Genomic DNA, 71,018 nt, shown 5'->3' on the forward strand with positions numbered 1-71,018 from the left:
GGAGAGGCGGCCCGCGGGGGCTCCGTGCGGGCGGGGGTGGGACCCGGCGGGGCGGCGCAGGGGGCGCTCCCGGGGCGCTCCCGGCTCCCCCCCGCTCCCTCCCCGGCAGGGCCGGCGGCGGGGCCGCCCCCATTGGCCGCGGCGCGGCAGCAGCTCCGCCCGCCGGAGCGGCGCGGCGCGGGGAGGGAGAGAGGGAGGAGGAGGAGGAGGAGGGAGGGCGCCGGGCTGCGCTGCGCTGCTAGTCCGGAGCGGAGCCTGGCAGCGGCAGGATCGGCGGCGCGGGGTGCGCAGCAGCCGGAGCCTGCTGGACGGAGGCAGCCCCGTCCCCCCGCCCTCCCTCCCCTCGCCTCTTTCTTTGTGCGCAGGGCAGGGGCGGCCCCGATCCATGGTCATGGGCGACAAGAAGAGCCCGACCAGGTGAGCGGGGGCGCGGGGGCGGGCGGGGAGAGGCGGTAAGATGGAGGGAGCGCGGCGCGGCCGCCTCTGCCCCGGCCCCGGCCGAGGGGATGGCGGCGGGTAGGCCCTGGCTGGCAGCCGCCGGCGTGTGCTCGGCCCCGGCGGGGGGAGGCGGCGAGGGGCGCCTAAGATGGAGGGAGCGAACGGGGAGGGGGCGGCGAGCCCGCGCCGCCCCGCCAGGTACGCGGGGGGCCGGGGCGGGGGGGGGCCGCGGGCGGGGAGAGAGTGAGGGAGGCTCCTAAGATGGAGGGAGCGTGGAAGGGCAGCAGGAGGAGGAGTGCCGGTGTCTCCCAGCCTGCCGCCGGTGCCAGGGCTGGTGCGGTGCGAGCGCAGCCATGGCGGCTCCGCTCGCTCGCACTCCCCGCTCCGCGCACTCGCCGCTCCCAGACAAAGGGAGGTTTAACAAGGTGGAGGAGGGAACGCGCCTCCCAGCCCGCAAACTCGCCCACCCACCCTCCCACCCTCCCGCCGCGGGCGGGGGGACGCGGGCGGCCCGGCCCGGCGGGTTCGGCCCGGCGGGGCCGGGGCGGAGCTCGGCGCCCCCCGCACCTCTCCGGGCCCGGCCCCGCTCGGGGTTTGTCGGCTGCTCCCGGCCCCGCGGGAGAGCGGCGGTGCGAGCAGGCGCTGGGTTTCGGGGCTCTGTAACATGGTTTCTCATGTGTGTGTTTTCTTTCTCTCCTCCTCCTCCTTCTCTCTCTCTCTCCTCCTCCTGCCGCCTCTCTCCTCCTCCCCAAACACACACGTACACACACACGCTTCCCCTCTCCCTCCCCCTCTTCAAGGCCGAAAAGGCAAGCCAAACCTGCAGCCGACGAAGGCTTTTGGGATTGTAGCGTGTGCACCTTCAGGAACAGCGCCGAAGCCTTCAAATGCAGCATCTGCGATGTCAGGAAAGGCACCTCCACAAGGTACGTCCGCACCTTTGAACGCGGCTCGTGCTCCGCGCTGGGCTGCGCCGACTTGTTGATTTTTTTCGCTGTTGCCTGGATATCGGCTGGTTGCATCCCCTCTCTCCCCCGATGTGGTCCCTTCTGTCCCTGTTCAAAAGCTTGTGGATTTTAAAAATTCTCTTTCAAGCGTTTAATTGGAACTGGAAGACATGTTTCGTGGGTGTCGCAGCAACCTGAATCTTTTTGTTCTGTGCTTTTTTTTTTGTTGCTGGTGTACAGAGAACCTTTTGGAGATGCACAGCCAGCCAGAAACGCTCTGGCTGTGGTTTGGGTCAGATGGTTTTTTGTGGTTTGGGTGGAGGTTTACCTGCGTTCTCTACAGGAGTAGAAATGATTTAGGATTAGGGAGCGGGAAAGGAAACGGCTGAAACTAAAGATGCCAAAGATGCCGTGAGAACAACTCTCTCCCTGAGATGTTGATCTCTCGGTGACTCTTGTCATCAGAAAGGAATCGGCTTTGTGCTCAGTGTGGGAATGGTGCGGGTTTTTGAAAGCTTTAGCTGTCAGGTCTGTCTGATTGCCTTACTCTGAGAAACTGGAGGTCTTTGTGAGGTGCTGAGTCTGACATGCAGTAGTTAATTTAATCTCAAAAAAGCCCCCAAACTTGCTGTTTCTCAGTTAGAGGGTTTGGAAAGTTTGTCCTGGTGGTATCAGTTGATGCTATAGGAGGCATGTGGTGCTGTGCCTTTCCTTTATTTTTGTGATTTGTTCTACCATGTTGATTTCTGATTTTGTTCATATCGTACCTTCCAAATTTGAGTTCCCATTGTAGTGCTCTGCCAAAGAAATAGTCTGTGAGGTTTCCATTGTGAGAGGCGTCGTTTTCCTTGAGTGCAGCTGTGTATTGAGGTGCTCTCATCAGCAGGCTGTTTGCATGACTTGGCTGTCTTGGCTTGATTGACAAAGGAGGTGAAAGCGTGTTGGACTGTTATTGTTCGCACGGTGCTTTAGACAATGTGAAGTGCCTACATTTTTAATGGGGAGCATGTTTGCGGGCCATTGAAACTCTCTGAGTTACAGTAACAGCACTGAAGTGCTTCACTCTGCGTTTTGTGATGCACGTCAGCTACAAGTATCTGTGCTTTTTACAAAATGTGCAGAGGTGTTGAACTTAAACCAGTAAATGGCATGGTTAGAGCATTGAGTAAGGTGGAGCTTTGGGACAGCAGTGTTCTGTGAGCTGATTCTTGACTCGTTCGGTCTTATTTAGTCGTGCAGCTGAACCTTCCCAGCACGTTTGGTTCCTGTGGGTAGGCTCCGCTGGAACGTGTTGCTCCTGCAGTCGCCTGGTCCTGAGCCGCTCCTCCGGAGCGTGGCCATGCAGTCCCCACAGGCTCCCAGTGTCACACCAGTGCCTGGGTGTCACCGGGAGCAGAGCCCTAATGAAATGTAGGCGCCCAGATGGGATCTATCCTGTATCAGACACTATTATTTTCATTGGCCACCATGCTGCTGTTCATTTGGAGAGCAGCAGCCTGCTCTCACAAGCCTTTGCATTTTTTTTTTTTTAAGATAATTTTCAAACCGTTTGTTGCAGTAGTAGGATGGTTTGTCTTTTAAAGGGCCATTAAGAGCGATAGCAGTCGATGATTTCGGGTTAAGAGCTGTAGCCTTACTTGCAGATGTGATCCTCGGGTCTAGAACATTGTAATTCTGTTTAGCTTTTAATGGACCCTTATGAATGGCTTCTAATTTTAATTCATTTAATTCATCAGCTTTCTATTCATTTTTGCTGCTTTTAAAATGGCTTTTGTTTGTAGAATTTGAGAAAGTATTTAAAATATTCAATGGCCCATCATGTCTTCTTGCATATTTGTATAATTTATGAATAAATATAACAGAAAGCAGGAGTGATTGAGTGTTGTGAGAGAGCATTGTATATTGGGAAGTTCTGGGAGGTCAGAGCGATTTGTGGTGTTACTTTGAATTTTATAGTATGTGACATACAAGTCAATGCTGGGAAATTATTCAGAACTTTTTAAATAAATGACTGATGTAAAGATACTTAATGAGTTATGATTGATAATTTATTATTTGAAATATAAGGTGTCTGATGAGCTTGACTTTTAAGTTGCAATTTGACAAGTTGATGACGCTTTTCCACAGTTAAAACTGCCTTGCTTCATTGTGACTTACTTCAGTAACACTTACGGAAATTTATCAAACTCACTTTAAAAAAAAAAACTCAACCAAGTAGTGAAAGACATGGTGAGGCAACTGTTTTTCATCAAATTATTGTGTGCAATCACAGCATGCCCAGGGATTTTTTAAAGAACTGGTATGACCTACTTCCCCCCTCCCTCCACTGTGAAGCCGGTTATTTGTTGTGGAATTTACTTTGGCTGATAAATATTCTCTTATTTAAGAACTGGTGAGGCCCTGAGCTAATTCTCACCGTGTGTATATTTTTTCAGACTCAATATAATCTGTTGGCGTGTGGGAGGGGTGGCTGGCAGCAGTTAGAAGTTTTATCTTCTCAGATCCAACTATCTCCTTTCCCTAGGATCTTGTAAAAGGAGCTTCAAACAGCAGTGAGTTTTAGAGCTGACCTGCCAAGTCAAGATCATTGTAGAGGCTAAACAGTTAAATTGCACTCAACTGTTTTTTCAAGGAGCTGTTTATAAATATTTCAGGTGCACTTTTAAATAAAAATTAGGTCAAATCCATCTCTGAAGAATTGTGGTGCAAAGATTATATTAAACCTGTAGCACTTGAATACTGGATTTGTTACAGTATGTCACTAACTTCCTTTTCTCACCTGGATTCTTGCTATTTTATAGTTAAAATTTTATTACTTTCTATTTAGGCAACTATGCTGAGTTTTTTACTGTTTTCCTTCTGTGAGGATGATGGTAAAGACACTAGCTAGCTCTGTTCAACACAGAGCTCAGCTGGATGAGATGATGATTTAGCTGGCTGCAGAGTGAGCAGTGGGGAGCTGTTTGCTGGGGCTTACAGTGCCTTATTCCTTTCCTGGAGGTTTTTATTGGTGTTAGAGCACAGGGAACTGGTGCTGGTCATCACTTTCACTTGTGTCCTGTGGCTCATCTGGTGGTTTGCTCTGGTGTAGCAACACCAGCTCCTGCACTCAGGAGAAGACTGGAATTGAAACTTCTGTCAGGAAGTTTGCTCCACAGACACATGTTCCTTTCCAATATCCATTACTTCTTCAAACACGGAAGGAAAGTTTACTTTGGATTTCCTAAGAATGTGAGGGCAGGATTTGGCCTTGTATTTCCTGTCAGTTCCTATTTGAGGGTAGGTGATGGCTCTTTGTTTCTATTTGTTTTTCTTTAATGGCATTCTTGCTCCTCTTGTCCTTTGGTTCTCTGGTAGTTTACATATATTGTGTTCCTGTACACCTCTTGTAACTTCCTCTCTCCTTCCAGGCAGGGCTGTAAGTGTTTCTACATGGGATTGTTTTCAGACTTCATTGTGAAGGTGAATATTTGCTCCCCTCCTTATGACTTCAGGGAAACTGGTTTTTGAAACTTTTTGGATGAATAGGCAAGTGGTGCAATGTGGTGGAGCTTCTCTGATGTTAATTTTTCTCTAAATTTGGGGTGAATGCTTTTCTTTTCCAAACTCCATATCCTCTTATCATGAATGTGCCTTGAGTACAGAGAAATGCACTTAAAGTCAGTGGAAAATGTGAAAGCAACAAATGGATGTCTGATATGCAAATTAACCATGGGAGCTTTTACTACAAAATTGAATTGAAACATGTGTGTCCTCTGCAAGTATTAATTGAGCAAGAATTTCTGTTTTATTTGTTGCTAATACCTGTATGCTTGAAGTGCAAGGTTTGGAGTTTGCATCATGTGATGCAATTGTACACTTCATTGTGGAGTGCCCAAGGACTGATGACAGTAGTGCTTCACCTTTTTGCCATCCTTATTTTTGAGGGGAGGCTGAGCTAAAACTGTTTATAAACTGAATTCTTTTGTATGGAACAGATGTCTCAGATACTGGCCTTTGTTTCCCTTTAGTTCTGCAGAAAATTTTCATGTTTGCAGGATCTGAACTACCACGTTGAAGGATGCAAACTACTGTCTATGCTACCATGGAAAAGTATTCTCTTCTTCATCCATGCTGGGCTGACCAGAGTAGGCACCAGACAGTCCTGCTATTACTGGAATGAGGAATCAGGCTTATGATCCTGACCTTCATACAAATAATATGTGCTCTGCTTATTTGCCATGTGTTTGCAGGACTGTTCTGAAAACTCTTGAAGTGATGTGTGGCTGTGGTGTAGGTTGGAAGCCAAGTGGTTTAATTGGGTTCTCTCAAGTTAGTTAGCTTTCACTTGCATAAAGGTGGGCCTTTAAATGCCTTGATTTCTATAAAAATGGAATATGTAACTTGTCTAAAAAAAGTTGTTGTGGAAGCAGTGTTGGTGCTTTTACTCTGGAATATTTGTTTTACTATTTGGCTGTTTGAATCTATTGTTAAATCATCCCTGTTTTTCCTGTGAATTTAAATGGCTGTTGGATTAGGAGGAGTGAGGCAAGGGCTGTACCAGCCTGGAGCTGTGGCAGTGTTCCACTGCAGCATCCACCTCCTGAGGATGTGTCCCCTCAGGGACTGCTGTTCGGGTCAGGGAGGGTGCAGTTTAACTCTGCCTTGGTACTGCTGAGTGCTGGAATGCACAATACCTATTTGCAAAATGTTTGCCCACGTGCCAGGAGTTCTCGAGACCCTTTTTGTCTCATCCCTTATTCACCAGCACTGCCTAAAAGTAAGTGGCTGTTACTTTGTAGATTTGGGGAGTGCTACTGCTAGGTCTGGCAGATCCACCAGGGCAGAGGAGCCAAGGGCAGGAGCAAACACCATCTGCCAAGCAGACAATGCTGATGGTTCACAGCAAACCCTGAATTCTGGGACTGTGGTTTGACAACACACCAAGTTTGAATCTGTGACTTGTATTGCAGAACCACATGTGTCTCAGCCACATGGCTTGGAGTATTGATCCATTATGAACTGACTTCTGGTACAGATTCATGCTACACTTATTTTTTTAAACTAGCTTGGAGTTAGTCTGTGAGTTTTCAACTGAGCAGATGAAGCTGTTCAGCTTCAGATCAGCTATTATCTGTCAGCCTGGTGCAAGCATAACCCTGGCATAAGATCTGTGTCTTGTACTTTGGCTGTTTGAAAGAAGCGAGAGTTGTGTCCTGATTTGCTCTTTGCGGTGTTTGGCTCTGATTAATGATCTCATTACCATCACCCTAGGATTTCTCTTAGATCTCAGCACCTCTGGGAAATCATTCTCAGCAGGGAGAATCCTCAGTGTTGATGTGCAGCACCAAGGCAATACCCCTTTGCTATGGTTGTCAGATTTGGGTACCTGAGAAGCTGAGGGTGGCAAATTCAGTAAGGGACTATGGTGGTTCTCGTGACTCACTTCGCTTCTACCACTTTTTTTCTGAATGTCCTACTAAGTAACAATAGCTATACCTGGTTGTTTTCCTTTTTTTTTTATTAGAATAAAAAGATATTTTGGTTAAAATAAAATCTTCAACATGGAAAAGGGGTGTTGCTAATATTTATGTAGAGTACGTTTAGATTAATTGTGGGTGGTAGGGTTTAATCTGTGATTTCTTGTGGAGACTCTATGAAGATCTAACGGATAAACTGCAACACTGAGTGTGTTAACACATCACTGATAATATGCAGCGTGGATATTATTCATTTTTCCCTTCCTCCATAGGCTGCTTTTCTGGGAGATGGCAATCTAAATCAAAGTGTGTATGTGCGTGTAGGAGGAGAGGGCATGCAGCTCTCTTTTATTGCTGTGAACAGACGTGGTGTCCACTGGGATGCTGACCCCTGGCTCCCCACAGGTCCTTGTGGGGAACTGGTAGGCAGAGGAATGCAGAGCAACTTTCTCTGCATGCCTTTCTTAATTGCCCTGATTGTTTCATGTTCCCATCAGCTGCTGCTGCCTTTGCAGGCCTGGTGGGTGTGTTTGCACCCTGATGTGGGGTTTGTCTGGTAAGAGGAATTGGTTGAACTGGAAATAAGACAGTGTGCAGTGTTGCCCAGAGTGATAGTTGAGAGGAGGGAGGTGGTGGATGCAAAGTCTGGTTCCCTGTGGCATCTTGGCTGAGTGTCCTGTGCTCAGTGTTGGCGTTCCCCAGCAGCATGCAGCACTCTGGGACTCTGTTGTGGCTGAATTTTAGGTCCCTGAAGAAAATGCATGAGACCCATGACCCTCATGAGGGGTGAAAGGAGTCAGGAAATGTGCTGTGGGCTGGATGGATTGTTTTGGCTGGCTACACCTGGCTTTTGTGCTGTAACTTGGACACCCCTGCCATAACTCCCGGCGAGTTCACTGCTCATCTTGAATCGGGTGTCACTCATACTCCAGCTGCTTTGTGTTGTTGGTAGGCTTACTGTTCCTTGCCGTGGCACTGCTCCTTTTCTTCCTGCCTCTTTGTTCTTGAACAGACAGGTCCTTTGAGGGTCCTTTGGTGAGGAACACAGAAGTTCACAGCACTTTTGGGAGTCCTGCTGTCTGCAGGAATATGGCAGCAGAGTGAGACACACGGCTCCTGCGTCAGGCAAAGCGTGTGCTCTGCTTGTCCTTTATTTCATGTGCATCTGTCCTTGTCTGGGGAATTCTTCTTTGGAGGAAACCCTCTGACCTATTTTGTGGGATTTCAGGTGGTTCTGTAGGTTAGTGGGTTCCAGTCCTGCAATGTAGGTCACTTGCAAGGTGTGCTGGAGTTTTGTAATGCGTAGCTCTGACCTGAAATAGGATTCATACAAACTCTCTCTGTGGCTGTGTCTTTGTCAAAGCTGTACTTTGTCTCTTTGCACTGGGCTATTTCTTCACAAGGTAAAAGGAGAAATTTGGCCATTTCCAGAGTTAAGGGGTCTTACAGGAGGGTTTATGAATGTTTATTTAAAGTTGTTTCACACAGGTAAGGGCAAATTTCCCTTATTGCCACTTTATGTTAAGGGCACAGCAAAAAAAGCAGACCAGGAACACCGAGTAGCCCATCCATGCTACCCTAAGCAGATGTCCAGGATTACAGGATACAACAGAAATAATGTGGAAATGCCTCCATTACTTTTATGTAAGTTCCTTTTACAGCTGACATATGCTAAATACATTGATTGTCTCTTTGTGCAGACAGATTTCCTTTACATCAAGCAGAGCTCCTTTTGCACTTTTTGGTGCATCTGGAGGTACAACCAGATCCTTAACATTGCTCTTCCCATAAACCAGCTATTAATTAGGAGCATGTTCTTTGTAGCAGAGTGCTAATTGGTACACCAGCAAAATCACTGCCTGTTAAACATGGGAAAGGTAGTAATTCTGACTGGCTCAAATATAAGTGAGAGAGAAAAGCATCACTTGTTTTTGCTGACCCACTGGGTTTTGTTTGACTGTTCAGTAACTCATTGCATCCCAAATCATGTGAATCTCAAGTTCTCCCAAAATTAATTGCTTAAAACTGGGTGTGGCTTTGATAATATTTTATTCCTGAAGTTCTCTCTGTGTTTCTGAAATTTCAAAGTACACCCACAGCCAATCTTCTGTTAAATAGTACTGGAAATTCACAAGGAAAAGGGCTTGTAGGGATCTAAAATATGGATCATGAAACCAGGAGACCTGATTTGAGCTGTATGTGGTCTTTCCTGAGACACTGGCTGGGGATTGTGGAACACACCCTTATGCCACAAGGATAAAGGTACTAAAAACTTGGAGAGGGAATTTTTGCAAGGGTGTGAAGGGACAGGACAAGGGGAATGGCTTCAAACTGGACAGAGGGCAGGGTTAGGTTAGGTATTAGGAAGAAACTCTTCATAGTGAGGGTGGTGAGGCCCTGCACAGGTTGCCCAGAGAAGCTGTGGCTGCTCCATCCCTGGAACTGTTCCAGACCAGTTGGACGGGGCTTGAGGCACGCTGGGATAGTGGAAGGTGTCCCTGCCCGTGGCAGAGTGGTTGGAACAAGGTGATCTTTAGAATCCCATTCAAACCCATGCCATTCTATAATTCTCTGTTCAGAAGTTCCAAAAACTTTAGTTTTAGGATCTTACCAGATTGGTTGTCTTTAAATAAAATAGAAGCAAAACAAGTCAGTTTTGGATTTTGTTTAGGGCTAAACAAGGAATAAATGTTTAGACATGTTTTCTCGAGCAGATTGTTTATGGGGATTTCAGAGTTATAATGAATTGTTTGTAACATGCAGAGGTGCTAAGTGAGATGAAATATCTTGCCTGAGATAAAGCTGTCTTCTTCAGATTTATATTTTTGAGTAGACAGAAGTGAGACTGATCATAATCTAAAATATTTTATCTGAACTAAATTATTTTTGTGCATGTGGAACTGTGTCTGGGTAATTCATGTGCAGCTTCACATGGTTGTTTTGGGAAGGTGGACAGAGGATGCAGAACTCCTGGGATCTGGTGGCTTCAGTGGTGTAAAGTTGATCAGAAAACTGCCCCCTGTGAGTAGAGAGTGTGGGTTACTCCCTGTACCCCAGTCTCATATGTGCAGTGTTTTATAAATTATAGGGGTATTTATTAATGGGATAGAATTGCTGTCTTTTTTTTTGATTGTTGTTATCTATGTAGTAAATAAATTAATGGAAGGATTTATATTTTCTTTCACTTCTGTTTGCAGGTGACAGTGGGGCTTGTATGATGCTAATGTGATTTCAGCCTGTGTAAGAGATGCTGGAATTTACCCTTCAGCAAGTCAGCTAGCTAAATATCCTCAGGATGCCATTTTTAATCTGTACGATTATATTCACTTTCTGTATTATAATTTGATCAAGAAATTTATGTCTACGGTACGTGTTTCATTCCTTTGTTTAATTAAAAAGAAAAAGATCTAGTTCAGCAAAAGGATGTAAATCTTACTTGTCCTAGGTGGACAAAGCATGCTGATCTGTTCAGCTTGCTGGAAATGTGTGTCCCTGCTGAAATATTTGGCTCTCATTACATATCTTGGAGCTCTTATTCTGAAAGTGCTTTCACTGTTTTTTTCGGAAGTGGCACAGAGCACTTTCTCTTCCTGAGATGAGATTTCAATAAGAGAGGCAATACATTGATGGATGATGGCCCTGTGATGGAGTCAATCAGCCAGTGCAGTCATTTGTCTCCTGGGGATACAGGGTAGAGCACATCATTAGCAGCAGAAGGGGAGGCTTTCCTCTGTAATGCTAATAGGGCCAGGGAGCTGGTTGGTGCCTGTTTGCTGCCATTGCTCCCTTATTACAGATGCCTTGAAGAGAAATAAAACCATTTTCATTTGTTATCTATGGGTGTGGATCAATTTAACAGAAATATTTAATAAGCTTTAGGAAATATTTGTGATTCAGCATAATCTTAGCAATTTGTAAACCTGCATCATGTAAAAATGCTGCCCATAAAAATGGTGAATTATTCTGGTTTTACACACAGGTAGCTTGACTAGTGGAGAAGAGACAGGCAGCTGGCTGATTTGAAGGGCAGTGGGTCTTAATTGGAGGAGAAGTGTTGAAAGGGAAGCCTTGGGTTGCAGAAGTTACTGCAGCAGTCTGGTGGCACTGGGCTTCTGTCAGAGCAAAAGGCAAAGCACGAGGCAGTGAGGGAGGGTGGCTTGTCCAGGGACAGCTGGGGCTGTGCTGGTGTGTGGCAGCAGCGCTGAGCTGGATTCAAGGTAGCTTGTTGTGCTGGGCATCATCCAGCTTTGCCCAGGGAGGGTGAGTTAACCTGCAAACTGCTGTTCTGCCATGGCTACTTTGCTCCTTTCTGGGCTCTTGGGAGCCACAGCAGTGATCCCATCAGGAGCAAGCATGGACTTCCCTCAAGGTGGGCAGGAGTGCTCCTGTTGTGGGATACAAGGCTGCAAACCTCGTGTAAGCAGAATCTGTGTCCAGAGATGGTCAGTTCCAACAGGGCACACGCAGAAGCTGGAAACGTTGGGAGGACAGGGTTGTTCTGAGGGGCTGGTGGGTGTTTCTGTACCCTCCAGTATTGTAAAATGTACTACCACACTCCAGCACTGTGAGCAGGGGCCTGGCAGCTTGGACATGGCTTTTTTTTTGGGGAAAAAAAAGCTTTAACTTGCTGTGAATCTGGACATATAGGTAACTCATCTCCATACGTTTACCTATCTGTAAAGTAAATGCACTGTGAAGTCCACATACAGACTGTAGGAGGTAAAGTTCATTTTTGGGAAGCACTTTAGGTTCTGAAATATCTTCTCAAAAACTGCATGTGAAGTCAGACTTTGAATAAGCAGTGTTTATCTTCCTTTCCCTGAACTGTATAGATAATGGTTAAGAAAAAAGAGCAGCGGCAGCCAGAAGGCAAGTGGTGTTGAGCTGCTGGAATGGTGTGGTGGGTACTTTTTGTACACTTCTTTTCTCTCTGTGTTTGCTCCTGAAGAGGAATGGCTCAGCTGTGGTACTAAAGGCATGGGGTTGTCAGAGTTGTGCAATTTTACATAGGGGTTAGCAGAGCATGCTTTGTCATGGGTGTGGGAATACAGGGCTCTGGCAGCAATTAAGAGTCATTAATTAGGAGTACTTATTGCCGGATGTGAGTCAAGTTAGTTGTAAGTTGCTTAACTTCTGAGGTCAGGAAGATCTGATGCATCTGAGACATGCTTTGTTAGCATCCATGGGACTGTGGGGCTGTCCACAGGGACGGGCTGGAATAGCAGAGCTCAAACTGAAGTTTTGAGCTTCATTAGATGACTTATTGACAGTTTGGCAGCACCTCTGCCAGCTGGGACCACGCATTTGCATTCAGAGCTGCAGACCTCTGAAGGATTCCTTGAGGTTCCTGGCTTCCATCAGCTGGGAATGTACAAGAAATTTACACTGCCAGGCTGAGACACCTGAATCAGCATTCAAAAAAGCAACAGTGAAACTTTCTGGTGAGGAAAAGCTGTTCTGTCTCTATGAAGGGGATGAATTTTTTTCCAATTACAAGTTAACAAATTGATAGAAAAATCAATGACAAACAGAGCATGGGTAGAATATAATGCCCATGTGCTGCATACCTGCTCTGTGAGTGCATGGGAGTGCACACCTTCATGTTCAGCCTGTGCACTTAAAAAGATGTAAAACATGAGGACAGTCTCACTTCTTGTGCCTGAAAGAGGCATTCGTGCTGCCAGTGGCCCAGCATGTCAAGCAAGTAATGGAAAAAGATCCGTAATAATGTACCCGTTATAGTTCTCAGGATTTTCCCTAATGTGCAGGGACAGTGAAGGATAGCACTGAGCAGTAGTTTGGTTTTATTTCCATCTCTCTAGTTTTTCCTGTCTTGCCATTTTTTTGGGGGGTTTTAAGCCAGACTAGCTTTCCCACTGGCACTCTGAATTCAAAACTCTGAAGTTGTACAGCTGTGTACTGCACTTACTTGTTTATAAAAGCTGTCACAAGCATGAGTGGTTTATTTTTTTCTCCCCACAAAGGTGTAGTGTGAGGAGCAGGTTTATTTAGTCACAGGTGTGGGAATACAGACATTGTGCTTAGAAATAAATTTAATAACAGTTGGTTGCTTTATTTCCGAGTGTGCTGGCATCTGCAAGTCTGTCTTGGTTCAACAGGTAGTTGATGCTTGGGGAGAATGTGACCTTTTGCTCCTTGCATTGATTTTTTGAGTCATGTCCAGAGGCTGCAGAAGTCAGCGCAGCACTTTGCTGTCAGCTGCAAGGGCTGGATCAGGCCTCTGGGATTGATGCACTGAGAAGAAAGGGAATAAGTTGAGATGAAACTTAACATGGTTGTCTTTTGTGATCTTGCTTTTTTCCCCAAGACTGTTTGTTCAAGTAGATGTTTTTAATAGATAAAAACGATTTGAGAAATGTGTTGAATAAAGCCCTAAACAAAGACTTCAGGAAATAGCATTTTCTGTGTCCATGTAAGCAGAGCTACTCCTCAGACTACTCTTTGCTCTTGGTCTTCATGGAGCCTCTTAAGTCTGAACAGGGCCTGAGACTGCTACAATTCTGGATCTGGTTATTTTCTGTTTGTTTTGGGGTTTATATTTTTTTAAAGAGACCACCTCTGTGACCGAACATTTTCTTGTTTTCAAGCAGAATATAACAAAATATCCAGAAAAACCCAAGAGATTCACCAAATTTTGCAGAGCTACAGTTTTCAACGAGCCTCATCTATGTGTTCACTTGTATCAAAAAGATTACATTTCTTCTCCCTGGAGTTGTATCCATGTCTTTGCTTGTATAGCCAGCAGATTATTAGTAGGTAAGACAGGTCGATTATCATGACTTGCTGCTTTCCCTGCTTGTGCCAGTTCAGGGTATTATTGTTAACAGCTTTTAAAGTGAAGTTCCTGCTGGAAGAATTGCTGGCTCCAGGCAGAAAAAGTTTTCCAACCAGTTCTGAACTACTGTGACTTTTGAATTTTTTGAAATGCTGATAACTGCTGCGAGTGCACCTTGAATCATGCATAGCCTGAAGAGCATCCTGGGGGTAAGGAGACATAAATAATTGTTTAATTGCTCTGCTGTGTAGCTTACATCATGTTGAGTATATAGAAAAAACTGATTCTAAACAGTGGTTTACGGTAACAGTTCTCTGAGTCTGAAGATGAGCATTTATCCCAGTAAAGTGTAATGTGGTGGTAAGCAAGACATGCAAATGTGTCTTGACTTGAGTTTAAGTTTGTTAATAAAAATGTTGCCAGTCTCTCAGCTTTCAGATGTTTCGTAATTATGCTAACTGAAATCTTGAAGAGTTTTAAAAGGAAAACATCATTTTATTAGAAGGAAAAACTTTGTCATTAACATGTACAAATTGTTAATAACTATTTTCAAATTTCATTAGATTAATGAATAAACATGTCTTCTGTGGTTGTTAGCAGATACATCAGAAATCAAGTAATATACTAACATTGTTTTAATTAATTGATAATTCTAAAAATACACTTTTGACATCCAGCTCTTAGGCTTGAAATTAATCAAACTTGGGCTTTTTTATACTCCAGGAAAATATGCTCATTTCTCAAAACATGCAGCAAAAGCAAGCTCACAAAAATAAGTATAACAGTACAGCCATTGCAAAATATCATTACAATAGTTAAGTAATTATCCCACTGCATGACTTAGCAGGAGGGATAAATAATGCATGTAGAATTGTGTTGGAGCTTGCAGGGAAGGTCCCAGCTGCCAGAATGGCTGGGAAGGGCAGAGCCTGTGTCCAAGGAGGGTGTCTGCTGGGTCCAGGAGCTGATGGCTGAAACCTTTCAATGCCTCTGAGGAAATGCAAACCAGACCAAATTTTCTCTTTTCCCTATAAATTTGAAGGTGGCCACTGGGAAGAAATCCTCCTCTGCTGTGTTAGCACAGCTTGGCTCCGGCTGCTGCCCAGAGCTGCCCTGTGGACAGTGTGTCCCAGCCCCTGAAGGAGCTGTGGGTCTGGTCAGCAGAAATATTGGCTCTTTCTGCAGCAAACAGATGAGGGGTTTGATTTGTCTTCCTTTCAGCTAGAACTGAATATTCTGAATCTGTCAGTTGCTGTCAAGAGGATTGTACTTCGGATTAGTGAGCTCCTGGAAGCAGTTTGAATCATTGCAGTTAAAAGCACGCCGAACAGCGGTGTAATTAATAGTTATATAATGTACCCAACAAGCTTAGGAAGCCAGGATGTAACTTGGAAAAAAACACAGCCCCACGCAATCCCTGCATTGCCTGAGGACCACTGTACATTTAAAGGGTGATGCTTTTTGTCCCAGGACCATTATGGTCAGGGCAGGTTTGTTGCTGATGTGTCAGTTCCCTCACGAGACTTGTGGAGGAATTTTTCTGCACCTTTCCCCTTCCCTTCCTTTTCTCTGATGTCCTTCTCATGAGGCCCTGGTCAACCCAAGAACATTGCTCATGTTAGACTTGTTGGAACTATTCTTTGCTTCTGTGTTTGCAGAAGTCTTTGACTGCTGTGTAATTATGGATGCCACATGAAAAAACTCCCCAGCTCCTGAGAATAATGCTCATTTCTGTTGTGGAGGTTTTGAATAGACATTTCAGGGCAATTATGCAATACCCTTCTCCTATGCAGTACCTGTCAGCCCTTAACCACTTGTGTTTTTAGGGGAGCTGAAATGGCTATTGAGCCTTCCAGAGTAATTTCTGCTTTGTGACAAGCTCAAACCTGTCAGGCAAAACTGTGTATTTCAGCAAGGCAGCAGGTGAGTCTGTGCACCTCAGACCTCCTGTCTTGTAGGGATTGGATTGGAGGTGTAATGCTTTCAAGTTTTTTATATTAATGTCTGTGAATATCCTATGCACACAGAGATGGTGATCAAAATTCTGAGGTGTTGCTCTAATTCTGGGTGAATTTGATAAAAAATTAATGTAATTTTCTTCCTTTAGCTGACTGCTGAACACTTCAGTTGTCTTAAACCTTTGCACTCCAACATCTAAAAATGTTTTTTTCCTCTTGGCTGATGTGTAGGTGTGATATTTGGAGACATGGTTTAGTGGTGGACCTGACACTGCAGGGTTGGGCTCTATCTTAAAGATCTATTCCAACCTATGTGATTGTGTGGAAAAGGCAGAATTTTTCTGGTACAGAACTTAGTATTTCTGTTTCTAAAAAGGTACCTTATCAAATGTGATTGGTTGGTTGGTGATTGATTGCTGATTAATTAGAAAGTAATTGTCATCTCTAAAAAGAGCTACTTTATTTTCAAATGGGATACTATTGCTAATCAAATGTAAGGTTGCCTGCTCTCCTGGTTTCTATCTGTATTGCTTCTCCAAGTCAGTTTGCTCAATATTCACTGCCACTGACCTTGGATAATTAAGAAAAAAGTTTGCTGTTCTGAGATGATAAGTGCAGCTTCTGTTTGGAATGAGACTGATTAGCTCAGCTGTGTCATTTAATGTCTGTAGTTTCTGGAGGGATGGATGCTGTCTCTGCCAGGGTTGATGTCCCTCTTCTGTTCCCTGATACCCAGCTGAAGCTGTTGCTGAAAATCCCCCAGGCCTCCAAGATCTGAAACTTGGAGCGGACCTCTTCAATTTTCAATGAAAATGAATTTAAGGCTTCTTTTCCTTTCTGGATCACTGACACTTCCAGCATATTCCCAGTGCAGCTCCAAGGCTGTAGCTGTGCCCTGGGTGGGGTTTGAGATTCCTGCTTGGAGCAGCAGCTGGAGCAGGACTTGGTCGTTCCTGTTCCACAGCAGGGTCGATGTCACTGCCAACCCTGTGCACTGGGGGCTGAGTGAAGAACAGAGAAACACCAGTGGAGAGAAAAGGCCAAGTCACAAAAACAACAAAAAAAGTTAAGGAGAAGAAAATTTTTTTCAGACCCGTGAAAATATTTGTCAGAATTTCTGCTGGACAAGTCCCTTGCCTCTCTTATTTTTCTCTGTGCTGCTGCTTGGGCTTCATTCTTTACTTGTCTTTTTTTGCTCTCTGAGTTACTTGGATTGTTTGTGACTTAAAATACCTGCTTGTTTACAGTGTGAAGGCTGTTTGTTTTTTAAACATCTTCATGTTGATCATTCAGTTGCATGGTATTTTAGCGGGCTTTTTTCTTAGTCTAGGCTTTCCACATGAGACACTCACTACTGTATTTGTTCTGGCAAAGTACTCCAGGCTGAGGATGGTTCATAAAGTTAAAGTTGCGTTTCAGTGATCTTTTTTGGTTTTGTTTTTCTTTAGCTGGTGTCAGCCTCTTCTTTAGAGATTATTCACTGGTGGTAAATTGTGTATTTTGTTATTACACAGTGGATGACTGTTCCTGATGGGATCTTTGGGTGCTGATGTGGTGGCAATAATTATCAGTAAGATTTTGAATGGCATGTGGACTCTTGGCTTTTGAAGCCAAATCTGCAGCCTTGAAAATCTTCAAGTCATCATAATCTTCCCCCCTTACAAAGGTAGAAATTTATTTGGGAAATTGCATAAGACTTGTTATGCAAGCAGTCTCTTTTTAGCCTCTGTGTAAAGTGTATTATAGAAAAAGGTGGTTTTTTGTTGTTTTTTTTTGTTTTTTTTTTTTTTTATGTGGTTTTTTTTTTTTTTTTTTTTTTGCAAATTCAGGCAGCAAGTGGCACAAAAATCTCACAACTGAGATGTTTTAATGAAGAGAGGTTTTAATGAAGGTTGTGTTGTGTTTGGAACAGAGGTAATGCAGAACTGCACACAGCTCCAGCAGATGCTCACACCTGTTCTCACAAAGAGATTCAATTCCCACCATGCATCCAGTTCCAAGGAACACTGATTGAGTGGACAGACTGTAGATAAAATCACCATAGGTCTGTTAATTGAAATACATTTTTCCTAGAATGTTGCTAGTAAACAACTACTTAAATGAAATCTATCCATACCTTATTTCACATCTCATTTAAGGATTTGCTGCTTACCCTAAGTTCTAGGTCATTTTTCACATGTCTGTGCATGTCCTGAAGCAACTCATTTTGTAGACATCTCTCCCTTTCCTCTGCAGGCTGATGCATGGCTTTGTTTCTGAGTTTCCCTGAGAACCTGGTTTTAAATAGAATGAGTGGATACAGTGAAGTATTGCTGGGGTTGTAGGAGGACACCGGACCCCTGGTCCACTTCACACCTTTAACTCCACAGCATTAAAACAGTGTGGCTGCTTCCCAGCATCAAGGGCCTTATGGGTTGTACATTCAGGTTGTGGCTGTGTGCCTTGAATAAGTCTGTTTAGTTGAGGAAGGGCTGTTTCATGTAATATGTCTGAGTGGAAGAGTTGCTTGAACAAAGGAGACTTAAAATGAAGCTGTTAATTGTCACAGCCGGTGACTTTTTTCTATGCATTGCTGCCAGCTGAGAGCACTTTAAACTCCCATCTGAGGTATGAGAAGGCCCATGCCTCTTATCTGCACCTCCCTGAGTAAGGAAAGCAGTTGTTCAATTATTCTCTATAATTAGTGTGCTTCAGTGGGTAGGCAGGTATTAGTTATTCACAGCCTCTTTCACTCCTGCTTTTCCAGGAGTGTTTGCCTACCAGTCTTCTCCCTTCTCTGTCCTGAGGCTCTGGATGAACCTTACCTGCAAAGACCTGGATAGTGGGTGGGCTGTTCCTAACAGTTGTGAAAAGGAGGAAGTTCAGATCAGTACAAAAATCAGTCCAGCTGATAGAAGAATGTCTTACCTAGGCTGAAAGAATTTGAGAGATGCTGTGATTGCAATAATGAATGAAATATTTAGAATAGCTTTTCCAGTTTTCGGTGGTCCCTTGAAAGGAGGCATGCAAGTCTGAGGGCCTATTTTTCAGCTTCATGGGGTAGATTTAGACTAAGCTTGTATGTTCCTGTAGATATTATTGAACTTAAACCAGCAGATCATCACAACTTTAGCACTACCGTTGCTGCTGCTTTCTATGAAATGCTTGTTACAAAGTATTGCAGGATCCAAAGGGTTTCTCATCACTTGTAACTCAGGCAGGTTTGTTGTGCACCTGTGTGTGCTGTGGAGGGTATGTGCATACAGGATTAGCATAGTTTATCTGCATGGAGAACTTTGTGGTCTGTAAAATTCTGACAGAAAACTTAGACCCTGTTTTATGGGAATGATGCTCTCCTGTGAGTGGACCAAAGGGGAATATATGACCTGATGTTCTCGCTGATATGAGAAGATTTTCTTGCTGAAACCTGTGTTATGAAAGAAGCTGAGTGTGAAGCTGTTGTGGTGGCTTTTTGTTTTTTAAGCAGTGAAGAAATAGCTTGTCAAAGGCTTTGTGTCCTGGTTTTGCAGTGGGCATTGTAGATGCTGCCCATTAACAGGTCAGCTTCTTTAGACTTTATCATTCAAGGTTCTTTTGTAAGCATATCAGGTATTTCATGTCAGTCATTGAGATGGTATCTTTTGAGACAACATCTGTTTAGATTAAAAATCCACTTTCCTGAGAAAAACCTTTTCTTGGAGATTTCTTTGACCGAGTACTTTGATGGGAGGCTGTCTGCTTTGGTGAAACTTGTGTTTCAGCTCGTACTGTAAAGAAAAGGATTACTGTTGGGGCAGAACAGTGATGGAAAAGCACATTGCATTTTTGCTGGCTGAGTGTACCTGAGATTAGGCGAATGAGGGTCCCAGATTTATACCTTAATGCAAGCACACCATTCCAAAAGGAAGTAGAGCAAAAAAGAGCACTGCTGTGGATGTCAAAATGAGCAAAAGATGTTTAGTATCCAGGTTTTCTGCTAAAAAAATGTATTTAAAAGGTTCATGTTACTCTTCCTTCAGCCCTGATCCCTCAATCAGTCCACTGCCTGTGTAAGGCAAAGAAGTTTGCTTGAACCTGGTGGAATTGGTGTCACTGAGGTTAAACTTCATTGTAGGATGCGTTATCTGAAACACCACCGAAGTGCATTTGTCTGTGAGCAGAGAAGTCAGATGCTTCCCAAGCATTTGGTATCTGTACCATCATCTCTGGGAAATGTCTGCAGCCTCCAGGGAAGAAGCAAAGGATTCTCTTCCAGCTCACACTGGTAGTCTTTTAACCACCGTGTGAGTGGCATTTCAGCTACATCAAGCTTTGACTGTGTAACTTGTTGACTTTTCCCTCTTCACCTCCACCGCCTTCTTTGAGCTTAACGTGACACTTGGGGTCAAACATAGGAATTCTTCAAGGAAGCTCTGAGGTGTTTTGCTGCCTTTTCCTTAAGAGGAGACTTGAAGCTTTTTCCAGGTTCACAAGGACACTGGCTATCTGTATTTCAAAGAGCAGCATGGAGTGGCTGTCAGGATCAAGGGCTGCTTGTTGGTTTTGGATGGAGCTTCCTGCCCGTGCTGCCCTGGATGCCACCGGGAGAGGGAAGAAGCTGAATAAACAGGGAAACTGAAATAAACAGAAACAAAACCAAACCAAGCCCCTGCCTCGGGGCGTGGGCTCAAGTCAGTCAAGCGGACTTTCTTTTGTTAAAAGGAGGCACATAAAAGCTTTTCTGCTTTTGTTTTTGTGCCATAATGATAATTTCCATGTGTTTTTCTGTGTTATTTGATTGCTTTCAATTTCTTCTGAGGAAACTTAGTGGAAAAGCAAAAATTTGTGTTACTGCAGATGAAGGGGTTGCTTCAACCTTTTCTGCCACACATACCCCAGTTTTTAGCTGAAGTGATCAATTTCAAGTAGTCCGCTTAAGCCTGCATGTTTTTCCAAGTTGCTACTCAGCTTTTAAAGATGTTATTAGACATTTTAGATTCCAGGTCAGGCTGTAAATACTCATTCTGGGGCTTCAGTACTCAGAACCTTCCCCGGTGTTTACCATGAATGACAAACCTGCCACTGCAGTGGTGCCAACCCCTGTGGCTTTGTGGGTTCACCAAAGGAGAATAGGTGGGTTTGGGAAGCAGGAATGGCAGGAACAGGCAGGGCTGTCTCATGTAGACAGTGCAGACAGATGGGGGAGGTTTGTTTGGTTTGAATCCTGGCACTTGCTGCTGCTCTAAGTGACTCCAGGCATTTCGAAAAGAGATGGTGATGAAAAATATTTTCTTGTTTTTCCTCTAGATGGTTCATATGTGTGTAATTGCTCACAATGTTATGCTAACCCCAAAGCTTGTGCTCTTTTACTCCCCAGTTTTGGTGCAGAGTGCGGGTAGGAGCTCCTTAGGAAGTGGTTGCTCAACTGTTTTCCGCAATGCGTTCGAGTAAAAACAAGGTTCTGTTTTTAGCTTGCTTTAACTTGGAAATTCTAGTGATAAGCATTTAGCTGCACAAATCCAGTAAGAAATTAGAGGAAGAAGCAGCATAACATAGTAGAATCCCACTGAGTCATTTTTGTAAATCTCCAGAAGCGAGTAATTTCTCTAATCTGGTAGATGTGTATCACCAGTGGGGTGTAGTCCCAGAGCTCAAAAAACCTTCCCCTGTAGTTAAATGGAAATAAACCCTAACCAAGGGGTATCTTAATAAGAGATTAAGATATCTGAGATTGAGGTGCCTGGGTATTGTGATGCTGGGAGCTGGATGATTCATTTGAACCAGAACCCAACCCAGTGTAGTTTAGTAGTATCAATTTAGATTAGCAAACACGTAAAAAAACAACTTGTTCTGTTAACAAAACAACTTTGTTACCGTGTTTGCTAGTCTAAAAGAACTTGTATGTGTTTATTAGCACCAAAAAAAAAATTGTAATATGTTGTCTAAAAATCCCTGTATTTAGTTACATAGTTGGTAGTTTTATCCTTCTCTGCTCATATAATTCACAAAATCTCTGTAACATGACATCAGATATAAAGTAGAAAATGTTGGTGTGTCAGGGCAGTGTGTGTTGTCTGAAGAGGTTGTAGAGGCTGTGCCATGTGCTGTTCTTGAGCTTTCTCTTCTCTTTTGTTGTACAGAGGAAATGAAACTTCAGCTGTGTTCTGAGTATTCTTTTCTTCAATTTCCAAGTAAGATCTCTGCTGGCTTCTGTATTTCATTCATCTACAAACCAGTTTCACTTTTCATTACACTTCTTAGTTACACATGGTGGTAAATTTGCATTTATTTGCTATTTGCATGTTGCATGGTATTTCCTGTTGTATATTCATCCTGTCAGAATTTACAGTGGGATTTACAGGGCTGATGCATTGTCTCACACCTAAAAATATCTCAATATATCTTTTATACAGAAAAATGCCCAAGTCTCATTTCTTTCTGTCTTGACTAATTGGCAGGCATAGGGACAGTTTAACAACAAGACCTTCAACTTAATGAGTGGCAACTGACTTGGTCAGAAATAATTTTTGAGTCCATATCTTTGAATTTTCACTGTCACTATTTACTTTAACAGAAGGTAGGTTATATAAAAAGAAATTACTCAGATCTATATTCTTGATGTGCAGATTTTGAGTCATTGCAAGACAACAGTCAAGCAAGGACGGATGTTTTGTATGAGAAAGCCTCGTGTTGACTCTCCAGCCTTTGGTTAAAGGATTGTGCTGGACGCTGCTGTTCTTACCTCACGTATTTGCCTCTCGGAAATCAAACAGTGGCAAACACCCAGACACTCACTTCTGTACCTCTTTTCCCACCAGGGCTGGGAAGTGAAGTAGCTGGAAGTGTTGGGAGCCATGGGGGCCTGCTTCGCCCCGAGCCTGTGCAGATGACAGAGTGCATTAGGCTGACAAACCCACACGTGTTGCGGGTCAGGCAGGCTGCCAAGAGCTCCGTGCTTGGCCAGCGGGGAGAGAACCATTAGGAATCCCAATAATCCACACATCAGTCTCTGTGTGCTGCCTGGTCAGTGGAGACCGAGCGAGTGAGCTGTGGAGAGATTGTGGGTATTAAGTGGGATGGGTAATGAAAGGCTGTGCTGGCGCTGATGTGAGAGTCTTTAAATGGAAAATGACTTTAAATGATGGTGCCAGGGCAGTTGGAGTGATTTGCCGCAGGCGCAGGATCACAGTGTAACCGGTAGTTTTCAGTGAGACTAACCGCTTCTCCAGGGTGGAACACCAGAGTTGTCGAAGAATTAAGAAGCGGGGGGAAAAGAACTCTTCACTGAATTTGCCTGCTTTCCCTCCTTGGGACTTGTACCAGACTGATGGCAATTCAGGATTTGGGTTGGGTGTGTTCATGTACGTACAAATAAACACAAGCCATGTGAGTATATGCAAAGCTGCAAAGTAGGATTCAACAGGATGAAAACAGTGGTAGGACAATAAAAATCAGCATTTAGGCTCAAGATTATCTTATCTGAGAACTTTCTTGAAAAATGATAGTTTGTCTGGACAAGTAGTTATCATTGTTAACCGCAGATCAGAAGTTGGCTCACGGAGAACTCGGAAATGTTTCTGTTGTTGTAATTAGTTATTCCTGGCTTTTTGTTGTGTAGCAGAACACTCTCTGGTAGTTTTATTTATAAAGGTAGCTGTGTTGCTGTGTTCTACATCATGCTAGGCACATACAGGTAACAGGTACTGCAAGTGGGAACCAAAGTTTAATAAGGAGCTTCTTCTAAGGCTTTCTAGAGGAAGAGCTTTCAAACTAAGTATTGTAATATTGTTTCCTGGCAAATTTTGAAACCATTTTGGTCAGTTCCTCAGGCCCAAGCGTAATAATTCTGAAAGCAAAAGTTGCAGTGCTCTGGAGCTGTGTTGTTCCCACAGTGCCTGCACAGCAGCTATCGACGGCAGCCTGATTTTCCCTGTGGCTTTCCCGGGCAGCGGCAGCGTGTGCAGGATTGCTGGAGCTGGACACCCCCAAATGTCACTGGTACATCTGTGTTCACTTATCACATTGTGTTCAGAGAACACAATGGAGAAAAAGAGCTCCTCTGAGCACATGGTGGCCTTTTGAAAACGCATGTCTGCCTGCCCCGTCCTTCAGAGCAGCTTTTATTTCTTGGCGTGTTTAGAAAAGCAAGCTGGGTTATTGAGCAGTGGGGTTTTCTCTAAACCACTGGCAGTGACCTTTTCACTGCTGATGGTGTGAAGGAGTAGGTGAGGTACCAGTGGGACCAGCTCCCTGTGCTGCTTCCTGGGCAGTGTCTGCTCCACCTTGGAGCAGCCCTGATGTCTCTCTCAAAGTGCACGGCTGCTGCAGGCTGGGGCTTTGTCATGAAGCTGCATTCCTGGCTGTTCAAGGGCTCTTGAAATGCTGCTTTCATATGAAAGGAAATCCTATCATTGATGTTCTTTTAATAAAAAGGAGGTTTGGCTTGCTGGAAAAGCTCAAGTTTTGCTCATTTAGGTAAAGCCTGCAGTGTCTGATGTAGCTGAATTAAAATTACTGCCTTGCTCAATTGACACTTTTTTTCTTTTAGTGGCATCCCTAGAGATTTAGGGCCTATTAAGTTTATTCAGAATCTGTGGTAGAAATGGTAGTTTGTAATTTTGCTTCTATCTGGACTTATTCTGGTTGGTAAATAATAGAGAAATCTTCATTTTAAAGTGTAAGGTATTCCAGTGTCATGCAAGTGTAGCAGAATTTTGCTCTGGTAAACCAGCCCACGTATTTTGAGGGCATTTTGCAAGAGTTGCTTAGTAGAAATTCTTTCATTGTTTTTAAGAAAAGTCTCTCTATCCACTGGTTGGGTTTTCAAATGATTTGCATTTTTCACACAGTAAATATTATGTGCATTTAAGCACTATTCTCCAAATTCTGGACTGGTGATAGGGGATCAGCTTGAGAATTTAATTGACTTTTTTTTTTTTTTTTTTTTTTTTTTGATAGGGAGCATATTTTCTTGGCATCTCTCTTTTTTTGTTTCTTGTTTTCCAAGTTTGGTCTCTCTCCTGGTGTGATATTGAAGTGTGAGACTCGAGTATCCCAAAACCTGGAGGCAGATGCTCACAGATGGGACATGTCAAGCTGGATTATATGTGACAATGTCCATTATTGGTCAGGATTTCAGTGTCTGAAACAGAAATACATATATTGGCTCCAGTGATAAGGTACTTTTTTAACACCAAGCCTGGTATTCCTAATTTCTAGCTTCAGTGCTAAAAACTATTATTTTCCTCATTTTTTTGTTATTTGAATTTATAATACAATAACCATGAGCAGTTGCTTTGGGGAATCTACATGTTAAATTTTTGTCAGACTCATTTATCCCCTCATGCTGCCCAAGTGCACTTTGTTACCAGGAAGTCTTGAGCCAGTGTGCTTTTCTCAGGATTACATGTAACTTAATAAACAGTTAAATAAGTATTTTAAGTAATTGTTTTTGTAGCAAATGTGTGTATTTTATTATACACATCTTGATTGCTGCCAGCTTTATGAACGGTTTTCAAATTTTTGCTAGTGAGAGCAGCTTATTTTTGTCAAGCAAGTAAAATGGCCTTAGTTTTATCATCATTCTGGTGCTTGTATGCAAGTAAATTTTGTGCTGAGATCAGTGGTTTTCCATAACAACTTTGCAAGTCCCTGTAAATCATGGAACATTTGGTATTTTGCAGTCAGGTATGGCCATAGATGAAAACACCAGAAGCAGCTGCATGATAAATTCTGCTCTTTGGGAGTGCGAAGTAGCGATTGGAATTTTCAGTGATGGATTAAACTGAAGCTCCAAGTGGATCTGTGATGGGTCAATAGCACAAGCAGGGCAGTTGCAGTAAGTTTCCAGAAATTGAGCTTGTGCAGCACAACATAGAACTAAAAATATTGGTGACCAAGGAAATTGGCATACCTAAGTGGAATGATTTTGGAATCTCAAGGCCATCTTTTCAAGTTTGGGCTTGGGATGATCTTTATGTTTCCAGTTGCATCTCATTTCAGTTGTGTTTTGTGTTTTTCTTCACACAGTTTTTCTGTTGCTGTAGATCTTCTTCCCTGTACATGCAATAAATGAATAGGAAGCAATGCTCTTTGTGGAATGCATAGGCCTGGACCAAACCACTGCTGGTGGTAGAGGGCAAGAAGGAGAGTTGTAAAGTTGTTTTTATTCAGCTGGAATTTAGGGTGATGTTGCAATTGGGAATTGATGCCATTTTAATCTATTACATATTGTGAGTTTTGTTTTAAACAGAAGAGATGTATTGTGCTGTATTTTCTTAATTTATGATTTTTTTTTTAAACAGACCATTAAAAAATCTTAACAGAAACTTTTTTTTTTTTTAAGTAAAATAATGGAGCAAGAAATCATCTGAAAAACTGTATTTCTGGCTATCTACTTTAGTCTTACAGAGTCACAGAATCCTGGAATGGTTTGGGTGGGAAGATACCTTAAAGGTCATCTTGTTCCACCCCCCTGCCATGGGCAGGGACACCTTTCACTAGGCCAGGTTGCTTAAAGCCTTGTCCAACTTGGCCTTGAACACTCCCAGGGAGGGAATATTTTGTATATAGTCATGAATCAGAAGTAGTAATTTTATAGTATTTGTAAGCATAATAAAGTTGTGATCACTTGGACAGTTCTGCTTCCCCATCAAACAAGACAAAAATGATGTTAAAACATGGTAAATTTGGTGTTTTGCCAATTCTTTACTAATTTTATACTTATTTAATTAAGGGTGTTAAATCCCTTATTTAAGGAAATGTTACTTTTTAAATGAAAGCAGAAAAAGCTATTTCACACATTTCCCCACTCTAGTCCTTAAAAGATATTCCTGTTGGAAGTTAATTCCAGCAGATGAGCACAGAACAATCCTTAGTTAGAGTACACAGCTCTTCAGCACTGTCTTGCTGGGTGTGGTGTGTGAATTTATTTATTTATACACACCCAGAGCTCCTGCACTGCCCAGTGACAGGGAGCTGTGGGGGCTGCAGCTTCAGGGGTGAGCTGGGACTGGCTGGGGCCATCCAAGTAAGTGTTTTCCAGGGATTTGGACTAGTCAGAGATGTGGGATGAGCCTCTGCTGGGCAGCCTCGGGGCTTTCGCTGGCACTCATTAGTACAGATTAGATATGAAATAATCTGCTTAGATGGGTGCTGCAGGTGAGCAGGCAGGTGAGGCTGCCAGCACAGACTGTGCTTCCAGGCAGGCTTTTCCTCTGAAAGGAAGAACAGCAGTCTGTCTTCCAGAACTTCAGTGTGACTTTTGTTTTGCCTCCTGCAGACACAGTAAGTTAAATTTCACGGTATTAGCGCTTAAGTAAACGTCAGGCTCTGTTCCAATAACTGATGCTCAGCATTGTTACTCATCATCACTGCTATTTGCAATCCTCACTCCAGTAGCAAAGAAGCCTGAAGAACGACTTCTGTTTAACTCTTGCTTTTGGCTCTCTGTTCTCCAGTGTACAGAAGCTGCTGTTTGCTGCTGTCTTGAAACTGCTTGGTGTCAGGAACCCTCCAGAGAGGATTTAACACAGGGTTAACCCTCCACAGGATAAACCTGTGCTCCAAAGCACATGCACCATACAGTGTTAGCTATCTCTTTTTAAATGATTTTATAGTGTTGTGTGATAGGCATGGACAAGGAGCAGAGCCCATGGGATTTGGTAGAACAGACCCAGGTTTGTGGTCACTCAGGTTCAGCCCTTTTTAACCAGAAGGCCCACTCTGTGATTTATCAATTTCCCAGTGGGGAAAAAAACCCAAAACAAACCAAAAGAGAGGCCAAATGCTTGCAAAAATGCAAACAATGATGCTTCTCTGCTGAAAGTTTTCCAACAAAATCCCAAAGAGCCCCATTTTCTGGCTCAGGGCTCATTTCTTGCTGGCTGCCCACCAGGTCTAAGTCCAGCTGTGCAGGAAGCACCATATAAGATGTTCCTTAATTTGATAGGAGGTGAATGGTCCAGATTTACTTTCATGTTTGCATTTTGTTTGCAGTTTCTAGTTCTGTACTGTGTTAGAGTGGGTGTTTTGAGGAGTTATGTGACTACTTCCTTTTGGGGTGGCAAAATTCTGGTCAAACTGCTTCCAAAAACATCTTACAGCCCTGACTTCAGATTTCTGTACTGAGATTATATGGAACAATGTATATTAAAAAAGAACTGGAAAAGTACTGAAAAACTTATTACACTGTACTGATGAGCAGTCATAGTGGAATCGTTTATACAGAAGTTTTAGGACTCTCTTAGAACTGTTTTTGCATGTTTTCATTAAAAAAAAATCAGAAACGTGAGCTGCAGAATCTGTGCAGTGACAGCTCTGGGAATAAACCTCTTTTGTTTATACACTTTGATTTGTAAACATGCCCAAATATTTTTTAAAAAGTAGTGCTGAGGCTCCTGTAACAAGCAAGAATGGAGTATTTTTTTACAGGCATCATTCAGAGTCTCAACTCTCCTCTGGTGGCACTTCCCAGTAGCCAGGAATGCCTGTCCTGTTCTGTATGTGCCAGTGGCAGCTTTCATTTCATTTAATAACGTTCTCATTCTTATTTGATTCAAAAGAAAATTGAGAAAAATAGAAAAAAAGCAGATTTTCACTCAAAAAGGCAAAGAACTGGCAGCTTTGTGTGAGCCCAGTAAATATTAACTACTGAAAATAATTTTGAACTTTTTAAAGTTTACAAACATAAGTATGGGATGGTGTGGGGGCGGGGGAAGATTGAACAATCTGAGAAGTGACCCGAAGTCTAAAAACTTCTGGTGGAGAAACAAAAAGTTTAAAACACTCTTCTGAAATGTGAAACAGCTCAAGGTTTGTAGTCATGGCCAGGAATAGTTATCAGCAAAACTGAGGCTTCTTTATCTCTGTTGCCTGTTCTTTACTCTTCCAAGGAGGTGGAAGACAGGGACTGGATGGTCAAGGAGAACTGAACATTTGAACAGATTTTGGAGGTGGCTGTACACTTTCAAATGTACTTAGTTTATTTTGTGACAAATGGTTGCTTTCTTTATGTGAAGCTGTTGTTTCTTTCACATTTTTTCTAGACTATTCAGACTTATACTCTGAGTCTTGTTGCTGTGCCCATCACCTGGATGTTCCTTAGATGGACTTCTGTATTATTAAATGTCTGTCTTCTAAACAAAAACACAGTGCTAGCACATCAGTGTTAAAGGAAAATCTGTTCTTCCACCAAGATACTGCTCAGTCACATATTTCTAGTCTACTGTTGTTACTGTTGCTTTGTTTCCTGGGTCTCGTGGAGAACTGGAGATAAATGCATACAGCTTCCATACTGCTTTGCAGTTCTACTCTAAGGACAATGTGTCCGTTCATCCTTGTTCTTGTCGCTAAGAAGGACCCTGTGGTCATCACAAATGAGCTGGAAAATATTCATGTAGGAATGGGGGCTCACCCCATCATGTTTGCAGCTTAATTTCTCCAAAGCTTTGGTTCTTCTGGATGTAAAATTCTTTTGAGGAGATGTTAATTCAGCTTGTGCTCATGGGTTAGTTTCTAATCCTGCTTCATGCTCAGAAGGATGCTTGTTGTATAAGTGTTTTGGCACTAACTGTTTCATAAACACTGTAAATACTTTTAGTCTTGTTTTCTTGTTTTTCTTTGAGCAAAGATATATTCATGTGTGACTGGGGTTATTAAAATAATCATGTACTTCACACTGCACAGTGCATGAAACACATTTTCTCAAAGCACGGCGGAGCCGCGCAGAGGTCGGCTGGTATCACCGTGTGCATCAAAGCCAGAACAGCATGAAATTATCCAAATCCTCCCTACTTCACGTTACATGAGGCTTTTGACTCTGAAATCCCACTCGATGCCGCTTTCATTCTTCTGATAACATAGTTGTAGGGAAGTCAGAGCAGTTGTAATTAGATCCATGTTCCTGGGGATTGCCGGGTCCCTCCAGGTCTGTGGTGCTGCAGGGATAAAGCCCAGTCACTTCCCTGTTCTGTGGTGTCTGCAGGAGACTGGTGCCTTCCCTTTTCTCAAGGCAGCGTGGCCAGAGAAATCCCAAACAGATACAGAAATTAGTCACATGAAAAATGAGGTGCAGCTTATCCTCCTATATCCCTCTTGAAATCCAGGACTGAGTAACTCCCGAGTTGGATGTGTGGTGATTTGTGCTGCTGCACTCCTGAGCCTGCTTGCAGGGGTTATGACTGGAGCAGCAGAATTCCTTGGTGTCCATGCTCCTGGATTTGGTTCTGAGGCATGCTTTAAAGGAAATGCAAGTAGTGAAGCACTACTTACCAGAACCTTAAAGTTACACTTCACTTTTTAATTTATTAAAAGAGAACAGCAGTGTAGGTAGTGAGCCCTTCAGAAAAGTCGTGCATTTATTCCACTTCCCATGAGTGAAACATCCCAGTGTCACTTCACTTGGCAATCTGAGGGTACAATATTTGCATATAGTATATATATAGATATATATGTATATATGCATATATTTTATATTTGCAGGCACAGTGTTTCTGTGAAGTCTGTTACTAAAAAGTAATAAAGATTATTTGTGTGCATCATTTACTGGAGTTGATGGTGAAGAGACCCAGGTGCCACAGCCATTCTTAGAGCAGACAAATACATTTCAGCTTTTTCATGCAGCAGCATGTCCTTGCTGCAGAGGTCATGAGTTGTTGTGCAAATGTCTGCTCCTGGGATGTAAACTACAGTTCAGTTAATGTGAAACAATTTATTTGTCTGTACATAACTTTGAAAGCACAGTTTAATTTTGTTTAATTTCTCTTAGAGGGGGAGAAGACAATCCTCTTCATGTTGTAAAAAGAAAAATTATGTGGATTTGTTTGTCACATCAGTGTTGGATCTTTACTCAGGCTGTCACCTAAATTAGGGGAAAATTGCTCAAGCAAAGCAAAACTTTACTATCATAAAGAAGTTCAAGTAGGAGAGAACACACTTATTTCAGATACTTGCATTGAAAATTCAAGAACTAAGTCTAACACTAAGTATTGCATCTCTTTGGATAATTTTTGGGAAGTTGAGGCTTTTTAGCTGTGATCTGTGAGTGGTGTTGATACTTCCAACCTTCGGTTAGGTTATAACGTAGTTGTTCCTTAAGCATGAGTGCTGGTTAGGAAGCCTGAAGAGGCTGAGCTAGGGTTTGATTTTTGCCACTTAGGTGTATTCTCTGTGTACCTGTACACTTGAATGTTGCCCAAAGCAAACTGATTAGAAGATTTTGGGATAAGAAATGCTTAATACTTGTTTCTGTAGCTGCTTATTCTTAAAAATAAAGTTTAAAAGTAGTTGCAACTTTCTGTTCAGATTGTTCTGCCTAAGTGATAACTACTTTAATATAACAGAGGTGTATTTGGGTTGAAGCATTCACTTTGGAGGTGGCCAAATAAATGATTTTTGGTAGGCAGGGAAACTTGGAGTAAATTTTGGATGTTGCAGCTGCTTTGCTCAATTGTGGTTCCTATGGTTGTAGTTTGCTGTGGTTAAAAATGTGCTACTCAACTTGCTTTGCTTGGCTTTTTAGTAAAGGGCTTTTAACCAGTGTGTCCTGGCTGTACTGGCAGTGTGGGCCTTACTTAAAGGATTTTATTACTGCTATAATTATTACTATTACTATGCCAGTTACTTAAATTACCTGGTTTTTACCCTTTTCCTAAGCTTGCTGCTGGCATGGGTGAAACAGTCAGATTAGGAACTGGAACGTTGTTGGGTTATTTGCATTATTTTAAAAAAAAAATCTGTTCTAGTAGTGCAGCAGACCTTGAAAGATGCTCAGTGTTGACTCAAGTCTCAGCAGCTTTGTGCTCCCTCCCTCATGGCAGGAGCAAACCCATGGGCAGGGCTGGTTCTCCTTCTCACAGGACTCTGGCTGCTTCCTGCTCTCTTCCCTTCCAGTTTTGGCTTTGCCTTCACCAGCAAACCATCCTAGTGGCTAAGAGGGAATATGTAAATATGGATTTTGGAGAAACGGCTGGTTAGGTCAGTGACTGGCTAGAAAATGATCAAATTTAATAAATGCACAGGTACAGATAAGGGGCAGTGTCTCCACAGGAGTGCTTTAAGGCTGGTCCTTTTGCCATTCCAGCCTTCTCTAGGGAAATACAGTGGGACATACTTATGTAGGTTTGGTTTTTATTTTAATTTGCATTTTAAAATTTGTATCTCTCTTCAAGCAGTACAGCACTCCTGCAACAGGAAGGGCAGCTGCGCAGGCTGGGCACATGGCTTGGAAATCACATCACAAGGATCACATCAGAGTTGTGTAAAGTGGGAAAACCTCTCAGATTCATGAATTGGGATTTCCCATGAATGGTTCAGGTTTCTGACTTAGCTGGTTGTGTAAACAGCAAATAACTGTAAGTCTGGGCAGAAGTGGCAGCTTCAAGCAGTGAGTTAATCATGCATAATCATGCAGGGAGATGGTATCTGCCCTCTCTTTGAAGATTTCTTGACATTTTATCTTTTTTTTTAGTAGGCGGTGATCAGGTTGCTTGACACAAGTTACTGTTGTCAGCTTTTAGTGTGGTTGCATCAATCTGAAAATCTTTTCCATGTAACCAAACCACTTCTTTTTACGTGTTTCTTCTCAGTCATACACACAGAAATTGCTGTGTACTGGATTTCAAGGATGCTAAATATCTTCACTGTTGTGTGGAACAGGTAACTGCTTGATCTGATCTACAAATGTTCCAGTATCACAGTTAGTTAAGGCTGAACACCAGATCATTGTTCACTCAGATGTGTATGCAGATTGTAGCATCACCTGAGTTACAGTTTCTGTGTTGGGTAAAAAGTCCAAATGCCAAACGTGTTGAGATGGGTCAGGGGCCTGATTTCAGCATGTTGCATAGACTTTATAATAATCTGTGGTAGAAAAATGAAATACTTGGGTATATCTGGCTTTAGTAAAAACATGTTGGTACCATTATACAGGAAACCAGTACCACGAGAGGCTTAGCAGATACTTGGATTTTCCCATGACAGGGAGTAGAAATTCTCTGGGAGTTCCCTTGCATGTATAATCTCTCAATGCAAATGTTATGTGTGAGCAATTAATGTTTTATACTTTTTTTCCAACACATTACACCCCTAAGTAGATGCTTGAAACCTCTCTGGATGTTTGTAGTAAAAGCTGGGTGCAGGTACAGAGCCCTGCAGCACAAACCCCTGGGGTTCTGTGTGCCAGCTGTAGAGCTGATGGTACTTGGTGCAGCTTCCACTGGCAATCTGTTGTGGTCTGATCTTTGTGCAAAATTTGAATTGTATTTATGAACAATTTAACAGCTCTGGACAAGCCTGGGCAACTGTTGCAATTAGTATTTGGTTTATTATGGACGACTAAGGGAGTTGATTACCTGTTTTTGTTCCTCTCCCACGAGCTGTGTTCACAGGGAGCATAGATCTTTCTGGAGTGTTGAAGAATTCAAACTGATCATGAATAGCCAAAATATTCAGAGTATAACTTGCTTTGTGGTATGCCGGGGGGGAAAGTTTTTTGGGTTGTCAAGAGAGAACATTAGAGTTTGGATGAAGAATGCAGGAGAGACAAAGGTACCAATTCCTGGGGGATATGAGGATCAATAACCAAGATATTGGTTACATGCAAAGCTCCTCTCTGTGTCAGCCATAACTTGCAGTGGAAGCAGCCTTTGAAAGGCAGCTTGCTTGTGTTTTTTGTCTGAGCACACTGGGGATGGGACAATGGTGTGAGGACGGTGTGTCGGAGGCTGGCACGGCTGTTCCCAGTGCCAGTGTGAATGCCCACTTGTCTCCTGTGCTCCTGCCAGCCTGGCCCTCGGGACAAAGTCATCTCAGTTACCTTCTCTTGTTCTTTGTTATTTGTGCAAGGTTTGCTGCTGCTGCTGACCCAGAAGTTTATTTGAGAAATTAAACTGAAGGTTATGAAGGAGGCTGACGTTTATCAGGAAACTTCTTTTTGTCACATTCTGTTCCTTTTCTTAAAGTGTATGGCTGGCAGCTTCTTGAAAGCTGATTTTTCACTATTGTCCCCCCCAAAATTGGCTGTGATTTCATGACATAGATGAAGAAAGGGAGCATTATACTTAATAATGTTAGATGCTAAAACCTGATGAAACAGCAGTTCAGAGTATTTCTTTCTTTTAACATTTCTGTCTTGTTTGGTAACAGCAGTAGTACTTCACATCAAATAAGGACATCCATTTGGTTCTTTAAGTGGAGTGTTCTTCCCTGCTTGCTGAAATAAATCTTCATACTGCTCTCAGTGAAGTTATTTTTACTGTGTAAGACTGACTGTAGATCTCTCTTTTCATTGTCATTATAGAAAACCTAGAATAAACTCTCAGTTGGTGGCACAACAAGTTGCCCAGCAATATGCAACCCCACCACCACCTAAGAAGGAGAAGAAGGAGAAAGTGGAAAAACAAGACAAAGAAAAACCTGACAAAGAGAAGGAAATTAGTCCAAGTGTTACAAAGAAGAACACTAACAAGAAGACTAAGTAAGTTTGAAGGATGCAGTATTAAATGTGATGTGATTTCTGTAGCACTGTGCATTGGTTAATTGTGCAGTTAAACCAACATCGTAATCTCCCTCTTCCCTCCAATTCTCACAGACCAAAGTCAGATATTGTGAAAGATCCTCCTAGTGAAGCAAACAGCATACAGTCTGGGAATACTACAACAAAGACCAGCGACTCAAATCACACTTCAAGGTAACTCTAAACTAAAGTTGAGCCTGTGGTATCTGGGAACTGTGTTAAAAAGCAAACGCTTCTTTTTTTCATGTATGAGCACTTGAACACTCTGCTACTGAGGACAGATTCAGGCTTCGGAAATAGTAACTCTGTTGTCCATTCTGTTTTCATTTATCTGCTAAAATAATTGTATTGTCAGTTGGGTAGTAATGCTTTTTACCGTAGACACAGTGGGGGAAAAACATTAACCAGCAATCGTATCAAATTCTTATCATCATTCGATAGCAGTAACAAAGGTTACTTTTTTACTTCCTTATCCGTAATTCAGTCACTGTAATTGTCAAGATAATTTTCCAAGTATACAGGAACTAAGCATACATGAGCAGATTTGCTGGGATCTTGCTATCAACAAAAAGCACAAATGGCTGGTTTGATATTTGTCTAAGTTTGAAATGAGCGTATGGAGAGAGGTTTATTCCTAGTCTTGCCTATACTGTTCTTCCATTTCTTAAAATCAAAAATTCAGCATCACAGAACAGTTTTTGTATTATTGAACTTGAGAGCTACAAGAGGCAGCACTGAACTGGGTCCTTTGCCTGTGTGGGCAGTATAAGAATTGCATCTGTCTTTAAAACGTGCTGTAATAGGTGTTTTGTAGTGAAGCCACATGACCTGAGGCAGTATTAGCTGCAAACACTTGTAAAGCACATGGGAAATATGGTTGGCACTGCTGATGGCATTCAAGTTGGCAAGGTGTGACAGCAGGAAACTCTTATCTTGGAAGTGTTTCAATTATAGCATGAAAATCTTTAAAAAGAGGGAATATCCTTTGCACAGTAACCCACTGGAATGTGGTGAGGGCAGTGTGAAATCTGCTGTGCTACAAGACTGAGCTGTTTGCAGAGACTGCTGTTAACTCTTCCTCAGCCGCCAAAGAGAGAAGCGTCCGTTCCTGATTTGATTACAGAGAGGCAGCTTTATTGCAATGACTCTTTTGTTGTCCTGTTCTTCTTTAAACTGTACTTATTTTGAGACTTAGGATGCAGGAAACTTGATGTACTTGACTAAAGACATAATATTAAATTGAGAGATTACATCAAATAATTGTTTTTACTCATTAAAGGAGTCACTCTGTCTACTGCAAAGTCTTTTAGTCCGTGTTTTGTGGCAAGCTTTTGCCAGGCCTAATTAAGCCTTAATAGTACCAGGTCTAGCTGGGTATTTTTAAAGGATACCTCATCTCCTTTACTACTTAAACTGTCTTTTAAGTGTTTTATTTAGTGGAACTTTTCTTGCAATTCACTGTTCTCAGGAGTGCTGTCAAGAGCCTTTCTCTGATTTTTACAGAATGCTAAGTTTTTTTCATGCCCAGATTGCTTAACAGTTTTTCTGGGTTTTTTTTGTAAATTGTCTCTTAGGGCTCTCTGGATTTTTAAGAAATCTTGTTTAAATTTCTTGGATACCATGCCTGTTTCTGACAATATGTCTTGGTTTATACCATGCCTTCCTGTGTACTTTCAGATTGAATGTTTTGAAACACTTCACTTATTTGGCTATAAAACCCTTTTGCTATAAACCTGAAGCATCAGGGTGTTTAATTTTGCAAAATAACATGAGTGGGCCAATCCCTTTCTTCTATAAGAAGCAAAAATTGTATGCATGTGCTGAAGAGATTGGTGGTTTCCATCTGTGCTTAATCAACTCTTTGTACAGGGGAAACCCTGAAAACCTCCCAGAGAAATGGTTGGGAGGCTCAGTTCTAAAAGTGATAATGTGAATGTTTGTGAGTGGGACTGTGGGGAAATCCTGTACCTCAGCCCTTCTTCCCACATCCCTTCCATGTTACTTTGTCCTGGCATTTAAAGATGCATGGGCAGTTCCATTATTTCTTTTTTTTTTAAGCTAATTACAACTCTCAGAACTGCCTTTTAACAAGCAATAGCCAGAGCTCGCATCCAACCCTGTAGGAAGGCGGAGGCAGCAGGCTCTGTTCCGGTATATGGGCCAGCATTTTGGCTGTTTCTGAGTACAAGAGGAAACAAATGACCGAGGCAAATTACAGGAAGAACTGGGTTTCCTAGAGGAGCTCGGGGCTCAGGGAGGAAAACACGTTCTCGTACTACGCTTCCGGGAACACTGGTGGCGGGGGATCTGCCGGGACGGTACCGGAGCGCCGGCGGAAACCACAAAACCTGCTGAGCCAGCTGGCCTTTCTTGTAAGCCACAAATGAGGTGGCATCATTTCATCTCCCCGTGGTTGCCTGTGCAGCTTGGCAGCTCCTCTGAGTGTGTCTGTGCAGCGTGGGTGCATCTCCCTGCCCAGGGAATCCAGAGCACAGCTCCAGGCTTGGAAAGGCCAGTCCTGGAGTGAAGGGGCTGCTGCAAGTAGGAGTTTTATTGAGTGTTAGCCCAATGCAGCAGTACTTTGGGGTTTTGTTGTATTTTCTGTGTATTAAAAATGCTTTTCCTGTGGTACTTGTTAAAAATTGCAGCAGCCTCCTAGGTTAGATAAGAAAATACTATTTTTGGTGCAGTAACTTTATTTTTGGTGAGGAAGTTTGCAGAAATACAATTGTTCTATTTTGGAAGCTGTACATCTGTCATCAATGCATTTTTCTGTTCTGATTCTGGAATATCACTTGGATAACTGCTGCTTAAGGACTTTCTCCTTGTTAACTTTCCACTGCAAGCCATTGAGTATTCATGGCGAGTAGAAAATGAGCTTAATTCCCTCTTTTTCTGTTTTACTGCACTAGCCTTGTGTGCTGCAAGTGAGGAGGAGAAAAGGCAGAGTGGTTTAAAAGCTGGAGCTTGATCCCAAAGTAAATTAACCTTCCCTCCATCCCTCTCAATAAGGCAGTTCTCAGCAAGCTACTTTTCACTGATGTATAAAGACTCTCCTTTTTAATTTCCCTATTGGGAATATTCCGCTGCTTAAGTCTGACCCTTAATTAGGAGCAAAAGCTGTAAATTACAGCAGTCTCTGCAGCTGACTTGGAATTTGCTGGGAGCTGAAGGAGTGTCCAAGGCTTGTTGAAGCAGAGCTTTGGACCAGCCCGTGAAATGTGCTTGAATGTCAGCTTCCTAGAGCTTCGACCCTTCTTAGCTACATTACTAATTGAATGATAGCACAGCATGCAAATTACCAAGATAATCCTAAGCAATAAATACCAGTGAGTTCTTTTTGGGTGTTTTGTGGGTTTTTCTGTCCCCTTTTCTTTTTCCCTTAACCAAAAGCTCTGGCTGCAAAAAATTCCACTGTACATTTTGGATTTTATTTACAATAGCCTCGATTCCAGAGGGAACATTATGAGCTATTTTATCCATAGGCTGATTGGGCATCTGATTTGTATAAGCTCAAAGCAGCTGAAAGAGAAGCCAAGTTGTCCCAGTGCCTGTGTTGTTTGTAGCTGCAGAGTTCCAACACGGGGAATGAAAGAGCCGTGGCTGAATGCTTTCATGTGGTTTTGTATTGCAGAGTCACAGCCTTGTCTCATAACATCAGGGCACATGATGAGATGGTGAATTTAGATAAGAGAAGTCTTTCATCTGCCCCTTGGGGAGCAGATCCTTTGCTCTGTCTGGCTTGGCTCTGCTGTGGTGTCCTCCTTTCTGGCAGGGTTGGTTAGGGAGAAGCCTGCAAGAGACTCCCTGTGCAGAGCTCTGAGAGACAGGTTGTTCTCTGGGTCTGAGTGTGCCCTGCAGCCCTCAGAGGCACCGGAGCCTGGCTGGCACAGGGAGCAGGTCACACCTTCACCCTGTGCTCTGCAGCACTCTGCCTGCCTGGGTTCTCCTCCCAGCCACTGCCATCTGCACAGGCAAGGCAGCACAAGTCACACAGAGTTTGTTTTCAAATGCTTTTCCTAATAAACTTTCCCTTTCTCCTTTATTTTTATCCTTTTAATAAACATCTTCTCATTCGTTTTAGACCCAGACTGAAAAATGTGGACAGAAGTACCGCACAGCAGCTGGCAGTCACAGTGGGAAATGTCACAGTAATTATCACAGACTTTAAAGAAAAGACTCGCTCTTCATCCACGTCGTCTTCTACAGTGACCTCCAGTGCAGGATCAGAACAACAGAATCAGAGCAGCTCGGGCTCTGAGAGCACAGACAAGGGCTCGTCCCGTTCCTCCACGCCCAAGGGGGACATGTCGGCAGTCAACGATGAATCTTTCTGAAAAATTGCACATGGAGTTGTGGAAACTATGAATCAGGGTATGAAATTCAAACACTCCACCTGCCCACGCTGTTCAAATCCTGGAGAGCCTCTTCTGTGCTTGAACACACTTTCTCGGACATCGACCTCTTACTGATGCAACCAGGACAATTTCTGCTTGCCGTGGGCATCTGGCCACCAAGGAATTTCTCACCCTAGCGATTACTCTTGACACTTTTATGTATTCCATTGTTTTATATGATTTTCCTAACAATCATTTATAATTGGATGTGCTCCTGAATCTACTTTTTTATAATATCTGCTGTGCACAATTTTCCATGAACATGACAACTTTTTGTTTTGGGATAGGGAGTGGGTGGGTGGGAAGGGGGCTTTATTTATTGCATTCACAAACTCCATCCTCTTTCAACATATCCTTTTTAAGTTCAGTTCTTCTTCCAGTTATACTGTGTACTATCAGTTTTGATATAAATTATATATAAATATATATATAAATAAATATATATAAAGGGTTATTTGAAACCAATACATGGAAACGCTGGTGCTTGAAACACTGTGAAGTGATAAAACAAAATAATTGAACAGTTCAAGATCTGGGACAGTCCCCTTCTGTGAAAGTACTGAAACTGAAATAGAACTGGTCTTAGGTGAAAAGTGTTCCTGAAGGTTTGAACCTGGATGGGACCTGTTCTCTCTATTGTTCCTTCCCCGTTTCTTCCCTAAGCAATGGCTAAAGTGTACTGGACACGGTTTTAATTGTTACAGCTTGGGATCTGAGATGAGAGAGGATTGCTCCAGGCAGCTGCTGTTTCCCCTAGGGTCACTCAGGCTGGTGATGTGCAGGTACATGCCCAGCTGGAGCAGAGCATTCCCAAGCAGACTGCTGGTGTTACACCCCAGATCCGTGTGTTTGCTAACATGAGCGTGGCTGTGTCATGCGCAGCCAGTCCCACACGTGTTGGTGTTGTTATTGAATTCCAGCCAGCAGCCTCAGTGCCTGAGGTAACTAGACCTGGAGTGGTTGCTGTGGGTTGAAGGCAGCCTGGGAGCAATCTCTAGTTCAGGAACCGAGCTGGTGCTGGCTCCAGCCGCAGGTGGGTCCGTGCTTGTCAGCCCTGTTCCATCTGTCCCGTCCATGCTGTTGGGGTGGCTCTTATCCTTGAAGTCCATCTGTGTCCCAGGAGTAGTTTCTGAACAGCATCTTGTCCAGTGATGGGCTTGTCAGCGTGCGGACACTTCCGAGTCTCCTGCTGTGGGAGCAAAAGTAGGGAAAAGTTTTCATGCTGGCAAGTGAGCGACGTGTGGCTCATGCTCATGACCAGCATCTCCTTCATTCTTACTCTAAAGCTATCCAGACTATGATTTCTTTTCCTGGCCTGTTAGTATTGCTTTACAGTTTACCTTCCATGCATTATCCTGCTAAAACACTCTGCTGAAGAGGTGAAACAAACTTTTTTTAAAAAGCAAAACAAACCCCAAACCTCTTTGGCTTTTCATCTTTATTTAGTGGCCCCAGGGTGCTTTGCAGTAATTTCAGGTGCAGAGGCTGTGGCTTCATCTGACATCAAATGCATAACTTTTGGGCATGATGAAAGAGGGCCACATTTTGACAACTTTGTGCCTGCTTGTTATATTGTGAATTATTTGCTTGGCAAGAGAAATTTCTCTTTGTGGAGGCAACTGATTTAAGATTTCTTTTAAAATCTGTGTGGTTTTGAGTAGCAGATGTAGGTTCCTTTCACACTGGCGACAGAAATGTGTGAGTAAGGGATCTGGTAGGGCCCCTGCTTGAAGGCATGTGCAGTGGCAGTGCCTTGGCAGCAGTGGTTTTATTCTGAACATTAGCATGGGCACCCCAACTTAATTCTGCTTATATTCACAGTATAGGCTGTCTTTTGTAAGCATTTTTAAAAGTATTAACCAAAGGAAAACAGATGCTTCCTATAAGCATCAAGACAATTTATTATACATAGTTTTAAATACTATGAATATCTCAATCCACATTTTAACATTAGTGGGATATTGCAAAGACATTCCTTTTCCAGTTTTTACTATTCCTTTAAGGGTCTCAGGGAGGGTAAACTGGTCAGCCATATTTATTTATTTTACTGAAATGTATTGGAATAATTTTTTAAGAGAGATTTTTTGAAGATGCCCCTGAACTTGTATATTTTGCACTGCTTTATAAATGATCCATTATCAATTAGGCTTGCGTGCATCTCGGCCGTGATCCAGCCAAGAGCGTGAGCGAGTGGCAGGTCCCGCTGGCCTCAGCAGGGCTCATTCTGGTGCTTCAAATCAAACCACGTGCTCACCTTCTTTGTTGGATCTGGGAATTTGTGCAAAAAAAAAAAAGAAAAAAAAATAGCATTGTGTGTACCAGGAAATCGCTTCTTTTTCAAGTGAAACTAGACCTGTAGATCAGTTGAAAAGCTTTAATGCCGTACCCAGCTACTCGTGGTAAAGTCAGTAACATCTGTCCCTTTGGCGTGCCTCCTCGATGAAGTAGCTTGCTATAAACAGATGGGAAAATTTCTTTGGAACGAGTGACCTGTAATTCTGCAATCAGTTAGGAAAGTGCTAGCGAAGCATTGAACCCCCCAGCCTCATCCCTAGCTGTTGTGTTGTGGGTTTGAAGGACAGCGTTTGCTTTCACAATTCCAGAAGTTGGCGTTCCCGCGGCACCGCAGGTGGGGTTCCCTCCGCGCCGTGGCCGTGGGCCGGCCCGCCCTTGGTGGGGAAGGTGTTCCAGAACCAAACCAGGCTAACACTAGTGTAGGGAAGGACCAGATTCACGGTGTTCAGTGGCACAGAACGCAGGTAAGTGGAGCACAGTGTTACGATGGCAAAGTTTCGACTCTTACACAGACACACACAGACACCGACACAGCTTGCCTGACTCGCTCAGTTGACGTAGTTCTGCAAAGGAAAGGTGACAGCGTTTTACACCACCAGGCTATTTATTTCAATTGGAACTTTGCTTCAAATTGGACAGACCCAAAATTTGGCAGCAGCTTCTGTGAGTTTATTTCCACTGAGATGTTTTCACCTGCCTTACCAAGATCATTCTCAGTCTACTTTTTTAAGCTCTACCATAAACTTAAATTATTGAAAATTTATTAATTGCTGACTATATAATAACCTTTGCTTGTATGTAACCGAATGGTTTTAAGAGCCAACATTTAGAGTATGACAATGGAGCTGAACAGTTTTTAATGCGCAAGCAGTTCTGTTCTTGTGTATGACTTGTAACCTTAATTTACTGTGTAAAGATGGTTACATTATTTCCTTAGCTTTGTTTGTTGGAGACAAATATAGATTGCTTGTTTAAGTATGTCAAAACATAATCTTATCTTGTGGATTTTTATGTTAATGTATTATACGAGCTCTATTTTTCATTTGCCCAGAAAGACAGCTTGTATAACGCTTCTGAAAGTTTTTCCGCTCTGTAAAGTCTTTAGAGCTGACAGTCCTGTTAGGTTTGTTTTAATCTTCATGCTAAAGTGTCAATGGTGGTTTTGTGAACTGGTCAGAAATTCACAGGTCTTAAATGTTTTTGGGAAATTTATATTGGACACTGCTCTTTGTCTAGCAAATAAAAGATGTTAATATATTCCTGTTACTGGCATGTGCACGACTGTTATTAGAAGCCACTTTATCATTTTCCTGCTTTAAATAGAAATGTCTATTTATGAATTCTGCTTGTAGTTTTTTCACAAATAAAATAGTAAAATTTAATTAAATCTGCAAGCTCTCTTTTTTGGGAGATGCCAGTATTCAGAAAAGGTGGAGAGTCCTGTTGTTGGAGCAGCTCCTCAGTGTGCCTCGCTCGTTCCTGAGCCACTGCTCGAGCACCCACTTCTGCAAACACGGGTTGTGCCCATGGAAAACCTCAGTCAAGCGAGTCAGTCCAGTCTGTTCCCTGGGACTCACGACTTGGGGAGACTTTGTGGCAGATGTGTCTGCAGAATTTGGGTTTCTGGTCCCTGGAAATAATAATTCGTCCCCTTTCTGTAGCTACAGGAGTGGCAAGGCTGAGTGTGGAGGATTTAGTGAGACCCCTTGGGAGTTCCTTTGCCTGTCTTGCACTAACAAAGTCCCAGGAGTAAATTTAATAAAATGTAATTGGGAGTCTAATTGTATTTTTGTAGCATAAAAATACTGGTATTTTGCAAGCAGTGTTTTTGTTCTTTGCCTAGGAAACAAGGTGATGTGAATTACTGTGCTCTTTCTAGTTCGTGTTTCCCCTCCACCACCGAGATGGGAGATTTGTGATGTAACTGTTCAAATATGAAGTTGAAATTTGAAAACAAAGCAACGGATAAAATGCGAAGGGGACAGAATCTTTTTCCTGGGAATAGGAAGGCAGTTCCTAAAGGAGAAGGCATTTGGATACTTTTAGGTATGCTGAGGGAAGTGTGTGTTACAAAGAGAGGTCGCTTTAGAAAACCCCATGTGCAAACAGACGCTTGAATGCTTTTAACCTCAGTTGGAAGCGATTCAGGTGCCTTTGTGCCAAGAATGAGAAGAAACAGGAAAGGTAGTGGTTGTTTCACAGCCCTGAAAAGCACTTGCTTGGCATGCTGAGCACTGAGGAGAGGAACAGTCCTGGCCTTGAAGAGTGTACAGTCCCTGTCCTCAACCTGTGACCAGCCAAAGATGCCAGAGCCATCCCTGGGGGCAAAGCATAAGAGCTGCAGGGAGAGGAGGAGGCGGCCGCATCTTCATCACCTTGATGCTGAATATGAAGGTAAAAGCTTGAATGGAGCTAGCAAAAGACTTCCATGGCAGTGTTGTCTGCCACAGAGCCTGCCCAGTCACCCCTTTGCTGGGATTTCAGGTAACTGGTCCAGAAATTTCTTGCCTTGGAGCCACGTGAGCCAAGGGCCACCTCCAGTGCCGGAGCTGCAGTTCTCCCTGCCGCTGGCTGCCACTGTATGAAGAAGATGCTGTGCCACACTCACGGATTTGTGGATCCCTCCAGGATGCACGTGTTCAGACTCGAGCTGGTGGCTTGCCTGGCAGCAGGCTGGATGGATTCCTACAGCCCCACTTGGTTGTTTAAAGGTAAACCTGAGTCTATAATGCTTTAAACAGAGCAGAGCTGTGAAGCCTTCACTAGTGATTCACAAACTGATCAGATTAAAAGAAAACCAGAACAAACTGATCTGGAGAACCAGCAGGATCTGGAAGGAAGAGGGAGACTGGCTGCATTTTGTAACACCTGGATGCCCTCATGCCTTTTGTAGTTGTAGCAAGGAGGGGGAAATGTCAGGTCTTTCTGCCTGCCTTTCTCTCAGCTGTTCCTTGAATGTTTACGTGCCCAAGTCTTGCTTGCCTTTGCTCCTGCTGTCAGCAGACACAGCAAGGCTTGTTCACTGTTTTGCCTCACGATGACGGATTGCTTGATATTTGTGTGGAGCCTTTTCCCAGACAGGGTTGGGGCTGATGCTGATTCCAGCTGAACCCATCTAATAAGAAGACACTGGAAACTTCAGCTGTGTTTTCTCATTGTTTATTCTCAGCAGAGAAAAACCTGCATGCAGAGATCACCAATAACATCAAAGGCTGTTTCAGAATTTCCTAATCAAAGCACTTCACACCACTGCAATTATCCCACTTGCAAAGCTTCCCTGTGGCAGAGCATGGAAGCCTGTGACAGTGAAGAGCACTCTGTGCCTAACTCTGGTCTGCAGTTAGTACTGATAGTAAAGGCAAAAACGCTGTCTTCCTGCAGCCAGTGCTGCACATCTCAGCACTAGCCTGCAATCCCCTGTTGCTCCTCAGACAGGGATCACTCCTCACTCAGCAGGAACTGATCTGGCAGCCCCGGCTGTGCAGGAAGCACGGAAGGCACGAGCCAGCTGTGCTTCCTAGATGAAGAATCAAGGAACAAACACTCCCTTGTTCTCCTCTGTCTCCATACAAAAGGAAAAAGAAAAGAGAGAGACATTGTTCTCCACCATGACTATTTATTATTCCCAGGATACTGGAATTTCATTACTTTCTAACATTCTTAATTTTTTCCAACTTCTTTTCCTTCATTGTTAGGAGCTGTCAAAAATGTTCTGACATCCTTAAGAGACCAGTTCCGCTTCCCCCCTTCTCCAAAACAATTCTGAGAAGCACTGAAAATGGCACAGTGGCAACCAGAGAGTCCCAGAGTGAGAATCCCTGCTGCTCCACATCCCTGCCTTGGCAATCCTCCCTTCCTCCTGCCAGCAGGTGAGGCAGAGGCATCCAAAGCTGATATTCCCTTAAATACTGTGAAATTCCCAGTGTATACACACTTGATAACAGCACATCAAAAGCTTTTTAGGAAGCTTTTTTATTTGCCACAGCTACTGGAGCTGGACAGAATTTAAAGGGGGGAGATTTAAAGTGTTTAAACTGCTCTAATTTTCTCTCAAGTGTTGGAAAAAAACAAGTTTGGGAGCTGAATTCGAGGTACAGAATATCCCTGTGAGCAGGAGGAGGCTGGAATGCTGTAGCAACAGCACGTAGTGGCCCAGGTAAGTCGAATGGGAATGGATAAAGCTGATTTTTGTTCCTCCTCATGCTGTGCTGTCTGATTCATGTTGCCCAGGAGGTTTGGTGTGGAGTTGGCAGGAGTTTTCCATGTTTGTGTGTGCATTTTAGGAGGGATTAAAGCTCACAGTAGAGAAGCAGAACCACTGAAATTTTAATTCTGCTTTCACCCAGGAATTGATACCTATCTAATACATACAAGCTATAATCTTAAATATAGATGGTATATTTTTACATAGGTCGTAGAGATATTCTACAGGATAGGCTAAAGGTGAGGTGAAGTTTAAAAGCACAACTTGTCAAAAGTTGTCTCTGATAGGGATTTACTCTTTTTCTGAGTCTAGAGGAATCACCAGCATAAGCCAAGAGTAAATAGGGCCAACAATCCCTCCCACCCCTTCTGTGTGGTTATTACTGTCTTACTCTGCAAATTGGCTTGCACAGCAAGTAGGCAGTCTCTGTTCATATGCTTTACTTCCCTATGGGGTTTATAAAAATAAGATGAAGAAAGGGCAGGAAAAAAGTAGCTTTCCATTAAATTAATTTCCTTCTGATCCAAGAAAGACAAAATCATGGAGCAGCAGAAGGAACTGGTTAGGGCTCAAGGCTGATGCCACTCTCTGGGTGGGTTAATTTATTTATACATCCAGACTTTTTTCAAAGGTTTGAAGAGACATCCATCAGCCTTGAGCCTCCCAATGGCTTTGGAAGAGGCTCCTGGATGGAGAAGCTGCCCCACAGCCAGGGGAAGCCCTGAGGGTGCCTCTGCCCCGGAGCAAACGACTCGTGCCTTTCAACCTTTCTCACATGCACAAGTCCCTTTTATTCATTCCCAGCAAGGAGAAGCCTCTGAAATCTCAAAATCTCCCTGCTCAGCCTTTGTGAGAGGTTGAGGCTTTGGCTGAGGGTTAGGGCTGCATCCAGGCTTTAACAGAATTGGTAGCAGAGCCTGTGGAAGCCTGGCAGCATCCCTGCATGCCCAGGACTTGTGCTTGCTACCAGGAGACAGGGGATGGAAATGTATTTAGCCGCTCCTATTGTTCTCCTTATTCAACGCAAGTTTTGTTGGTGTGAAGTTAAGGGAGGGAAATGTGGACTGGAGTTACGGAAGCGTTCCCTGCAAAAGGAATCCGGTGATTCCTGGGGGGCGGGATTGTTGCGGCAGCGCGGGATGTGATGGCTGTGTGACAGCCCCTGACAGGGATCGACCTGCGAGTCGCTGTGCTACAATGGCACGGGGAAAATGAGTGATGGGAACCTCCCCTGACTGCAGAGCTCCGGAATTGTGATGACACTCACAGCGGGAGAAAGCCTGGCGGGGGGCGGGAGAGGCTGACGGGGGTGCCAGATTTTGGGAATTGCTGCGGGCTGGTGTCTCTGACTCAGCCCTGGCTGCTGTCTGTGTTGGCTGCCTCCACCTTCCCACTCATCCCAGGAGGGTCTGTCATTCCTCTGCCATCCCCCTGGCCTTTGCAGGGTCTGCCATCCCCCTGCTATCCCCCTGCTATCCCCCTGCCATCCCCCTGGCCTTTGCAAGGTCTGCTATCCCCCTGCTATCCCCCTGGCCTTTGCAAGGTCTGCCATCCCCCTGCCATCCCCCTGCCATCCCCCTGGCCTTTGCAAGGTCTGCTATCCCCCTGCTATCCCCCTGCTATCCCCCTGCCATCCCCCTGCCATTCCCCTGCTATCCCCCTGCCATCCCCCCCTGCCATCCCCCTGCCATTCCCCTGGCCTCGGCAGGAGGAGCCAGGCTGCAGCAGCAGCAGGAGAGCAGCCTGTGCTCTGTTTCTCCGTGCTGCTCCAGCAATCCTGGAGCAGGCTTGGGGAGATGGCCCTGCTGGACACCCCTCACCCACAGCTTTGTCAAGCCTTACACTCATTTCCTGCATCAGTTTATCTTACAATGCAGGACCAGCTCTGCTTTTGGGTCCTCCTGAGCCCACGTATCCTCTGCAAGTCCTATTAGAGATACCAATGTAATTTTCCTTCTGTGCCAAGTTATAAGTCCCACAGATTTCTATATCCAAAGTCCTCGTCAATCCAAAGATTAGGTGAAAGGCAATGAGTTAAAACGAGAAGGAGGCGACTCCACTGAGAGCAGTGAGGAGCCACTGTGGAGCTCCCTCCTGCAGAGCTGGTGATTCCTCTGAGCTGCATGTTGTGGGCTCACTCTGCCCTCTCTGCCAGCCTGAGGGCTTAACCAGTGGAGAAAAGGGTTTTATCTAAAGGATTTCATCGGAGTGGTCCCTTTCCTCCCCACATCCATACACTGTCTGAGAAGCAGAAGCTGGATGGAGCTGGATGGAGGGTGTGAAGCTCTCAGACCCCTGCTGTCCTGGCTGAAACCAGAAGGCAGACAACCATCCTTCCTTGTCTTGGGAAGGAGCCTGCACTGAGCCACTGGAGTTATTCCTGCTGGTGTGCTGAGTGTTGTATTTTACACGTGGCTGGGAGTGACTCTCCATGCAGGAAGGGAGGTTGTGCCTTGTCCTGCTGGACACTGGGAGATGTTTTTCCCAACAGCAGATGAGAAGTTTATTTGTAGTGGGTTAATGACTCTCCTGGTGCTCAACAGGTTCTCCTTCATGTTGGGTTTGCCAGAAGGGGGTTGGCATTCCCGAAAGCTGGGATGGTGGAGTGGATCTCAAACAGCACTGAAATCCAGTGATGCTTTTCACTTTTCTCACCTTTATCTAGCATTAACAATACTCCTGACATCTGGACTAGGTAAATAGGGATTTTTTTTTTACTGTATCTCTGCATCTGGATTATTTCCATGCTGCTGGCAAAGCTGGAGGTAATCTGTTCCTGCAGGGACAGGAACTTGGGATCTGGTCACAGGCCTGGTGACGCCACAGAAGCAGAGGGTGAGCAGGGAAAGCTGCCTCTCTGCTCCAGTCATCCCTGGCTTGTCCTGTGTGTTTGGACCTTGAGATGCTCCTGCTGAGGCTTTCACAAGCTCTCTCTTGGGATTTTGGCCAGTGCCAGTAATTCCACTCAGGAGTCTTAAAACTGCTGTCCAGGGAGGCAGAGCTCTCAGCCTGCAGCTCTGAGTGAATATATCCTTGCTATTCCATGGATTAAAAAAAAATAATAAAATAAACAGTGGTGCTCTTACCTCAGGCTATCCATTAGGAGTGTGATTTAGTGCAGGGAGGGCTATAAAGGCAGTTGATAAATCTTCTGTGCAGCACAAATAAAATCTTTTGCGGGAGGAGGAAGGGCCCTGGATAACGGAGTGGGGAGGGAGCAGCCCTTTCTCCCTTGTCTAATTAGGCTGTCCAGGAGGAGTTAATATAAAATAATAGATCTGGAAAGCCCAAATCTTCACAGCCTCAGGAAGGACTTCATCCCCTTAAATTACGAGGCTAGGACCTCACTGAACAATGCTTTGAAGGAGATCAACTGGCAGCGCTATTCACGGCGGCTCCGGGCTCGGGCGCGGGCGCTGCATGATTGCAGCATCTTCTGAAGAGAAGAGCTCGCTCCTGTTCCCATTGAATGCTACTATTTTTATCCTCCTTAATTTCTAGAAGGTATTTCCAAGTGGGAAGCAGAGCAGAGAATAGCAGATCTTAACTCTGCTCCATGTAACAATTGCTGTAAAAAGGAGGGAGAAATGTTTGAAATAGCTTGCGTCTATTTTTGGTGCCACCAATGTGGTAGCAAAGCACCTGTGGAGGTGTTTGCAGCCCTTGGCACCCTGAGGGGGAAGGGGAATGGGGTGAAGGGGTCACTGCTGGCCCTGTCTCCCATGGGGTTCACAGGCTCCTGGCTCTGCCTGGAGCCAGAGGTTCCTGGGGATGCCTCGGAGGGGCCACAGGGAAGGTGATGCTGGCAGGGAAAAGGGGGTGCCTCTGCTTGACTGTGTCCCCCTCCCAGCCCAGGAGACCCCTCCTGTCTCACCCCTCCTGCCCCCCCCCCTTGCCTCTGGAGTGTGGTGGGAGAGCTTTGATCCTTTTCCATATGGGAGGCAGAAGAGCAGAGGGACTTAATTAGGTGCAGTTACCTCACCCACCGCAGAGCAGCCAGGCCTGTTGGCATGAGGTCAAAGAGGAAATCAGGGCCCACCAGGGCCAAAGTGGAGGAGTTTTGGGGGATGCCTTGGACCTTGTGCTCTCTCCCGCTGAGCTGAAAAAGGCTCAAAGTCTTCCAGCATCGTGGAAAGGCTGGAGAGCTCAGGACTGACCAACACTGACCCCTGGATCGCTGTTGGAGCTGTGGGGTGAGGGGAGTGCTTTGGGAAGAGGATGAAAGAGGATGGATCCTGGCTGGAAAACACAGCCTGGGACTGAGCATTGTGTAAGGGGGCAAATAGGGACAGTGATTTTTGAGTCCCCATTTCAGTTTGTGACCCTGGCCACACAGTTTTGGATGTGTAACAGGGCTTTTATCTTGTGATTATCCCTTCTGCAGCCACAGCTTTTGCTTCTCTACATGCCCAGGCTCTCTGAAGCTGCTGAGCACAATGTTGGCACACACAGCTCTTGTGCTGGACAGAAGCGTCCTGCTTCACTTGAACATGAAATATAAATCGGAGATCAAGTGAATTATTGTGCCATGCTGCTGCTCAGGCAATAGGGAGTCTTTAAATCAATCAGGCCCCAAATAAATAAATAAACGTGCAGCAGACATGCTGGAGTGCATGTCTGATTCCTATCAGAGGCAGTAATTCAAGGCAGATGCTTGCAGTTCTCTGCTTCCCGCTCTGTTACCTGGGCTGCTGGAGTCACGGGAGACAGAAAGCAGATTTTTTTCTAAGCTTTCATTATTGTTGCCAAAGAAACCATTTCATTTGCTTGCCACGTGTGCAGCAAATCTGGTTCAATCCATCTGGATGCCAAGGGATGAAGGAGAAGGGCTCTGGGGAGGAAAGTCTGCAGAGTCCAGGCACCTCAATGCCCATGATGCTCCGTGACCCTGGGATGGGGCTGGGAGCTGCAGGAGGGAGAGCTGTGCTGCTGCCTGGGGAGGCTGCAAGGGTCCCACTTCAAGGGTTGGACCTGCAGCAGCATCTCCACAGCAGCGTGGGCAGCTGGGTGAGCTGAGCCTGGAGGGCTCATCCCTCAGAGACCCTCCAGACACCAGCCCAGGGAGCAGCAGTGCTGCTGGGAGTGCCTGCCCCGAAGATCCTTCCACCCTCCGGCTCTAAGACTTCCTTGCTTTTCCTTTCAGCTCACACTGGCACTCAGGAGAGAAACATTTGAAGTGTTTGATCTTTCTGGGCTGCTCTTTCCCTCCCGCAGGTGCCAGGCTCAGGAGCAGAGATCCCTGGAGTTCTGAGTCTGCCTGGCACCATCCTGCTCCCCCCATCACCAGCATCATCCTGCTCTCTCTGTGCTGGCAGCCTGGGCAGGAGCATGCAGGGTGCTCTGGGTGACTCTCTCCATCACTGCCCAGCCCTGGGGATGGTTCCAACACCAGCAGTGAACACAGGCAGCCAAGCCTGGGCTGGAGGGGACTGGGGTGACACAAGCTGTGCCAGCCAGGCAGAGCAGAGGCTGTGAGCTGGGTGTGCTGCCCCAGGAAGGTGGCACTGGAGGCTTAGTCCCTTTTCCAGGGCATTTTTTTTTTGTTGCTTGCAAATGGTCCTGGGCCCCTGTCACCAACCCCTGGGGCTGGAGGTGTGTATTTGGATTTCACAGGAGCTTTGCTTGCAGCTGCAGTCTCTGCCCTTGTGTGTGCCCAGTGCTTTATAAAGGCAAAGGAGCCCTGACGCTGATGGGAGGCTGCTGGCACAGCAGGGCGTTCCCTCACTCCCTTCCATCTGTCCTGAGCAGACCTGGCAACATCAGTCCAAGGGGGTGATATTCCACTAAGTCAGGGCCTCTTCTCCCTGGAGTTCCCCCAGGAGGGCGTTGAAAGTGAACCTTGGACCAGTGGAGCTGACACTTTGTGATAAAAGATAAAGCGGTTGCGACACTGGGGATTCAGCCTGGATTTCTGGAGATTTATCCCCAGGGGAGAGCTGAGCTGATGCATGGGTAAGGTTTTTCTTCCTAAAACTCCACTTGTAACCCCAAAAGAATAAAGGTCAATCAGTTAAACCCACTCAGCACATAATCCTGTGCTCTTCTGAGTTAGCACAATCTGTGTAAGAACGAGGCAGGCTGATGCACATATTTGTGCTGGATTTATCCCACAGCAGGTTCAGCCCTCAGCTCTGAGTGCCATTTCTGGTGTGGTCCTCCTCCAGCAGCTCATCCCAGCCCTGGACAGCAGTGTAAATCCTTCTTTGCAAATCATTGACCCAATAGGTCATAAAAGTTCCTTTATGGCCTGTCAAGACAAGCGAGGTTCTTTACGTGCACCCTAAGTCAGCACAGTAAAACTTTTATGGTGTTTTCAATAACAAGAGCTACTGCACATGAACAGCAACTAATTTTTAAAGCCTTGGTATTTCAGCTGAGATGAGGTTTTTTCCTCTCTTCTGTTGGAAAAACACTTAGATTAGTGTGCTCAGCAGTCAGTGCCTGGAGCTGACCTCTCTGCCTGACGTGGTGCTCCAACTTCCACAATTCCTGACCACCCCTGGAAAGGAACTTCTGCAAACCAGGCTGCACTTCTGGTAACACCTGTTCAAGTGGAGAAGCTGAGCTTCAGGTTCCCAGGTGCCTTTGGGAAGCAGGAATCCCCAATCCCAGCCAGTGCTGCACCCAAGGGTTGAGTGTGGAGATATCCAAAGGGAGGGGGCAAGGGGCACAGAGGGGCACACGCCATCCTGGGACACCTTATCAGTGAATTAACAGGGTTTATTCAGAGTGCTCAGCCTGTTACAGTCATGATTTCAGGCCTCTGAGGTTGCTGCTGTGGCCATGAGTGCCTGCTCCACCCCATTGTCCAGTCTGGGCAGAGATGATGGGGTTTGCTGACCTGGACAAAGGAGTTGCTTTTTTGTGGTGGTGTTGTTGTTGTGTTTTGTTTTTTGGGATTTTTTTCATAAGAGAATGTCATTCTTTTCTGAGCTCTGCCAGGCCTGAGCTGTCCTGGCTCTGCATCTGACCTGGGATGTCCTCAGACAAGGTGTGATGGATGTGCCCTTTAATTACCTGGTGGGAATGACCATGTCCTAAATCCACACTGCAGCAGCCAGGGGTTGTAACTTCTCTCCTCTTCACTGGAGCCTCAGCCACTGCATTGCTTCTCTTTGCTCCTTTGCCCCAGTTACAGCCTTTGCCTCGTTGGACTCAGGCTTGCTTGAAGCTGTGCTGCCCCATGACCCCAAAGTGGAGATCCACATGTGCCCCTGACCCCAGTGGGTTACAGGATTGGGGTCTGTGGTCCCATGCCAGCAGTGGGGTCCCTGCTGGCTGGAGCCTGAGCCCTCAGTGCTGTTCATGCAGGATGAGAGAGGAGCTCCAGGCACCGGGGTGGGAATCAATGCTGGGACAATCAGCACTGATCTCCCAACCCTGACAGAAGCAGGGAGCAGAAGGTGAGAGAGGTCCTGCTGTTGGGGTTTGGTTTGGATTGATTTTACCCCATTTTCATAGATAAACTCTTTGTGTTTGCTTTCTTTTTTTCTTTTTTAAAAATCCTCCTTTCAAGAAATGTGCAAACATGTGGAAACCCTTCCTCTCTCAGGTCTGCCCCTGCACAGTTTGGGGGCTGTCGGTGCTACATCACAGCCCAGACCAGGATCTGTGGTCTGGGGTGCAGGGGATGCTCCTGGTGCTGGTGCCAGCTATGGGTGGATGTGCTTCTGGTCTCTCAGCTGGGTTCAGCTGGGCCTCCAGGAGGGCTGGAGCCAGTGGAGCCCCTCCACCTGTGTGCAGAATTTGGTCTTTTTCCCCATGTCAGGAACAACAGTGATGCTGGAGCAGCAGCACAGCAAAGGCTGGGAATGCTCAGGGGAGCTTCGGGGAGGAACTGTTGCTGTCGATCTGTTAATTAAGATTAATGTGCTAGCTGATAAGGATGACTCTGCGCCAATTGCTATTGCGAGCCAAGATCCTGCAAGACAGCGAGCAGCACATTCCTGCTTCCTCAGCAGTTGAGCCTCTGCCTTGCAGCCTGAGGTTCAGGGCAGAAAGGGGGATCTGCACAGCTCCCCAGACTCTTGAGGGCCCCTGGGCTCACTTGCTCTGCTGGTGGGATTCTCGAGAACTTGGTCTTGTGCTCTCTTGGCAGAGTTTCAGCTTTCCAGAGGGTGTTAAGGCAGAGCTCTGCATCCTCTCCTCCTAGGATTAGTGTTGAAATTTCTCCACCCAAAAAGTGCATGAAATGAGGGGTATCATTGAATATATGTGTGAATTTTGGTTTTTTTTTTTTTTTTTGCCCTCTCAGATGGGATCTCTGAAGAAGCTGGATGTGCCTGTTACAGTAGGATGTGACGAATTAGGACTTGGTTTGCCTTTGTCACAGCAGTCAGTGCAGGATTTTGGAGCAGAGGCTGCTTGCTGAGCACCACAGCACCCTCTTCCACCTTGGGAAGAGCCTGCTGAATCAACACCTCCACAGTCCCTCAGGGAACCCAAAAAGCCAGCAGAGCCACTGAAACTGAACAGCTGCAGGTGACCATGTGCTCAAGGCTTCAGAGCATCACAGATTGTTGAGGAGCTCATTTTCATGTTCTTCACCCACTTTGCTTTAACAGTCTCCTCATTCCCTTGGTTTCTGTGTCTGGTGCCAGCTGCATTTAAGGACAGAATTTGTGTAACCAGCCTCATTAAAGCAAACAGGTTTGCCAAAGCCTCAAAGTTCACCTTTTTGGATAGCATCACTTTATTAGTAAAAGGTAGCAGTGGAAGGAGTGCTCCCTGAGTCCCAGATGAATTTCCCTCTGCTCAGTCCCCTCCTGCCTTCTCCCCTTCCCACCCTGACAGCTCCTGCAGCTGCTTTCATTTCCCTGCTGTTCCCCACAAAGGCCTCTGGCACCAGCCCTAATGAGTAAGTGCAATTAACCTGTGACACCTCGCAGTGCCTGCCAGCAGCGTGGGGGACAGGGACAGTGGCCATCCTGCCCTGCTGCCATGAGATGCAGCACTGGTGCAGCCGGGCAAGGACCAGCCCCGGCTGTTTGGGGCATCACCTCGGGCCGTGGGCAGTATCTGCTGTCATGCAGAACAAAGACTTTGCTGAAATAACACTGCCCTGGGGGAGGAAATGCCATTTTCCCTGCCATAAAAGCAATTCACCTTACATCAAAGAGGGAAGCTATTTTTTTTTTTTTTTTAACTTTAGAGTGGGATATAATTTTGAAACCTCTGCTGTCCCACAATTTGTTTTTCCTTACAGGCACTGCTCAATGGCCTCAGCAGCATCCCCTTCCCACCCTGTTCCTGAGCTCCATCAATTTCAAAGTTGAGCCAAAGTCTTCTTGCCCTGAGAGTCTGGAGTCCACACGAAGATGCCCAGGTCACACATGCAGAAGGAGACAACCTTATCACAGCACCCTGCACCCATCAGTCACTCCTGTGACTGTCAGCTCCTTGCAGACAGAGGAATCTCCTAGCAACCTTGCACTGGCTCTTTGGATGCAGCCTAATTCGGTTTCTGGTCATCCAGAACAAAACCTCATGAAGGCATCTGGCAACCAGAGTGACAGACAGGCTGTGGTGGAGTGCTGGAGCATCTGGCATGATGATTATTTCAGCAAAATCCCTGCTTGAGGCTGATTTGGAGGTTTTTATAGTGAGCCTGGGTGTAACATTCAGGTGAGGGCTCTGTAGCATCCTGCTGAGGGATGGGTACCACCTACCTGAGCTGAGTGCTCAAAGGAATGATCCTGGTGCTGGCGAGGGTGCTCCTGCTTCTCTTTCTTTCATCCTTGTTTCCTGGCAAAAAGGAGTGAGAGAATGTGCTGATGGTTGTGATGGCAGTGAAAAAAAAGAGGAAAGAGAGGAGGAGTGAGGAAAAGAGTGGCATTTCTCTAGCCTAGGGGAACAACACATCCAGCTCAAAAAATTTGAAAAATTTGGCAGTCTTCCACTGCCAGTAGCTTTGTTTGTGAACTGCAGCCGTGGAAGAATTTTAGCCACATCTGCTCTCATGTCTGTAGGTGAGTCACAGTGATGCCCAGTAACATGCTGGGCACTGGGAGCTGCTTTAGTGGAAAGTTTGAGCACTGCTGTCTTATAGTGCCAAGTTCTGACTTGGCAGGATGGGATATGGAACCCAAATTTCCAGCATTTACTGGCTGGTGAGCATTTGGCTCTGGGATCTGAGTACTGGTCTTTGCCCGTGCTTCCCATGCAGAATCCATACAGGCAAAGCAGTAAGTCTTGCTGAAATAAATTAAATGCTGATGCTCATTTTGAAAGGATTTATAGGAGGCAGTGTGTAGCTCCAGCTGGCAGTGCAGGAATGGAAAGTGGAGCACGAGGCAGGGGTGGGGGCAGGACAGGGGGCTCGGGGTCACCCCGTACCCCACGTGGCAGCTGCTGTGGCTGGAGGGTGGCTCTGTGCCTGTACCCTGTGGGGACACAGCTGTCCCATCCCACAGGTCACCGTGCTCCTGTTAACAATGCCCAGCATTGCCCAGGTCCCCAGGAACTGCCTGGAGTTGAGTGTGGTCAGTGCGTGCTGGGTCTGGGGATGTTAAAATTTAAGTATGAGCCATTTCCTGTGGAGGGGTGAGAGCCCTTTACTGCTGTCATTGAGCTCAGTGACTCCCACCAGGGATGGCTCGTGCCACTGGATTTACTCCTGATCTGGAATCCCAAATCCCAGGCTTGGAGCCAGCCCTCTGACCCAGCACCAGCTGAAGATCTGAATTTAAATCCAGACACAACATTTGGGGGCGCAGGGACTGAGGGGTTTCCTGTGGGCTCATCCCAAACTGAAACCTTCAACCAACATTCCACCAGCCCGTGCTGGACGTCTGGAGAGCTTTGTGCCCCTCTGCCCCAGCTCTCCCATCCCTCCATGAAGTGGCTCCAGGTCCAATCCTGCACACACAGAAACCTCTGGCACCGGCTGATTCTCTGGAGCTCTGCAGGGGAGGGTTTTCCTCCCACAGTGCTGTGCTCTGGGGCAGTTTATTCTCTGGTTTTACCCTGCCCTGGCTGCTCAGAGGCTTTCAGAGAACAAGGGGCTGGTTTCAGATCTTGCTATTACAACCTCACATTCAAGAATTACTACTACTATTATTTCCAAGGAAACAGGGACTCACACTCGTATCTTTTATGTGATTTCTCACATCCGGAGGTTCTCACGTGACTTTGCTGCCTATTTTTAGCTCCTCAAACATCTCTGCTAGGATGAAAGCTTTAAAGAAAACCCACCCTTGAAAGGGATGAAACAGGCATTTGCTTTAATGGTAAATTTGTGACTGTGACCCCCCGAATCCCTGCATTTCAGCTGCCTGTGGAGAGCAGGCAGGAACATCAGGCTGCAGTTAACTGTTTCTGTGTTTGCTGTTACACCCTCCTTCTTCAAACAGCAAAGACTTGTTGTAAAACAGAGCTGTTTCTAGAACCAGATCCACCTACAAGTCATTTAAAAGCCTCCTACCTCAATTTTGCAGGTAAAATGTTAGTCTAGCAGGAATTGAGAGGAGGGATTTTCCCCTCCATCTGCTTCTTGACTGGTTTGGGGGAGAAAAAAAAAGCCACCCTGGCTGTTTTCACTTGCAGCACCCACCTTGGGGTGGGATGGGTGAGGATGGGAGCCCTCTGTCTCGTGGGCTTGGGGTGGCTGTGGGCACCCACCTGGTCCTGCCCATTCCAGCACATTGGATGCAAAGCTTGGCATTTCCTTTGGAAGCCTCACAGGAAGCATCCTATTTAAAAAACCCAGCCATAAATAACACATAGTTGTACCCAGCTATTAGAGCGAGAAGAAAATTGTTAGCATTGTCACAAACTTTCATTTCCATTTTTGTCTCTATTTCAGCTTCATTAACACACGCTGACCTGCCTTATCAATTACAGCTATTTCTAGTGTGGGCATTTTGGTAATTGGCATCAGAATGTCAGGACAGCCAGTTGGAGCTCTCTGGGTACAGAAACCTCAGCAGTGCCTCTCGCTGATTACAAGCTCCAGTAATTAGTGATCAGCCGAGTCCCACCCTCGCTGCCACAGCTGCGAGGTCCCCGTGGTACCACACTGGAAGCAAAGCCCCAGTGCTCCCTGCTGGGACACCACGGGTCACCGAGCACGGATCAGGGTGGCAATCAGCCCCTCCCTGACACCCCAGAGCCACACAGAGCTGTGCACCCCGACAAGCCCCGCTGGAGGTGGCAAATTTATCCCGGATGAGTCAGGGCCAAGTCTGTTCTCCTTCCCCGAGCTTGCAGCGGGCAGCCCAAGCTTTGCTCTGGCTGCTCCCGTTCCTTTTCTTCTCTGGGTTTAGGGTCAGAGCCCTGGAGCTGTCTGAGCTGTTGGGGTGATGGTGGAGCCCGTTCCTGGGGGAAGAGGAGGAGGCATTCCAAGAGACTGGCAGCTTGGGGGTGCTGGGCTGTCAGAGGGATGAGCTGGGAGCTGGAACAAGCTCCTGCCAGACAACTAATTGAGGCTGCTGCAGCAGTGGGAGGTGGAGGTTTTATAGGGCCTCTTGGTGTTTGGTTTCCTTTTAACCACTGGTCTCCAGGGCAGAGGCCCTGCTGCCTGCAGAAAGCACAGCAGAATGAGAGGAGCAAGGTTTGGACCCGCCTGTCTGCAGCAGGGCTGTGGTTCAGGGCTGGCATTAGATGTGGTCTGGGTAGGTCACTGCTGAGCACTGCCTCTGCAAAATTTTCTTTTCCTCAGGAAGCTGGGATGAGGAGAGGCCTCTGCCTCCATCTGAGGGGTTCACTGCTCTATGTCCCTGCTCTGGGGCCAGTCTCTTGCAGGGAAGGGGCAGCTCTGAGCACTGCTGGGCACTGCAGATAAATTTACCTTTCCATGCTGAAACTACAAAGCTGTGGAGACCTGGTGACCCCGTGTCACACGCTGCCCTGCCAGAGGGACAGGGCTAATTGAGACGTGACAGCCTGTGAAAACAAACTTCTCCTCAGAGGTCAAGAAGGCAAAGCTGATGAACAGATGCAAAACCTAACACTTTGAGAAGCTCCTGGAAGAGCATCACAGACAAGTGAGGGTGCATCCCAGCCGTGCTTCTCAGTGCAGACAGGGAATTTGGGCAAATGCCTGGAAAAACCTTGGAGTTTTTGTGGCTGGATGCTGTGGAGACCTGGGATGGCTGATTCCTAGGAGATGGGCATGGAAGGGCTGCAGAGGCACCGGCTGAAGCAGGCAGATAACGCAGATCATCAGGTGATTCGGGAGGGAAAGATGAGCGGGTGATGGGAGAGCAATCCTGACCACCCAGAGAAACCCTGAACTCCTGTGTCTGAGGTAAATTAAAATGGAACGAGAAGATCTGCCTGGCTGAGGTGGATTAAGTGTGTGTGTGCCAGTGTTTCCCTTCAGCAGCAAAAAAAGCATCAACAAAATCGAGCTAACGAAAAGCTGCCAACATTTTGAAATGAGGCAAGGCTATAATTCCCAAAAACAACCCGACCCACAGGGTGCAGGGGACCCTGTGCCAGCTGCCCTCTCCCAGCAGCAGCAGCAGTCTGAGCACAGCCGGTACCCAGCACAGGCAGCAGCCTGTTATCAGGGTGACATCCCAGAGATAAATGACTCCCATTATTGCCTTCATTCCCGGGCAGTCCCCCGAGGCCTCCGCGCAGCCCTGGCAGCTCCGGCAGCGGTGACAGAGGTGCTCAGGGCTCTTCCCAGCAAATCCTCCCGGCTCTGCCTGTTCCTGCCGGTGGGGCTTGCAAGGGCTCTGAAAATCTGAGCCACGCTCTGGGGGAGAGCTGAGGCTGCTGCAGTGTTTTACCAAGAGCGAGCCTGCTGCCAAGGTCCCCTGGATTGGGAGAGAACATCTGTAGCTCCTTCTGGAGGGTTTTTTGTGGCACCTCCCTGTGCTCAAGTTTCACAGCTGGGACGGGGCAGTGAGATGCCATGGCACGCTGTGGTGCTGTGCACTGCAGCCATCAGAAACACGCCTGCTGCTCTGTCTTAATCTTTTCCCGTTATTTGCCTCCATTCCCTACCTTGTCTTTCTGTTTGCTGTGGCCCACAGTGACCTTTCTCACCCACTGGGGTAGGAGAGCGGGGAAAACTCTGCAAGCCACAGCAAAAGGCACGGCAGAGTTTGGGCTTGTTACCATCAGCACGGGTGGAAAATGGCTTTGATCATCCTCACAATGATCATCCTCACAATGATCAGGTTTCACAAATATCCCACAGTGCCTGGAACTAGGGTGAATTAATTTGTGCGAAGAAGTCCTTTATGGAGGTGGGTGCTACCTTGGCTTTCTGGAAGCAGAGATGCTTCCTGCACAAACATGGGTGCAGAGATCCTGACTTCCTGATCTCTCCTCAAGACACCCCACAAGAAGCTGTACATGGGCAGGCTGAACTCAGAACCAGCACCCATTTCTGCTGCCAGCTGGGGGTGTGGGCTTGGCTCCCACCCCAGGGGTTGGCCCCACATCTGGGGGATGCTGAGAGTTCAGAGATGTGATCTGAGTGGTTTCATTCTATTACTCATGAGCTCTGAGTAGCTGCTTTAGACACCCTTGACCTTCTGCTGCAGAACAGATCAAAGCAAATCTGTCTGTAGTGATATACTTTATCTGATTCAAAGGGGAAGCATCCAATGAAGCGCTTGTTTTGAAAACATTATTTTACGTTGTGCCCCATTAAATTGTTGACATGTTGCCCTCTGGCTATTTGGCATTAGTTATACTCAAATGCTATCTACAGCCTTAATCTAATTTCTCCTTTCCTCATCTTTATTCCTTGATCTTCATATTACACTGCTTAAGAAATCTGTTCAAGGACAAAATTGTTTCAAGACGGGGTTTGATAAGCCGAGGGAAAGGGATGCAGAGCCAGGCAGGAATTGTGTCTCAGGTCCCAGGCACTGGAATTCAGAGCAGCCAGAAGGGACCTGGTTTATCTGAACATTGCTCCTTCCCTGCATGAGTTCAGATTTCTGCTGGTCACGAGCTGTGCCAGGAGGGGTTTGTGGTTTGTGCCATTGATGGATATCTGACTTTGGGGTGGTTTTCGTGCCCCTCCCTTTGAGGAGCTGCAGAGCTGAGTGGGTGCTCTGGGACAGGCTCTGTGCCCTGTCCCCGAGGGTGGCACTGCTCCAGGGAGGGTTGCTTTGTTCTTCACAGCTTGTGCTACAGCTCTTCGGGCTGGATCACCTACGCATTTCAACAAATCTCCTGCTGCTTCAGAGGGTGTTGGTGCCCCTGTGCCCCTCCTGAGCCCTGAGTCCTGTGCTTTGGTGATGTTTTTCTGGGCTGCTGCTGAAGAAATAATCTCTTCAGCAGGGCTGGACCCCAATTGCCATTATTTTTGGTGTAAATCCACTAAGAAATCAGCAGGGAGAAAGAGGTTACAGTTCCTTCCAGCCGCTGAACCACCAGTCTGGAGGGAGGGCCTTTTGCTACCACCCCTCCAAGCTGCTCCATGCCTTGGAGGGTTTATTCTGGGTATTGAGTCATATTTATTCTGTGCTCCTTTGTGATAAGCCACAGGATTTGGTGGGGAATTTGGGAAAAGTGAGCCCTGCTGTGCTGGATGTTCTCACTCCTTGCGTTGCAAGTCTAGATTGGAACCAGGTGAAAAAACGTGCTCACAAAGCAGCCAGTGGAAAAAAATAGCTTGATTTTAAAAGTGTTTCATTTTGAAAAAGGGAAGAAAAGCTAAACAATCAGTGCTGTTAAAATTTTCCATCACTATCCTTTTCATGCAATAGGACTTTTCCCATGCTCCAAAGCTCCAGCAGCAGCACACAGCTCTTGGGAAAGAGCTTTCATTAGAGAAGCATGGAAAAGGTTCTCAGAAGTGGACCAGGGATTTGAAAAATGGAAACAAGAGTTTTCATGAAATTCTTTTCCACCTTTGTAGTCCTTTCTGGAGGGTTATAGTGGATCCTCTTTGTGCCAGCCAAGACATCATCCCCAAAGATCCAGAACAGCGGGAATGGAATTCTCCAAATGACAGCCTGGCAACCCTGTCAGTCCCTTCAAGAGCTTCAGACAGGGATCCTAGCGATTTTCCTAGGAGTAAAACATAAATTTATACTTTCTGTTTCCAGTAAACTGTCATGGGAATAAAAAAATAATAGCCTCTGACAAGATAAGATGTTAAAAATCCTTTGGCAATGCAAAGAGCTGAATGAAACCCCAGCAAACTGGACATGTTTAGCACCAGCTCATCTCTTTCTGACATCCAAGCAGCTGGAAATATAGATATAATTAAAAGGATTTGCAAAGCCAGCATAACACTAAGAAGACTATTTTACATTATTTTTATAATGAACTTTAGTATTTACTCTATTGTAGCAGGAATCCAAATAAATGTTCGTGGTTTATATCTTTTCTGCCTCCAGTACATTGACTTTGGTTAAACAGCTATATTTATCAGTGCAATGCTGGCTGTAAAAATGAAAGAAGCAAACTATAAAATGTCCAGTGAAGCTGTGTATTTCTTTAGGTGGGTGGGTACATGGGCAGTTCATAATTCTGGGGGTGGTAGCCACATGTATTGCACATGAACAGTGTCATCTACAGTGTTGGTCCAGATTTACAAAGGTTTTTAAGACTCAAAAGTAATAGATATGTGTTTATCAGGATCATGAAATGGCTGGGGTTGGAAGGGACCTTAAAGATCATCTGGTTCCAAGCCCCTGCCATGGTCAGGGATGCCACTCACTGCACCACAGCTGCTTGGGAAACCCTGTCCTCCCTGTGTGGAGAGGACAAACATTGGGAGGTACATCTGGGTACCTGCTGGGTGACCCTGCTCTCCTGATGGGATTGAACAACATGAGGCTGACAATACCTCTGCTTTTTTAAAGATTCAGTCCTTCACCTGACGTAAAGGGGAAAGCGGTGCTGCAGAGGCAAGAATGAAGAGCAGCTCCAAAACTAACAAATGAGCAAAAAGGCCCCAGAAGAAGGAGTAAGGAGCCAGATCCCCAAAAGACACAATGGTTTAGATGGTGTCCAGCTCCACAGGTTTTTTTATGCAGTAAAATGCCAGAAAATGAAAGATAAGGATCATTCTTCACTCCTTACACTCTGCCTAATTCTGAAATGGTCCATGGTGAATGATCCATAACTCTGTCCTTGAAGTGATGGTTCTGGTTGGGGTTTAACATCCTTTGCTCTCATCCACGAATTTCTCCTGAACTGTGGACCTGGAGCATCCCTGTTAGGGGCTTTGCAGGAGCCTGAACCCACACCAGGAGCAGAGCAGAGTCCAGGCTCTTACAGGGCTGGGCAAGCAGACAAATACGTGGGGTTTTTTTGGAAAGGAAAAAAAAAAAGTTAAAAAAAAAAATGTTGTGGAATGCCTGGTTGAGTTACAGTAAATCTTAGGAAGCAAGAGCAGAGGGCAGCTCCTTACATCTGGTTTAAAACTAATTGATCGCTTTCCCCCAGCACACAGACCTGTCTTTATACTGAGCCTGTAAAGAAAAGTTCCCTGAAAGTCACCGGAGACAAATAATCCTTCAGGAGTCAGTGCTGACACAGAATTACATTTTCAGTCATTTTTCAGTTGTATGCGTCTCCATCCTGTCACATTAGTTTGCTAACACTTCCAATGCAACAATGAGACAAACAGAGCATTGTGCTGGTCCAAGCCAAACATTCATCTCTGCTTGGCACCGGTTCAACAGGCCTGTCAAAACTGCTGGCGAGCTGGCCAAAGCTCATTAAGTGGTTGGATGCATATTTAGCATGGAAAAGAGCTTTACCCAGGGCTCTGAGTAATGTGCGGAGTGAGCGGGCAGGAAAGAGGAGGGATGGTAGGAAGGAGAGAGCGGGATGTATTCCTTGTGGATTCTACCTAAGCTGGAATAGAAGAATGATGTAAATATCTATTGAGGGAACATATTTCAAGGCAGAACAGAAGTGAATTGCAAAATCCCCGGGCCCAAAGCCAACCTGAAACGTGTCTCAGAAGAGACATTGATGTTACTGCTCCTCGACGCGTGCAAAGTTACCGGGATGGTTTCCCTGGGATGGGAGCTGATCTGCTGGCCTGAGCTTTCCTTCCCAGCCTGAGCTTGGTGAGTTTGGAGAGGTCTGACCAGAGGCTTCCCTTGCACACTGACTTCACCAAAGTCCACGGAAGAATCTGCTTTTTGGGAATCCAGCACGAGCATCCAGTGATGCAATCTGGTTTTTGGGAATCCAGTGTAAAGCATCCCGAGGTGCTGGCAGGAGCCTGGCACAGCCCCCCACACTCTGACACAGCTGTTAACAGCTGGTGAAGCATTTCCTCAGGAGGAGACAAATTAAGAGAGAGATTTAATTGCAGAGCCTGAATGTTTGTGTTGCCTTCTGGTGTTCAGCTGATGTCAAGGAAAGAATGATCAGGGTACAAGTGGCACTTCCCATCTCGTCCACATTCCCGTGCCTTTGCTTTCTGGCCTGCTCAGTTTCAGTACATCTCTGCAGCACACTTTTCAACCTGCAGGAATGCTGCTGATTTTCACAGGCAAATGGTCAAATATTAAAGAAATTTACCACCAAATATGTATACACATGACAGAAAAATTCCTTTCCTTCTTCATGTATCCATGTTCATATTGCAGGGTCCACATAAATCTGGGTTTCCTAAGTTCATGCCTAAAACTCCCAGCAGTGTTCCATTAAGTGCTCACTCTTGGACAAGGAACAGGAACAATGACAAAAAATCCTAAATCTTTCAAGGGGGAAAAGAGAGAGAAAAACTTACTACTTAAGAAATAAATTTTTCTGTGTGCACTGAGATGATCCAATATGAAGGCAAATAATTAAGATGCTGGAATTGAAAAATCCTTTATTACAGATGAAGAAAGAAGCCATTCATGGACTAATTAACAGAATGCTTCAAGCAAATGTTAACAATTAACCAATTTATAGGTGTGGTTAATTTTAAACTTAGCACCTCTGATTGCTTACTTGTTTGCACACTTGCAAACAATTGCGCTGTTCATGCAGCTTGTGTTCTTCCCCCACCTTTTTTTTTTTTTTTCCTCTAAGTTCTTACAGGGCCTTAGAACGGGTCCTTTAGTTTACAGTGATGCCCATCCTGATCTGTGTAAGAAATTCAGGATCATCCAGGACTGTGGTTTCTGTGCCAGCATCCATCCTTGCCAAGGTGAGCATCTCCTGAGATCTCTTTGGAAGGTGCTGAGAGGTTATTGCTGCTGGATTTTGTTGTAGCTGTCAATCAGCTATGAATTGTTGAGGTTCAGTGTCTGTGATTTTAAAATGGAAGTTAATTATGCTTTAAAGTGTGCAGAACTACCAGAACTGATTTAAAGTCTGTGAAAGGGGAAGAAGTTCAGTCTTCCTTATCTAAGTAAAGAGCTTAATGAGCATATGTAGGAGCAAGGTACTTTCCTGGGTAACTGTGATGACTTCTGGTGCACGGGAGGTGAAGTGAATCTGGCTGTAAGAGAAGATGAGGAGGTCATGTTACCCTGGTTGTTACCAATCCCTCCTGTGTCTGATTCACCCGGGGACAGGGTGGGTAGTCTGAGCTCATTGCTTCAAGTCTGGCTGGGAATGGCTCTGTGGTACAGGTGAGCATGGTCAGGTGAAGACAGGATTTTTTTATTTTTCTCCTCATGGAATCACACCAGGATGGAGAGAGACAGAGATGTACTGGAGTTTGATTAGCTCAACCACTCCTCAAGGCAGAACTTCAAGCTCACAGCAGATATTCCTGTAATCTGCCTCTTGTAAAGCCCCTTTTTGGCTGAGGGATGAGATCCCATCCCTCTCCAGGCTTTGGGGAGTTAACAGGCTGCAATGTTTCATTTCCACAAACCGGAGACATGAGCTCTGAGAAGACATCCAGAGCAGGATTTGCTTTATCTCTCTGGCCTTTGGGTGACTTTTTCTCTCACTGTGGTGAGCATTGTTCCCTCTGCATGCAGTTACCTGACACACTTACCTGACACTTAATCACTGCTGCCTGGGGTTGCTGTTCTGCTGGGTGTGCTCAGCAAAAGAGTGCCTCGGAGGCAGAAAACTTTGGCAAGGGTAGAAACCCCCTCAGAGCTTGTGTTTGGGAAATTCTTTTTGCCCCCACTTCTCAAGGGCTTATTATTGCAGGACTCCAGGCTCAATTAGACCATGAAAGCTGCCTGACATTGTGATTTATGAGATCTTAAAAGTGAGTGCTGCTTATCAGCCCCGGAGTGCAGCGAGGGCCCCGTGTCTCAGCGCTGTTCCTGCAGGACGGAGCACGGCTCTGCAGTGAGGGAGCCTTGGGAATTCTGCTGGGGGGAAGGTCCAAAGCCCACCTGAAGGGCTGGACCACACTGAACAAGAGGGAACGAGCGAGGGCACAGCCACTGATGGATGGCACAGGCACTGCTGCTGCTGCCTGTGCATCCACAGGGAAGGATGTCAGGGGTGCCCAGCTCCAGCACACTGTGATTCGGAGCTAAGGATGTGCTTCCCAGGAGTGTTCTTCCTTTTGCAGCATTTGGGAGTTTCTTCATTTCTAAAGGCTCTGCATTGTCTGGAGTGACTGGGAAAGCACAGCCCCATCACAAAAGTACTGTTCTGATGTGTTTTAGCTTCTCTCCAGCTGACAGAATGGCTGAAACATGTCCCTTCTCACAGCTGGCCAGAAACCTACTCAGTTAAATTATTGTGGGGTTTTTAATCAACATCTTTACACCAATTGCTTTTTTGAAATCACGGGTATCTCTGGTGCTCCTCTGCAGCACTTGCAGGAGCTGCAGCCACAGCTCAGTCACAGCTGGCACACTGGGATCCACGTGTGAGATCCACTGGGATCTCACAGCCTGTGAGAGCTGTCCCTGCATTCCTGCCTGTCTCCGCTCTGGCTCCTCCAAACAGCCCTCTGCTCTGGCTGTGTGGCCAGAGGGAGGTGACGTTGTTGCTGTGACTCACAGCATTCCCATTCTGCCTTCCCCAGCCAGGACTGGTTTCTCTGCCCACAGGGAGGCAGGAAGGTGTTTGACAGCCCTGTAGTTAGATGCCTTTGTGACAAGCCCAGTCCTAACGACTCCAGATCTAAGGTTGCTTTTAAAAGCATTATAAAGTAATTTTTTTTTTTTTTTTTTGCCTGGGGTTCAAGCATCTTAATGTGCTATGAAAGAAGTACCTCATGACTAAATACTATTCTTCCACAATAGATGCCATAGCATGGAGCTGCTGGCTCCAGCACAACATCTGTTAAGAATCTACACATTATAACTGACGGGATTTTTCACCTTAAATGAGGTTTCTGTGATCTGCATAGTTTTGTTCATGGTCCTCAGGTGGTGAGGGAAAATGTAGCTGCATGACTTTGATCTCCAGTGGGCTCTTATCCCAAACTGCTGTTGAGAGACTTAATTGTACAAGATGCAAAATAAAACCTCTGTTAAAGCAGCACTCAGGTATTTTAAGTAGACTTAGATCTGCAGTTACAATACCAAAAACTACAAAGGATACCAAAAGATAAGTTCCAACAGTGTTGGCTTGGTTTTGTTGTATACCCTGTGTATTTTTTTGACGTGAACCCCAATAAACACATCTTACCCAAAACCCCTGGGTTTAATATTGGGTTGCTTGTGAAAATTGATTCCACAATGTGAGCACCCCTGGCTGGTGGGGGAGCACAGGGCTGAGCATCCCATGGCCAGGTAGACCTGACCCTTGTCCACACCTGGTGCAGAACAGGGCTCTGGCAGCCTCTGGAGCACCCTCTGAGCTGGGATGCTGCCTCCCTCCATCTTCCTCTGTGGGCAGATTCTCTCTGGCTCTCACCCTGGCTTTTCATCCCTCTCCCTCCCTCCGAAACTGCATCAGAGTTGGCTTGGTTTGGTGTTCCAACCGCTTGTCTTCACCTTTTCACAGTCCTAGAGTACTAAACTGTGTCATGTAACACCAAGTTATGGGACATTAAATCATTTCCCCAAAGAATTTTAAATGTCTCCAAACTAGAGAGTTCAATCTGATAGCTCATAGCCAAAGTACAAAGTTATTTTTCTACATGTGTATGTTTCAGGTTGGGGGATTTTTTTGGATGGAAAATAGAGTAAAAGGAAACCCAGGTGGTGACTGAAGCTGGAGTATCCTGGAGGAGCAGAAAGATGTGGCCCCAGGCAGATGCAAGGGGAGGGGAATGCTGGCAGGTGACAAGGGGAGATAAAGTAGGTGGTGCTGGGGCTGGAGTGGACAGCTACAGGATAAAACTATGAGATATAAAGCAGCACAAGAGTAAAACTTTGTCTCTGGTAATAAGATTTGTACTGGGGAAAGGGAAGAGCAGTAAAGACTTTTAAGCGTTACTATGAAACTTCAGGGTTTTTTAAAATATATTACTTTGTCCTTCAAAGAGACTGACTTTATTTTTTTTTTTAATAATGCAATAATCAATAATAGATTAAATCTCCATTCCACTACAAATCCTTTTGCACAGTAACAACAGAGCCAAAATCTCTGGTGGTACATTAGAAAATGTAATCTGAACCCAAATCTGGCTGGATTGTGCTTTATTCCAGGCCTAGCAAGACTGTCTGCTCAGACCTTTCTCTTTCACAGGCTGTGCATTTGATGAAGGCCTGTCTGGAAAGCCACAGCCTGTGAGTCCTACCCAGCCCCCTCATTAGATTTGGCCCTGCAATAGAGGCTCAGAGACTTCAGTGCCTGTAAATTAATTTTCAGAGTCTCTCCAGCCACTGGGATGGGCTGCCAGCAGGAAGGGCTTGGTATGATCCTGGAGTGCCAAGGATGGCCTGCAACATGACCAGAAAAACAATGGACTGCTGCAGGGTCCAGCTTGAGGGGTGCTGGAAGTGCTGTGTGTGTCTTTCAAACCTAACAGATTTCTTCTCCGTTGGCTTCTTGCCTCCCCCTACTCTCCTCCCCACCCTCATGAAAATTCCATGCACTGAAGCTGCTCTGGCTGGTGTCCTGCAAGGATTTCCTACACATGAACACGAGGTTTCTATCCATGCAGGATGGCTCAGAGAGTGGGAATGGTGAAGGAGAGTTGCCTCCTTCCTCATTACAGGCATAGTGGGACAGTGAGAGAAAAAAGTGCTCCCTGCTCTGCCCATATGTCCTGGGGGATTTCTGTGGCAATTATCCCTGCTGCTGGGGAACGTGCTATCTCCTCTGGAAGCAGAAAATTCCACTTTCCCATGCTGTCTGACTGCATCTCCCCTGAGTATTAACATTAGCTCATAGAGAAGTGTTTGTGAAGGAGAGCTGAAGCCCAAAACCGCTTACTTGGCAAAGCACGGGGGAAGGAGGACGCGCATTGGTGGACCTTGAGCTTCTGACACGCTGATGCTGAAGCACATGTGGGAGATGTTTCTTGCAGTGACATCTTAAAAATGCCTACTAAGCACAGGCCAGGATGCAGATAAGCGTGGGGCTGATGAATGCTTGCATGGGGGAGCGTAGCTGGACACCATATGGCCAAAAAAACGTGCAGGCAGAGAGCGGGTCTGGCAGGTATTTCACAGAATCACAGAATAATGAGGTTGCAAGAGACCTCTAAGATCATCAAGTCCAACCTATGCCCTAACACCTCAACTAGACTATAGCACCAAGTGCCACGTCCAGTCTTTTTTTAAACACAACCAGAGATGGTGATTCCACCACCTCCCTGGGAAGACAATTCCAGCACTTTATCGTTCTTTCAGTGAAATTTTTTTTTTCATTTTCGTAATATCCAACCTGTACCTTCTCTGATGTAGCTTGAGGCTGTGTGCTCTTGTTCTGTCAGTGCTGCCCGGTGAAAGGGACTGACCTCACCTGTCCACAGCCTCCTTTCAGGAAGTTGTAGAGAGCACATTTCTCCAGCAAAGTCTTTGTTTACTTGGGATTTTGTGCTTGGTCCTTGGGATGGGGATGGCTCCCATGGGTGACACTGTCCAGCTGTGCCAGCCTGGGCTGAGCTGTCTGCCCTGGAACCAGGCTGCCTCTGGTACCCACAGCAGATCCCTCACCTGGTTTAGCTTCACACCAGCATCTCTCAGGTATCTCAGTATCTCTTACCAATGATGCCAAACACGAGGGTGACTCTCCTTCAGCAGTGTTTGCACAAAGTCCTGAGCAGCAGCTGTGTCACTGAGGATGCTGCTGTTCTTTTTTGGGAGATGTGTCTCTCCTGGACAGAGAGAGGTTGATAAATCCCATCAAATACCAAATGTTTTATTAATCACCAGAATAAACCAACACATAAAACCTATGGAGCTCGTTGGCAGGAAGGCAGGTCACTGCTGCCCAAGCCTGGGGTAATGTTTGCTGCTTTCCTTTCACAAACTGTGTTTTCCTGCAGCTCTGCAGGACACCAAACCCTTTGGGAAAGGGCGTGTGTGTTTGTGTGTGCACACGTGTGTGCCGACTCCCAGCCTGGATTCTTTGAAGCGCCTTGTTCCCGTTGTGTACTGAAGGAAAAGCTGAATTTAACATCTGTCTGGCTGTGACACAAGGTTTCCATGTGAAAGTGCATCCAGCGAAGCAGAGAGCGGGGTGGAATTCCTGCCCTCATTGAAGTCAGTGGGAATTTTGCCACTGACCTTGATGGATCCAGGCTTTCACCCCTGACTATACAGTAGTGGTTCCAGCCCTTTTGTCCATCAATCTCCTGGCAGCAAGTGCCTCTATAAATCGCTCCTTGAAAGAGAAGAAAGGCCATGACTTCAAAGTCTCCCCTCGCAGCGTTGTCCTGCAGAGGCTGGTCCTGGCTGGGGCTCTTTAGAGGGAGATGTGGCTTCCGACACATGTGAAGCACTCAGCATCGAGCCACAGGGATTTTCATCCACCAGCAAGAAGTGGGGAGTCCATGGGGCAGATTTACTGCCCATGCCACTGGCTGGGAAAGCCAGGCACTGCTCCCAAAACTGACACCACTTATTTTTAACACAGGTGTGTCAGAGCAATGGCTGTGTGCTCCCTCAGTCACAGAGGATGCAGCAGGTTACGGAGCGAGCTTTGAAGCATCCCGCTGGTTTGCACTGAGCAAGGAGCAGCTGGTGGGGTTTTTCAAGAAGCATCTGCTTGTTGGCTTAGTCAAAGTCTTTTTACTAATTTGGTGTGACATTCAGACAAGGTATTGTCTCTGCTATGAGTTTGGTATCCTCTGGTCCAAAGGGAAACCTGTGGAGGGCAACTACAAGTGCAGTTGCCCTGAAATCGTTTTGGAGGAGAAGGGGATGCAGATGCTGCAGGACACCGGCTGCAGGGAGCTGCCCATCCCACCAGGCAAGGGCTGCCTTTACAAAATACCATCCAGACAGTGGTTTGCAGGGCTGAGAAGACAAAGAAAGGACCCCAGCAACAGGGCAGGCTGTTCCCACTTAGCAAAGCACTTTCTTCACCTCACAATATCCTCAGGGCTGCTGGAGTTTTTTCCCCCATCATGAGCCCCCACTGACTTGTGGGCCTCTCGCTGGCAATTTGGGCAGAATCTGCTTTGTTAGATGGCCTCCTGCTGCTCTTTTCTTTCCTTCTCTCTCCACCCCTTTCTCTTTTCTTTAAAAGCTTTATTGCAAAGCAATAAGTCGTTTCCCACCTCCCTGCCTCTCCCTTCCCAGACTCCTTTCCTAAGTCACTGGGAATTTTTTCACCTATATATATAAGTTGACTCAAACAACATTCACCCTACTGTCAGTTCTCAGCTAATAAAATAAACAGATTGTTATGGAAGTCAGAAGTTTAAAAAGTTGTGGGTTTGGCTTCCTTTATTGTCCATTTTTTTTTGCAAGGGGTCTTGTGCTGCTACATATGATTGAGAGAGAAAATGCATACTCAGGGCCCAGACAGTGCTTGGACAGAGCTAATTAAAATAATAATCCAACTTTTCACAGCAGCTGAAATGTCTGTAGGCTCACCATGCCCCTCCAGAGGCTCAGGCACTTCCCTTGGGTGAACCCAGGAGCACTCATCACCTCCCCAAGCACGGGCAGTGGGTGTTCTGGTGCTGCTCATGGCCCTAAATGCCTTCACTAGAAGCTGCTAATGGATTAAATGAGATATTTTGGTCAGCCTGGGGGCCAGAGCTGCGAGGTTCTCGCTGGTGTTGGGCACCTGGACTGTAGGAAGGAGCAGGACCAGGAAGTGTCTGGTGCTAAGGAACGAGGCACAATTAGAGCAGGGCTG

At 45.5% G+C, this 71,018-nt stretch overlaps 1 protein-coding gene across 1 annotated transcript; it reads left to right on the forward strand.

Moving 5' to 3' along the window:
• The first annotated feature begins 239 nt into the window (after positions 1 to 239).
• RYBP (RING1 and YY1 binding protein) lies at positions 240 to 42,149 on the forward strand. Its single transcript, XM_053953528.1, has 5 exons — positions 240 to 417; positions 1,239 to 1,364; positions 33,855 to 34,031; positions 34,146 to 34,244; positions 38,155 to 42,149. Exons 1-5 carry the CDS (start codon positions 386 to 388, stop codon positions 38,405 to 38,407), a joined length of 687 nt encoding a protein of 228 aa, XP_053809503.1. The 5' UTR covers positions 240 to 385; the 3' UTR covers positions 38,408 to 42,149.
• Positions 42,150 to 71,018: the final 28,869 nt, after the last annotated feature.

The sequence above is a fragment of the Vidua chalybeata genome, chromosome 12 (assembly GCF_026979565.1).
Source record: "Vidua chalybeata isolate OUT-0048 chromosome 12, bVidCha1 merged haplotype, whole genome shotgun sequence".
NCBI lineage: Eukaryota > Metazoa > Chordata > Aves > Passeriformes > Viduidae > Vidua > Vidua chalybeata.

What these genes read in the sequence shown, in the direction of transcription:
- RYBP (XM_053953528.1), top strand. Translation starts at nt 386, where the DNA reads ATGGTCATGGGCGACAAGAAGAGCCCGACCAG. An exon ending in GACAAGAAGAGCCCGACCAG is followed by an intron (nt 418 to 1,238) that starts GTGAGCGGGGGC and finishes CCCCTCTTCAAG; the next exon opens with GCCGAAAAGGCAAGCCAAAC. An exon ending in AGGAAAGGCACCTCCACAAG is followed by an intron (nt 1,365 to 33,854) that starts GTACGTCCGCAC and finishes TTGTCATTATAG; the next exon opens with AAAACCTAGAATAAACTCTC.